Source organism: Lemur catta, chromosome 4 (genome assembly GCF_020740605.2).
Source record: "Lemur catta isolate mLemCat1 chromosome 4, mLemCat1.pri, whole genome shotgun sequence".
Classification (NCBI taxonomy): Eukaryota; Metazoa; Chordata; class Mammalia; order Primates; family Lemuridae; genus Lemur; species Lemur catta.
In genome coordinates this window covers 14,635,040-14,707,128 of record NC_059131.1, presented here as the reverse complement: position 1 = coordinate 14,707,128, position 72,089 = coordinate 14,635,040, and the positions used below count along the sequence as shown (strand labels likewise).

Genomic DNA, 72,089 nt, shown 5'->3' with positions numbered 1-72,089 from the left:
ACTGGGTGCTTCCCCCATAAAACTGTGAACTTGGCAAGAAATGTCTCTCACTATTCCTATTCAACATGGTATTGGAGTCCTAGCTAGTGCTAGATAAGAAATGAAAACAAAAAATGTACCAATTGGGAAGGAAAAAAAAACTGTCTTCATGCACAGATAACAGGATTATCTACATAGAAGATCCTAAATAATCAACAAAAAAAATCTCCTGGAACTAAAAAGTGATTATACCAAGTTTGCAGGTTATATGACTAATATGCAAAAGTCAATGGCTATCCCATATGCCAACAATGAACAACTGGAATTTGAAATTTTTAAAAAATGCTATTTATAATAGCACCCAAAAATGAAATAAATTTAACAAAGTATGTACAGAATCTTATGCATAAAACTACAAAATTCAAAAAAAAACAAAAAACAAAAAAAACCTACAAAATTCTCATAAAAGAAGTTAAATATCTAAATAAGTGGAGGAGTTATAGTCCATGATTATGGATTAGAAGACTCAATATTGTCAGTTATCCACAACTTGATCTATAGATTCAACATAATCCCAATCAAAATCACAGGAAGCTATATTATTCTAAGTTTCTATGGGAAGGCAAAAGACCCAGAATACCCAACACAACACTAAAGAAGACTAAAGTCAGAGGACTGAAATTATCTGGTTTCAAGACATACTAGGATGTTTCAGTAATTAAGACAGTGTGGTATTGGAGAAAGAATAGACATATAAATCATTAGAATGGGATAGATAGCCCATAAATAAACCCACACAAATAGTCAATGATCTTGGACAAAGGAGCAAAGGCAATTCAATGGAGAAAGGATCGTCTTTACAACAAATGGTGCTGAAACAATTGGAAGTCTGTATGTAAAAATACAAAACTAGACACAGACCTTAAGCATTTTTTAAAAATTAACTCAATGTGGATCATAGACATAAATGTAAACACAAAACTATAAAACTTTTGGAAGCAAACATATGAGAAAATGATAGGTTGGACTTTGTTAAAATTAAAATTTTCTTCTGCAAAACACACTACTAAGAAAATAAAAAGACCACCCACAGACTGGGAGAAAATATTTGAAAAACACTTATCTGATTAAAGGCATGTATTCAAAATATACAAAGTACTCTTAAAATGCAACAATTTAACAAACAAACCAATTATAAAACTGGCAAAAGATCTAAACAGACACCTTACCAAAGTAGACATACATATGGGAAATTAACATATGAAGATCAACATCATATCTAATTAGAAAATTGCAAATTAAAACAATATTAATATACTACTACACATCTATTAGAATGGCTAGAATCCAAAAAACTGACAATACCAATTATTATACCAGTAAGAATGTAAAGCAACAGAAACTCTTATTCATTGCCGGTAGGAATGCAAAATGGTACAGCCACTTACGAAGACTTACAAAGCTAAATATTTGATCCAGCAGTTGAACTCTTAGGTATTTATCCAGCCATTTTGAAAACTTGTGTCCACAAAAAAGCCTGAACACAAATGTTTACAGCAGGTTTATTCATAATTGCCAATAACTAAAAGCAACTAAGATATTTGCCAATAGGTGAATATATAAACAAACTGTGACAACATTCACAAAGTGAAATATCATTCAGTGATAAAAAATAAGCTATCAAGCCACAAAAGGGATCTTAAGTGCATATTCTAAATGAAAGAAGCCAATCCAATCTGAAAAGGTACCATATCTATAGAATTACATAATATGAATCTAATTATATGACATTCTAGAAAAGGCACAACTATAGAGCAAGTTCAAAAGCAGTGGTTGCCAGAGCTTTGGAGAGAGAAGAGGAAGATTTGAATAGGTGACGTACAGGGGATTTTTTAGGAGAATGAAACTATTCTGTATGATACTGTAATTATGGCTACACGATACTACATGTTTGTCAAAAACCTATTGAACTTTACAGCACAAAGAGAAAATCTTCATGTATGCAAAGATTAAAAAATCATTTATGACTTCTGGGGAATCCCACAATGGAATGAATAATATTACCAATCAATGTAATAATTAAAAATGTATGAAATAACCTCACTGAAGGGAGTGGAAGAAAATGGTGCTGACCTAAGTAACTTGGAAACATGTCAAGTCTGTAAAACTAAAGGCTAAAGAAACCCATACATAGGCACTGTACTCTATTTGATAAAGTTTCTTCCCCTTGGGAGTATGAGTTAACAATTCTGATACTATTTTATACTGTGATTGAACACTGAAGTAAATGGATAGAGCCAGGATTCTCATTACTGGAGTGGAAGGTTACAATTTAGCAAGGGGAAGGTGGTGAAATGATCCATGTGGCAATGGATTAGAGTGAAAGACATAGTAAGAACTCACATTTTGCTCAATAAAGATATAGATGTTGCAGATAGAAATATTCGTAGATATGTGGTTTGTGTATGCATTGGTTAGTATATACATATTTCCTTGCTCTCCTAGAGGCAATGACACTCCAGTAGCAATCAGTACATCTTGTGTCCAGGTCTTGGTTTCTAATACCATTCTCCAGCAATAGGAACCAGGGCTCCTTGGAGAAATGGCTGATTTTAGGACCTAGGCAGAAAACACACACACACACACACACACACACACACACCCCAAAAAAAAAAAAAAAAAAAAAAAAAACACATGGGAATGTGTCAAGGGCACACTGGATTCAAATGAAAAAAATTCCCAATGGCTAAAGCTGGAATAAATGGAGCAAGAAAAGTATAATCTAAAGTATAAGACAAATATCCATGAATCCATACTGATACAAATAAATGATTGCTTGAATGAATGAATGAATGAATGAATAAGAAATAAAAGAGAAGAGATAAATCTTCTACGAGGAAAAATTCCAAATAATTTGTATGGATACTCCACCCTGAAGAAGGTGCACCAGAACTCCCCACTCCTTAAGGGTGGGAAGCACACAGTGCCTTCCTTCTAAAGAGTACAATATGTAAAGGTAGAAATCAAAGAATAACGTTACAAAGACGAAATCTGACTAACATTATCTCAGCCTGGGGATCAATGTCAACATCAACAGTAATAAGTCATATCAATAGTATGTATTCTTGATAATGATGTAATGCAAATGTCTCTTCACATCTATGGTCTTCCTTTAAAAATCCACAACCTCACTCAATAGACATGTATCCTCAGTCATGAGGAAAATGTCATTTAAATCCCAGTATAAGGACAATTTACAATCTACCTGACCAGTACTCCTCAAAACTGTCAAGGTCATATAAAGGAAGAAAAGTCTGAGAAACTGTCACAGTGGAAGGAAGGTGAGGGAGACATGATGACCAAATGCAATGTGGTATCTGTGATGAGATCCTGAAACAGGAAAAAAAGGAAATTATGTAAAAATTAAGGAAATCTGAATAAATTATGAACTAAAGTTCATAATTTATCAATTTTAGTTAATTAACTATAACAAATGTACTATACTAATAAGGAAAACTGAGTGTAGGGTATATGGCAGCTCTTCGTACTATCTTTTTAATTTTTCTATAAACCTAAAACTGTTCTAAAAAGTAAAGTTTATTTTTTATTTTAAAAATGAAGTTAGACCACTTTCTCACACTATACAAAAAAATTGACTCAAAATGGATCATAGAACTACGTGTAAGAGCTAAAACTATAAAGCTCTTAGAATTAAATATAGGAGTAAATCTTTGTAACCGTGGTTTCCTAGAAATGACATAAAAGCACACGTGACAAAGGAAAATAATGCATAAACTGGACTTCATCAAATGAAAAAATATTTGTGCTTCAAAAGATACCATGAATAAAGTGAAAAAAACAAACCAAAGAATGGAAGAAAATATTTTGAAAATCATTTTATCTGGTAAAGAACTTGTAGCCATAATATATGAACTCTTACAATTCAACATAATAAAAAGATAACCCAATTTAAACATGTGCAAAGGATGTGAACAGACATTTCTTCAGAGAAGATACATAAATGGCCTATAAGCACATGAAAAGATGCTCAACATCACTAATCATCATGGAAATACAAATCAAAACCACGATGAGATATCACATATCTATCACACCCACTAGGATGGCTCTAAGTAAAAAGATAGAAAAAGACAGGTAATGTGGATGTGGAGAAACTGGAACCCTCATTCATTGCTGGTGGGAATGTAAGATGGTGTAGCTGCTTTTGAAAACAGTCTGGCAGTTATAGAACCAATCTCCTCCTCTACATTTCTACTCCCATTTGCCTGTGTAGCCTGACTGCAATGGCCTCTGGCTGTCCTCTTGCAGTATGATCCCACAATATGCTTACTGCCTCCCCTGATGCACAAGGCAAAGTAGGAAGTCCACTTTATCAATTCATATCTCTAAATTAGATCATGATCATTCTTCTGCCTTTGAGGATTGCCTTGTCTTGTATCCCAGAGGTAGACTAGGAGTTTGTGTGTGATGATCATTCTTGAAGCAAGCCCTCCTTCAATTGCCTTGCACAGAATAAGACTGGAAATGCCTGAAGCTCTTGCCTTTTGGATTCTTTTTTTTTATTTGTCTTCTACATTCTACAGAAAATTTATATAGAACTATATTTTATTTCATTGTATATGTTTGCATATGTATCATATGTATATATTGATATTTAGAAAGCAATGCTTCATGGAGGAGAGAGGAAAGGTTGCATTCTAATTCTGTTACCTATTCACATTTCAAGGCTCATATCTAATACCACTAACTCCATGAAGACTTTCCCCATTCTTCTAGTGAGGACATTATTTTTTGCTTATTTGAATCTCCAGTGCTCCGTGCATCTTTTTCCTCGCTTAGCTTCATTTGTTTCAGTCATTCATAAATTTACTAACCTTATCATAAACACTTTTACTGGTGTCAGATTAGATAAATAGCAGATACCTGAACTTCCTCATATTTTTTACCTCATATAAATGATTGTATAATTTTATCTCCATATCCTATTGTTCCACTTTCCATTGAAATCCTTTAAGAGCAAGGACGATGTTTTACTTTTCCATGCTATCTGTGGATAGCCTAAATCAGTGCTGAGTGAGTGAATGAATGAATGAATGAACCAGCTTCAAATTGTCTCTGTAGGGACAAGGGGGCCCCTGGGGGTGCTACTGCAGCTCCGGTTGTTATCATTGCTCTAAAAGCACCTTCTGGGTCCTGGATGTGGACCCGGAGTGCAGTGCAGCGGTGGGTGTCTAGAATCAGGAAGCCTTGGATCTAGCACCAGGTTGCCCTGTGGCCTTGGAGAGCTCAATTCTCCAGGTCTCATTTACATATTCTTTCAGTTCTAACATTCTAGAGTTCCTGAAACCAGTGGTCCTTATCACAATGAAAAAACAAACTACCAAAATAAACTCTGAATTTGGCAAATGAATATTTCTTTTCTTACATCCTAATAATAGCTAGCACTTTATGGCATGCCTGCTATATATAGGCACTGTTTTAAGTGCATCAGCTCTAATAACTTACATATTCCTATGAGATAAGATTATTTTCTTCCATTTTCACATATGAGGTATAAAAAAGTCATGCAACTTACATACCTGTTGGCAGAGCCAATTTCAGACCCAGGCAGTCTGGCTCCAAAGGCTGTACTCTTCCATCTTCCTGCTTTTCCAGGGCACACAAGTAGCACCTGCCTTCTCTTCTGCCCTCAGACCAACTGTCCTCAATCCCATTGCCATGTACCTCATTGAAAGATGAAGCCCTTGCTTCATCATGAAGTGATAAATTCAGAAAGATGTTGTGAGAGAACACAATCCCCAGGAGAGCAGAGGTATTTGCTGATGGCTTCATTTGGGGCAAGGGCCTTCGTTTTATTTGACATTAAGGGGATGGATTGGGAAATCAAAGTGTAGAGAGGCTTCTGACCTCACTTTTGGAAAGAATGTGGTTCTTTTCTCAAAACCTTATCAGACACAAGGTAGAAAGGTTAGCCCTGTCATTGCAACATCGCCTGTTTTCCTCCTGCCCAGAGGGTTCCGCTCGATTCCATATTAGAGCAGATGTCCTCTATCTACCAGTTCTTCCTCAAGAACTGGATTTAGGAGCCACCAGGGCACTGCTTCCCCATTCCTTACCCCAGCTCACAAGTATATCAGCCACAAGAAACATACTGGGATGCTTAGACAGGCCTTTAAAAACTGAGTCAGGAAGAATAAGTAAACAAGGGAACTTCTGTCATATGAAACATGTACTTTGAGTCCAACAAAGTCCAACAGAGTAACAGGTAAGATAAAAATGATTCCAGTGCTAACAAAGATCATGATCGATATTCAGAGTTGCTGGCCTTCTTCCTGCTCTTCTAGCCAGATGTTTCCCTCTCATTCTTTTTTTTCTCCTCTTACCTTCCCTTTTCTCCCCTCTGCTCCTCTTTCCACCTGGTCTTTCTTTCCCAAGTACCCATGGGACTGTTATTGTCATCTTTACCCCTCCTGGGTCCTCGAGGCAAAAAACCTCATATAGATGCATATAAAAAATCCTGAATACCTACATATATATAGCCTGCATTCACACTTTGATTTTGTTATCCATATACTCATTCATTGATTCATCAGACAATTATTTAGTGCCTGTTCAGTATCAAGTCCTAGCTATGCGTACCCTATCTCCCCACGCACAAGGTACATACCTTAGGACAAATGTATTTTGCTGTTTCCCCACGGCTATTGGATTTGGCTGGAAAGGCCCAAGAGCTTATGTCTGATAGTTTGTCATTGATTATGGATTCAGAGTCTGGTAGAAACCAGGTCTCTAAATTACAGCCTTAGGGAAACCAGCTGTTTGGGGAAACTAGCAGAAACAAAAACCTTCCTGTTTGGTGCTTTTATTGGCCTTTCTGAAACTCTCTCTTTGAGCTCTGGGAAAAGCTCAAACACAGGCAGGGACCAAATCGTGCTCACTAAAGAAATCCCTATCTTAGGAAATTTTTCCAGTGCCAAACCATTAATGAATGGCTCATAGAGTAGGCAAAAAGTATAATCATAAAGCATTATGTTTTTGTTGGTTTTTCAATTTTCAAAATATTAAGGGGTACAAATGTCTTTGTTACATGGACACCTTGTATAATGCTTAAGTCAGGGCTTTTTGAATAGTGTACATTGTACCCGATAGGTAGGTTTTTATCCCCCTTCCCCCCGCTTCTTGATTTCCAATGACATTTACATCTCTTTATGCCCACGTATACCCATTGATTAGCTCCCAATTATTGAGTTTTTGGCATAAAGATGTCATGTCAAAACATCGTGTCAAGCCAAGACATGGCTTTTGACCAAGAGTATTATTTCATTCTGTTTATAATAAATTCATTAAACATCTCCTGGGTACCCATCATGGTATTGGGTACATTCCTCACCCTTTGGGCACTTCCAACCAAGCTGGGAAGGCTAAAAAGGCAAAAGTCAGGTAATAGATGCAGCCTGGTAGATGCATCATGGTAAAGTGGAAATAGCACTCACTTTGGAATCTTAAAACCAGTTATGGCTCTGAGTTTCACCATGTCATCTGTGAAACCTGGTAAAACTCAGTTCAAAACTGTTGTAAGCATTCACTTTGGATATTATATAAATTAATAAATAGAAAAACTTTTTATGGTTTTTAGAGAAGAATGCAAATCAGAGTAGAATTCCTTGTAAGATTTGATACAATCCCATGGGATAGGCTAGTGTTTTACAAACAAGCTACCACCTATTAGTGGGGTCATAAAATCAATTTAATGGGCAGTGACCAGAATTTGTTTTGTTTTGTTTTGTTTTTAATGAAGTGGAACAGAATAGAAAATAGAGTGTATCACATATAATACAGGTAAGTTTTGTTTCAGGCAAATTTTGTCTCTAATATACATATTTGCATATGCTCTATTGTGGTGAGAAAAATATTTCTTAGTATGGGTCACTTTCAAAAAGTTGGAAAAATGCTGAGAAGACTGCATGCTCTCTCTATTCCAATGTTCATAAAATTATTTGGATTCAGCCTTGCTACTGGTCTAATGATTCAATAGTTGGATTCCTAACTCATTCACTCTAGTATATCTTGATTGCTACATTTTCTTAGCCCCTTGGGGTGGTGCCTGTAGATGTCTTTCTCCCAAGGACCTAGCTTCAGAAGGAGAATGACCAGAGACAACTAGAGAAAACAGAATAGTTAAACGCCACACCAGCTAATAATTAATTACTCTTTAGTAACAGGAGATCACAGAAGGGGAGGTGGGGGTGGGATCTTAGAGAAGGTTTCTAGGAGGTCCATTCAGAGCAATCTCTAAAAAAAAAGGTAGGATTTGGCTCATGGAGAAACAAAAGAGAAGGAATCAGAGTAGAGGACAGACCAGAGCCAAGCTGGGGAGGGTGTGGTCTGTCTGAACAGTCTACCTGAACCACAGCGAGGAGCTGCTTGACGGGGGCTCAGAGGCGAGCCCCATACAATTAGGGTAAACATCTTGCCAATGTCCAGTGTCCCTGAGCTCTGCTTGCCTAATTGATCCTAACTACAAGCTCTCACAAGCATAACCTGGATCTTCCCTCCCTTGGATCATCTTCTCTCAGCCCTGACCCTGGCCAGTCATATGCACAGTAACTTCAGACCAGGAAGGGATGGGAGGCAGGAAGTAGAGCAATGTAGAAAAATGTCATCCCAGACTTGCCATTTTGTGTTCTTGATGTACTGTGCTTGGAGTGAACTTTTGCCACCAGGACATTCTTACAAAAACGTCAATATCTGCACTGATGACCCATGGGTGACACATCTGACCGTGGGACTTGGTGTGGCTCCACTATCAAGGTACTAAGGCAACATAAGTCTCTGGGATAATACCGAAGGCCCTGGGGTCAGGGCAAAAGTCATGTCACAGACACAGAGATGAATCAGGTATGAACAAGATCCTCTAGTTGTCACAGGGAACATCTTAACTGTGGAGTTCTTGAGGTCCAGGGATGGTTTTCAGGGGCTTAATAATCTCTTGAAGTTCTGTGCAGTATTTTCTGGGCATTTGTAGAATTTTTTGATAAGAGGATGCTAGCTCTTACCAGATTATGAAACCACTCAGTGGTCAAAAAAATTTAAGAGTTATTAGTTTCTTCCAATGTAATTTTTATGTATCCTCATAGTAAGAAGACCAGTCCTATAACCCTGGATAAAAGGGAGGGTGGGGAGGGGTCGTTAAAGCAACAGAAGCTGGCTTCTCTCTGGTTTACTGTGCAATATATACTGAACAAGTGGTCAAAGCAGATTCTTGGAATCAGAATATTACCATTTCAATGGGAATATATATCCTGTGGAAGATCCATTAGAAGTGCTTTAGCCAAATCTAAGGGTGACCTAGAATTCCTAAAAAATGCAGTGCTATGTGTCACTCCTGATTATAACATTTATGTAAGCATTTCAATTTCCATCCTACTGGAGCAGCATGTCCAAAAACAAGTAAGTTGAAAACACCCATTGGTTGTGTAATGCAGCCAATCCCACTCCTGTCATCAGTGTGAAGAGTGTAGATTACCATGGTGTATTCTGTCACTATGATTGTTGCTATTGAAATATGGAAAGAAAAGAATAGGTTGACTATACCATATCCAGCTGGGCCATGATGTTTCTTTCTGAATTGGCATACTGCAATTCCGAGGACCATCTTGGCTAATTGTATATTTGATCATATTGTGTATATATAATCTGATTTTTAAAAATGTGAATCTAAGCAAATCTAAAATTTGTTCTTTGAAATTATTAGTCTGTTTCTCTTCTCTTTTGTTGCAGGGGAGGCAGTTTTTTTCTTAATCTCAGAATAACACTATTGCTGAGGAACCGGGGAAAAAGTTTACCTGCAGGAATTGTCCTCTAAATTACCAAATAACTTTTAAATAATTATGTAATCTAAATCCAGGTGTTTTATCAGAAGATTAAATGTAGCCTAATTTCCCAGCTTGTAGCTTTCCCAAGTCCAAAGAAAATTAATTTCATACCTAATTTGAAATTGCTTCATTTTCTTTATATGATACCTCACCTAAAAAACAAAGCCACACCATGGGCTTCTTTTAATCCTAATTATTTAGAGTAATAAGTTTCTGGTGGATAATTAATATTAGCAAAATTAATTCATCTACTAAAAGCAGTGATCTGACAACAGATGAAAAAGTTGGGCTTTTGAAAAAGGACATTGGCCTCTATTCATTCTTCTTCACATTCTAATCAACAACTATCTCTGCCATAACTGGGTCATTACTCACGGAGTAATAAAGGATGGGGAAAGTTAACAGTTAACCACAGCATGTACCTTTAGTTATGTAATGTTGATTTTGGATAATTGTATAAGATTTGTACAAAGTAAACTCTGATTGACCACTAAGATAATAAAAATAATATCAGTCAGCTTTATGACCAGTGAAAATCTAACATGGTAATTTAAAAATATTCATTTAGTTTATGATGCTGTACTTGAAATACACATTTCGAGAATAATGGGAAAGATGATTAAAGTTGGCCCAGTGGCATTTTTCAAATAGCTGAGAAAGGAGAAATAGATTCTACCCTTCACAGCTTTATGTTTCATTGTTATTAACTGATAGGTTCTTTTCCTAAAGAAGTGAGCTAGTGGTCCATGTACCAGAGTGTTTATATTTCCAATTCTAAACTACATTTTTCTGAATCCTAAAAAATTTTATCAAAGTAAAAAATTGCATCTCATTACTGAATCAAAAAAAAGAATTAAAAACTGAACCCTGTGCTTTTTCTCAGAGTATAACAATGTTTGCTAAAACACAGAGCTACAAGGGACTTCACAAAACACAAAGAACAAACATTCTCTATGTTAAGACTGGCCAGAGAGATAGTAAAAATTTATAAAAACCATCCACTGCATTAAGACATGTGGAATTTTTTCCTTCAATAGTCACTAATTTTTTTTTTTTTTTGAGACATAGTCTCACTCCATTGCCCAGGTGCAGTGGTGTGATCATAGCTCACTGTAACCTCAGACTCCCGAACTCAAACAATCTGCCTGCCTCAGCCTCTACAGGCACATGCCACCATGCCCAGTTAATTGTTTTATTTTTTTGTAGAGATGAGATCTTGCTATGTTCCCCGGGCTGGTCTCAAACTCCTGGCCTCAAGCAATCCTCCTGCCTTGGCCTCCCAAAGTACTGGGATTACGGGCATGAGCCACCACACCCAGCCAATAATTACCTATTACTATAATGGAAATACAAAGCACATGGCTAACATTAGGAGCAGCAACTAAATTTGCTAGGGATATCAAGGAAGGCTACAGAGAAGATTTTAAGTCTGATTGTCAAAGTACTGGGAAGAGGGCATTCCAGGCAGAGAGATAGGTATCTTCAAGACTCAGGGTCCTGAGAGAGTTTGAAATCTTCAGGAAACCACACCATGATTTGTGTGGCTGTGGCTGGAGTATAAGGAGCCCACTGTGATAACAGAGGAGAGACGTGTTCAGATCAGTGGCAGTAGGTACGGATGGAGGAGATATTTAGAAAGTAGACTGACTAAGCTTCATGAATGACGGGGTGCAGCAGTAATAGAGGGACAGGACGACAATGACTCCTGGGTTTCTTCTGGCTTGAGCCCATGGAGGACGGCAGTACCATGCACTAAAACTGGGAAGGTACACAGAGACGAGATTTATTTAGAAACAAGGATGGGTGAGATGATGCATTCAGCTTCAAACCCCTTGTGTTTAAGATGCCTGCAGGACAGACAACTGGGCATGTTTGGTTTGCCACTACATTGGTTAGGTGAGGAGCCCAGAGAAGGAAACTGGGCTGAAGATACAAACGTGGAGCCATCAGCATACGGACAGACACTGAAGCCACAGAACAGCTGAGATAAAGAACGGCAAGGACAGAGGTGGGGAGAAGACGGGTGCATCACGTAATAAGGAGAGCGACAGCTGAGAAGTAGGCTGGAAAGGCCCCACACGCGAGGTAGGACTAGACGGTGACGACAGGAAACCTGGCGGGAGAGGGGGGCTTTGACAAGAAGGCAATGTATATTCGTGCCAAAAGCTGTGGTTAGGGTGAGCAGAATACAGATGAGCTACTGCCACTGGGTTTGTCAGATAAGCTTTGGCAGCATTACTAAGGCAGTTTTTGTGCCTTTGAGTGGTGGAGAGATTGCACTGAAGGGAGGAATGAGTGGAAGTGGAAAAGTAGAGACAATCCCCGTGAACTATATTTTGGAGAAAGAAGTACACCGTGAGAAAATCAAGGAAGAATAGAGTAATTGTTAGTGATTCCATGTGAGGAAAAAAAAATTTTTTTTAAGATAGTAAGGATTTGACAAGTTTTATTTGCCAACAACATAGCATGTTTTATATGCACTGTTCTAATGATTTCACGCACATTTTCCTGGTTAATCCTCAGAATAACTCTGAGATGATAATATTAAATACTACTCAACATTTATTGAGTACTTACTATGTGTCAGGCATTGTTCTAAACATTTTACATATATTACCTCATTCAATCCTCACAGCTGTTACAAAGTAAGTGGTACTATCACCCCCATTTCACAGATGAGAAAACTGAGAGACAGAGAAGTTAACGGCATACAGCTAGGAAACAGCAGAGCCAAAATTGAACCAGAAGTCTGATCTCAGAGTCTGTGCAGTACTAAGATGGTGGTTCTTATGGACCTTTTAAAGATGAGAAAACTGACTCTAAGAGTTTGAACAACTTGCCTACTCTTACGCCAGTCAATGAGTCCCACAGCACGATGCACACGCAAGCCTGATTCCGACACTTGGAACAACCATGTTGCCAACAGAGCAGAGTCCAGAGATAGGAAAGAGAGGACACCACAGGCGAAATGAGAACTTCAAAAGCAGAAAGGATAACAACACAGGTGGAGCAATTAGCCTGTTGTGGGAAAAATGTCAAATTCAGCAATGTACAAATCACAGGATTGGAAAGAAACCCTGAGAGCCCACTCTGCTTCCTTCTTAACACAACACGAGCAAAACCAGACAGGTAAAACACATTTGCTCCTCTGCTCCGGCCTAGGGAGGAAGTTCAGAACCCACAGGGAGGTGGGAAGAGGGATGGAAACAAAGCATCATTCCCCAACAGTATGACTTCCCGTCTCCTCACGCAAACACCTCTCTCTGGGGGCTCTCAAAACTATTTCTTCTAGCACTTCCTTGAAGAAGCCTGGCATCTCATGTAGATGAATCTTTTCTAATTTCTAGATGTTTTAGTCTGTTCTTTTCTTGCAAGGGACACCCTTATTTCTCTTGTTCTCCAACCAAATAATTCACAATATCAAACCATTAATCTGCCCTTCCTGGTTAAGCCAAGGTTGGTTGGGTACATTGTCTCTTCAGCTAAATGAATTGCTGGCTTGAAGGCACCTGGGAGTCCGTAGCACTCTGGGAGCCAGTCTTTAATCCCCTGGAGATGAGTTTACTCTGCCCAGAGAAAACTAGCCCCAGAGAGCAAAAGTCAACAGGCTTTATTATTCTCTTTCCAGGGTTAGTTTGCTGCTGTTGACAGGCTTTCTTGGTGCCCAAGGGCTGTTGTTATTTGGGTTTATCCTACCTCTGAAGTGAATGCCACAGGATTTCACAGCTGTGTGGCCCCCAGAGCACATTATCTAATCTGCCCAGTGATGCACCCTAGGGGCATTCTCCATAATTGTCCTTCATGGCAGCATGCAACACGACCAAAACCCCCCCCCAGGAAGCACCCTTACACTGGGGAAGCCACACTCAAGGAGGCGGTTTCAAAACAATTTGCACTATTGTCCCTAGTCAGCTGGTGAGCTGATAGGGTCTTCTCACAGCGGTTAAAAGCCCCTCTCAGGAAATACAGGAAGTGTAAAGTCAGTTACCATTGCCCACTGTAAGGAGCACACGTACTTTTGCTTGTAGTCCCCATTCAGGCTATTATGGGCTCAGTTGTGTCCACCCAAAATTCATATGTTGAAGCCCTAACCCCCAGCACGATGGTATGTGCAGATGGGACCTCTGGGAGATGATTAAGTTTAAATTAGGTTACGAGGGTGGGACCCTCATGACAGAATTGGTTCCCTTGTAAGAAAAGATACTCTTTTCCCACTCAGCCTCCCTCCATGTGAAGACACAGCAAGAAGGCAGCTGTCTGCAAGCCAGGAAGAAAGCCCTCGCCCTGATCTCAGACTTCCAGCCTTAAGAACTGTGGGAAAATAAATTTCTGTTGTTTAAGCCACCAGTCTATGCTCTTGTATTATGGCAGCCCAAGCAGACTGATGCATATGCTGAAACGCTAACCCCAGGTACCTCAGAATGTGACTATATTTGACGATAAGGTCTTTAAAGAGGTAATGAAGTTATTAAAGGAGGTGGTTAGGATGGGCCCTGATCCAATGCAACTGTTGTCTTTATAAGAGGAGGTGACTAGGACACAGACATGCAAAGGAGAGACCATGTGAAGACTCAGGGAGAAGACAGCCATCTACAAGCCAAGGAGAGAGGCCTCAACAGAAACCAACTCTGCCAGTACCTTGATCTTGAACTTCCAGAATCCAGAGGTGTGAAGAAATGGATTTCCATTGTTTAAGCTGCTCAGTCTGCGGGACTTTGTTGTGGCAGCCTGAGCAGAGGGTGAGAAGGGGAGCCAGTCACACCCGGGCGCGCGTTCCCTCCCTCCATGGAAGCACTGTAGGGAGGGGAGTCGGGGCAGACAGAAGAGCAGCTGCGCAGCTACTCTGACAGAGGGGACAGTGTCAGTGGGTGGGCTTAGAAGCTGCCAGAGCTACCTGACTCTCCCACCTCGCTGCCCCCTCCCTTCAGGAAGGCTCTGGCTTCTCTGCCCAGTCAGGGAGCAAATAGCTCATCTGCCCTCTAAGAAGGAGACATGGCTATGTTATTAATGAAGTGAGAATGAAATTATTATCTGGATAATTCAGGCATCCGTCACCACTTTCCATTAAAGTGCCCAGGCAGAAAAGGCACAAAAGTCAAAAGGAATAGATTGATTTTAATAAACTGCCTCAATTTACCATTTTTATTTTGGCAGTGTCCAAATTAAGTGACATAGCTGGCCTCCAGCCTTGCCAGGGTCAGCCAATCACGGAAAATGCTGTCAGCCAGGGTCCCCCAAGGGGTTCCAGTGCCAGGACCTCGTCCAGACTGAGAGGACAGCCATGTCATTTCACACTGACTCATTTTCAGAGGTATTTTCTGGGTGTGATACAGCATCTCACATTCCAGGCTGTTAATCCATTAGGATTAGCCATGTAAAACCATTATTGGACATATCCAGGATAAGCATTGAAAAAAACTGAGATGGCTGAGCCCAGCTTCTTGTTTATCTACTTGGGAAAAATACATGGAGGCATTTAGAAAGGAAAAATTGCAATAAACAGCATTTACAATAAGAACTCATCCACAGAACAGCAACCGCAGGTATTTCAGCATATTCATGCCTCTCCCCATGCACATTGCATCAGAAATCTGGACATTATCAAAAGCAGACCCTAGGAAATGCCTCTAATTCCCATCTCTTTCTCTGGCAGCGAGCGGGTGGCTACGGTATTTTCATGTTGCCTCTCTGTCCTTCCTGGGAGCCAGCGGAGGCTCAGAACCCCCTGCCTTATTTCTCTAACAAATGCCATGAGGAGTCTTGGGTTTCCTAAATCCTCTCATTGAGATTCAGGATGGTGGAGTATCAACTGCATGGGATATAAAGTCAGGACACCTGAGTTTGAGTTCTGGCTCAGTCATTTATACACCAGGTGATCCTGGGAAGGCTTCTAACTCCAGGGAGCTTCAGGCGCCTCACTTGTAATGTATAACATAAAACCCACAGAATTATTAGGATAAAAGAAATGACGGACACCAAAGCCCTTTACAAACCTTAAAGCGTTGTATAATTTCAGGTCTTGCTAATAACACACTAGCTCATTTCTCGAGACAGGGGGCAACTCGTGTGTGTACATCAAAGTCACTGAGAAGCAATCTTATGTTGCCATTTGACCTTTGTACATGTTCGTAAGTGCCCCCTTCTAGGCACCTGTACTTGGATAAGGAGGACAATAGAATTTGGTTAGTTCTGTACAACTTAGCCTTGGCTTCCTCATTTGTAAGATCTAATGTGGTTAAAATACCTCTTTTCCAGGTTTTTTGAATGTTAAATGAGATAACTTATGAAAGTTAACGATCACAATGATTTGTCCATTTTTGGTGTTTGATTAGGATTTTAAAAAATATTTACAATGATATGACTATTTTTCTGTTGCCACTTAGGGAGCAAAGAAATGAACACTCTCCTCGGCATCTGGAACACTGTTATCACTTGTGTGTGAAGGGCCCTATCTCCTTTTGTTGGTTTGTTTGTTAATTCTCCATCCTTACTCTCGTTCCCCCTCTCAACTCTTCTTCTCCTCCTCAATAACACCAAAAGTGACTATGTTAAGGTGTCACTTTACTTTTTTAATTTTTTTAAATTTCAAAACATTAAGGAGGTACAAATGTTTTTGGTTACATGGCTCACTTTTGTAGTGCTTGAGTCACAGCTATAAACGTGACCATCACCCAGATCGTGTTCATTATGCCCGTTAGGTAGGTTTTTGCCCTTCCCCTTCTCCTCCCTCCCCCCTGCTAGATTTCCACTGAGTTTTACTTCCCTCTGTGCACACATGTGTTCATCGGTTAGCTCCAATTTAATAGCAAGTACATATGGTGTTTGATTTTTCATTCTTTAGATACTTCACTGAGGATAATGGTCTCCAGTTCCTTTTGCAAACTGTTGCCAAAGACATTAATTCATCCTTTTTTAAAAAATTTTTTTGTTACTAGTTTTGTGCGTTTCCTTGTAAAACATGTTAATCTGTGTTGGGTGCACAGCAACCTTTATGTCTCTAACCAGTGGATACTTTCTGAAGGAAAAGGGAAGAGTGGTTATCAGGGCATCATGGACTCCAAAAGGAGCTTGAGATTGAACCTGCAGAGACTAAGAACATCTCTGGTTTTCCTTCTGAAAAAGCAAGGGTTGTAGGCTTGTCCCCTCAGTGACTCAGCTGTCATCCCAGGTGACTGGTCACAGCTTTGGAAAGCACCAGGGAAGAGCAAATCCTGATAAGGTCTGATCCTCCTCATTGAGCAATAGGACTGATGTCACCCCCATTGGGAACAGTCACGCCCTATTGGCAGGGAGGCAGAAGAGGTAACTCAGGGCCACTTACAGGTTCACAGAAACCTACAAATTTCTAAAAGCAAGGATGAAAAGGAATCCTCTATACACAAAAATTAACTCAAAATGTATCACAGCCTTAAATGTAAGACCTAAAACTATAAACCTCCTAGAAGAAACACAGGAGTAAATTTTCTTGACCTTGTTTTAGGCAATGGTTTCTTAGATGTGACATCACAAGGACAAGCAAGAAAGGAAAAAAAATTAAACTTTATCAAAATTAAAACTTTTGTACTTCAAAGAAAAGCGGAAAGACAATCCACATAATGAGGGAAAATATTTGCAAATCCTATATCTGATAAGGGACTTGTATCTAGGATATATGAAGAACACTTATAACTTCATAAAAAAAAAAGTCCAAACAATCCAATTGAAAAATTCAAAATCCAAAGGATTTGAACAGACATTTCTCCAAAGGAGACATATAAATTGCCACTAAGAACACAAAAAGATGCTCTCCATCTGTGGTCCCCAGCCACTGGGCCACAGACCAGTACGGGTTCATGGCCTGTTAGGAAACATGCCACATAGCAGGAGGTGAGCGGCACTCGAGCAAGTGAAGCTTCATCTGTATTTACAGCTGCTCCCCATTGCTTGCATCACGACATAAGCTTCTGCCAGATCAGTGGAGGAGGCATTAGATTCTCACAGAAGCATGAAACCTACTGTAAACTGTGCATGTGAGGGATCTAGGTTTCCTGTTCCTTATGAGAATCTAATGCCTGATAATCTGAGGTGGAGCTGAGGCAGTTATTCTAGCACTAGGGAGTGGCTGAAAATATAGATTATCACTAGCAGAGAGGTTTGACTGCACAACAAATGTAATGTGCTTGAGTCATCCCAAAACCATCCCCCCCACCTTGGTCCATGGAAAAACATTCTTCCATGAAACCTGTTCCTGGTGCCAAAAGGGTTGGGGACCACTGCTTTACATCATTAGCCATCATGGAAATGTAAATTGAAACCACAATGAGATACCACTTCACACCTAGTAGAATGAGTATAATCAAAAAGAGAACATAATAACAAGTGTAGCAAAGATGTGGAAAGACTGGAACCTTCATACACTGCTAGTGGGAATGGAAAACGGTTGAGCCACTTTGGAAAACAATCTGGCAGCTCCTCAAATGATTAAACAGAGAATTACCAAATGACCCAGCACTTTCACTCCTAGGTACATACCTAAGAGAAATGAAAGCATATGTCCACTCAAAAACTGGAACACAGATGTTCATAGAAGCATTCATAATAGCCATTAAGTGGAAATAATACAAATGTACATCAATTGATAAATAAATAAAATGTGGTATATCCATACAATAGAATATTATTTGGTAATAAAAATAAATAAACTGCTGTAAGATGTGAGACTCTTGAAAATATTATCTAAGTGAAAAAAGCCCGTCACAAAACACCACACATTATATGATACCACGTACATGAAATGTCCAGAATAGGCAAATCGGTAGACACACAAAGTAGCTTTGTGGTTGCCTATGGCCGGAGGACTGGAGAGGTTAAAGGGTGATGGCTAATTAGTACCAGATTTCTTTTTGGGGTGATAAAAAATGTTCTAAAATTGATTGTTGTGAATCAATTAGTATATTCACAATTCTGTAAGTATACCAAAAAACCATTGAATTATTCACTTTAAATGGGTATACTTTATGCCATGTGAATTGTACTTCAATAAAGCTATTAAAAAAAGAAGTCCCTTTCCAGAGTGAACCTTAGAACACCTAAAGGTGTCCATTACATATTTTTTTAAATAACCTTATTAAAAGCTAAGCACACCACCAAAAAAAGACAAGGAAGCCCTAATACGAATCAGAATGTTTCCACCCACTTTCTGCTTTGGAGACCAAGTCACCAAACCAGGCTGGGTCTGGTGACGGCCTGAGCTCTCCTCCATGCTAATATAGCAGGAAGGACATACGGATAAAAACATCAGGCAATCTGGTAAATATTTGGTCTTTGACTTCAGAGTCTAGGTAAAGACAGTGTCAGAAAAACTTCACCTCAATACTGGTAACGTTCCCCGCTTTCCCTATAATGGATGGCTTGTGACTCAGAGGGGGACAGAAATAGCAGAGACCTGAGATTGGCCCCCCAAGCATTACTACACATACGCGGGCTCCATCTGGCCATCCGTAGACAGACAGGCTGCTTCCCTCTCAGACATGCCTAACTGCTATACTGACAAGAGCATTGTCTAATTTCATAAAATTCCACCAGTTAGGCAGCCTACTAATGGCTGCCCAGGTATTCTCAGATTAATAGAGAAGAGTTGTATTCAATGACCTTGTGGCCCTTTTGAGAACCTGAATCTCTATCATTCTATATAATTAGTTATATATTAATATTTATTCTAACTACAAACCCATAAAAAATCACCCAAATTTTTCACTTTTAATGAGAAATAAGGGAATGCACTGATATCTAAGATTCATCTTTATAAAGCAATCTTCAAGCAATTTTCTGTAGTCAAGTGGATTCAGTGCAAATAGAGTAGAACGAATAACCTAGATTATAAATTAAAGACCCAAGTTCTTGTCCTTCCTCTGCCCTTGTCATGAGAACAAAAAAAGAACCATAGAAAATAAAAACAAAACACCTTAGACTGTTTAGGCCTCAGTTTCTCTGTCTATAAAATGAGAATATTAGTCTAGATCTCTAAGATCTTTTCTCTGTCTGAGACTCTGTGAAGTCCTGTTTCTACATCTGCCTTCACAGCTCTGGACAAGGAGAATTCAGCCCAATACTCATGGTCTTCTATACAATGTAGAGTTTGAACGCCATTTAGTTAGCCTGGAAGCTCTATCCCTGGCCCAGGGAACAGCAAACTGTGTCCCCTCCCCCACCCCTATCCCCACCACCACCCCAGCCCCGGCTCCATCTCCCCATCTCCCATCTCCCTGTCTTCTGTCTCCCTGGACTCCAGGTGGCTGGCTGCCAGATTGCCAGACACAGCAGACACGTTCTCAGCTTCCTGCCACTGCTCTCTCAGCGCTGCGGCCCAGATCCTGCCCGTCATCCAAGCCAGCTCAAGTCTCACCACTCCAGGACCCCCGAGAACCCCACTGGACCACCGCAGTCTGACCGTGTAGACCCCACACTGGGCACTTTACATACACTCGTTATCAGCCGTGATGTATAACTATGCCCTCCTCCTCTGGGAGCTCGCAGACGACAGTGCTCAGGGGCGCCCTAAATTCTTGAAGACAATCAGTGGTCGAGTGGGGAATGGTGAGGCTTGTTTATCCAGCCAGCTGTCATCATCAGCACTGCTCTCTGCCTTCTGAGAGGAGTGCATTCTGGGCCTTAGTCTTATGAGAACACAAAGAAGAGTAAAAAAAGAAAAAAAAAGTAAAGAGCAGCTAACAAGAGCCAGCAAAAAGACTTTCAAAGGAAATGCTAAGTTGTTTATAAGGTAGGATGAAGCCTAAAGTTAGACATGAGGAAGGTCCTAGCAGCCGTGAGGCTTGAGCCCAGAATAATTTATACATTTGTTTTTTAAGTCCCAAAGTTTCCACAGAATCAAAGCAGTCAGAGCTCGAATGGGCCTAAGAGGTCATCTAGTCCCGTCTTCCCATCACACAGATGGGGGACTGACACCCAGAGTCTCAGAAACCATCCCACAATCCCAGTTCACAGATCCTGCCCCCTCACCAGGCATTCTAAATTAATATATAAATACTTGCAGCAGCACCCAGGAGTAAAAATGAAGTGCATATACAAAACAAACTCATCTCGCATAGACCATGCTACCTATAATCACAGAATTTACTGCTTGACTGCGACCTGCCTTGCCTAAGGAAGGTGTTCATGAGGGACAGGGAAGGGAGAGAAAAACGTACGGACTACTCACAGTTCTCGCCCTCCAAGCTTCTCTCTCCCATTGGCAAGAAAATATGTAACCATATGAAAAATTAAATAATGTTATAAGAGAAAAATATAAGGTGGGGGCAAGAACAGCAGGATTGTACGAAGGTGCTTTGTGATCACTGTCCTGCTTGGAAACTGACTGATAGGGGTCTTCTGATCAGAGTCAGAAGCCATTAAGTCTAACTGGGCTGGTGCCAGAGGAAGGTGGGGCTGGAGCCAACTCTGGGAGGGCAGAAGGAGGAAAGCTGCATGGGCAAGATCTGCATGGACGAGAGAGTGATAACTCACACACAACCTCACTGCACGGTGAACCCTGCTGACTTCTGACTTCTCTCTCCCTGCTGGAACTGCTGCTCAACACTCGGACATTATCTCTTGGATTGCAGAGTGACGGAGGAGGAGAGTTTCTTTTTGCTTCCTCACAGGTGGTTAATAATCCATCTATAATGTCTGCACCTGGTTGACACTAGCCCACTCTACCATTTTCCACCTAAATGCACCATTTTTTTCTTGACATTTCTCGTGTGTGTGTGTGTGTGTGTGTGTGTGTGTGTGTGTGTGTCTGCTTTATTGTTGGCATGTACAGAACACACTGGGCATGTTTCCATCTGCAATGCTTGAAGTTTACTTTCTAGCTTCTGGGCATCGTTTGCAATTATAATGCTGTCATAGGCAGAAAAGAGATAGACTAATTAATCATTGTCAATACTGGTCCCTATTTGCCAAATGAGATTTTGGAACAGCATGGCTGGGAATAATTTGTATAGATTATATTTCCTTGCTTTATGTCACTGAAAACATTTATTTAGCATCATGGTCACGGTACATAAACAGCCTGGAAGCAACGGGGTATAGCCGAATGGCACAGATTCATTCATTCGTAGTCAGCAAATGGTTTTCTGAGCATCTACCTCAGTCTGTGAGCTGCACTGAACTCAGAATATCGGGCAGCTGGGGGTCTTTAGTAACTTCCATGGTACCCTGAACTTGGCCAAGATCCTTCTGGTCACCTGCAGCTGGGCAAAATGGATAGTTTTGCTCCTAGAGACTTTAACTGGGACATTTGGCATTATCTAATTCCTTGAAATTCCACCAGTCAGGTGGCTTTCTAATGCCTACCCAGAGCCCTGTGATTACTCAGATTGATGGTTCACCCAACAGGACTTTGCATTCATGAGCTGATAAGTTATAGTGACTAGCCGAGATTAATCTGTGTGACACCAGAACGTGTCTCTACTTAAAGGAAAAGGAACGAGGGTGATGTCTGTGGTCACAAATAACATATTTTCAAATAGCTTTTGTCAAAGGATCTAAGTGGATTTTGTCATTTAAGACAAACCTCCACATTAATCCTTACAGTATTTCTATGCGGGTACTCAAGTCAGCTCAACAATTCCACATCTGCTCTGCGGAGCTTGTATGCTAGACCCAGTCAGAGGACAAGAGTTGCTGGCTGAGGCCAGTCCAGGGGACACTTCCCAGAGGCCATCGGACAAAGAAAGAGAAGCTGAGCCCAGCAGTTCAGTCTTAGGTTTTCTCCTGTAGAGATGGTGATGGTGAGATCCCACAGTTTTTCCCTACATTCAAGTTATCAGATTCATTTTTGATTCTCAATTTGTAGAAATTATGTTCTCTGTTGATGCTGACCATAGGCCACTGGCTTCATCTGTCATCCAACAGAGAAAGGCTGCACTTGTGCTTGTACATGAAAGCTAGCCATCTCTGCCTGGCTCCTCTCTACCTGAATATTCTTCCCCATTCTCCTTAAAGTGAGTATGCATGGACCCTTTCCTCAAATACTAATGGCAGCTGGTCCTGTGGAACGTCCGTCCACGTAAAATAATTCATATACAATGCTCAGAGAAATGGAGTTTGGGGGCAATTACTTCTTTCAGACCTTTCACAATTCAGTGGTGCAGGGATGACCAGCCTAGAGTTGAGACTTCTGTGATATCCACCTTTCACAACATGAGTATGCCATGGATGCAACGCAGCTGGAGGGAGTTTAGCCACCCACAGGAGTTCATGGCTAAAGACAACAGTATCTGAACGAGGACAGTGTGGAGGCCCAAGTGTGGGTAACACGGCAAAGGTCATCGCTCGAGTCTCATCTGAGGGAACAGGGGTCTTTATACACAGTGATGACCCTCCTGGAACCAGCAGTTATGCCATCAGAAGATTTAAGCAACTTCACAGGTAGCTTGTTACATCTGGATATATCTTATAAATCAAACAAAACTGACAAACTGTAACCATAAACACACACTGACTTCTGTGCTGTCCACATCCCATCCCTGTTAGCCCTGTGTCCTCCTTCCTGTGTGTCCCTGCAGCAGGTACACCACACACAGTTAGCATCCTTCATATCCTACCTACATCACTCACGGCAGTTTCCTGTCTACACACGTTGTCTGTCCAACCGGGTTTGAGTTGGGGACATGGCCAGGCACAGACGCCCGTCCACCCCATGGCAGCCTCCCCACCAACAGCCCTTTCTGATTGATCCCGGGTCAGTGAAACGGGTGCTGCCAAAACGTCTGTCCTAGGCCTGATTTCCTACAGCTGGGCAGGAGCAGCCAGCACCGCACCAGCTAGTTTCCTGTGGGAAAAGGAAAGCACCTAGAAGACAAGGAAACAATTCCTAGAGAAGGTTCCAGGATGTTTGGGAGGAACATACTCTGCTTCTCCTCATTGTCAACCCCCCACACACCGCCCACCCCCACTGAGGGAAACCCAGGAGCCGGTGCAGGTGGGGAAAAGCCTCCTCTCAATTCCCAGGAAGACCTTGCTCAGGAGGGTGGGCCCAGGGAGGCTGGTCTTCTCCAGAGTCCCCTCCTCGCTAGGGGTTTCTGAAGACTTGGGCCCTTGGGCTCCCACTGGGACCGGGAGGCAACCCATCCCTCAGGGGCAGTCCTGGTCGCTCACCAGACCTCCCTGGCTCCCCTTTCTGTCTCCTCCCTCCCGCTGGGCTGAATCCCAGGTGTGTGGCCTACAGACACGGATACCGATCGGGATTAGAGGTGTCCATGCAAATCCAAAGTCCACCAAAGCAGGAAAGCAATGGTGAGAAAGGTCTCAACCAACACACTGTGCAGGACCAGCTCTCCAAAGGCTCCAAAGTCAGAGCGGGGAGAAGGTGTCGTCCCTGTGGTTGGTCATCTCCTGAAGGCACCCCCGGGTCAGGGCAGGCTTCAAGGCACCAAGCCCCCAGGCCCACGGTCTGAGACCCCAGTGGGAAGGCCCCGGCTGGGGCGGCGGGTCCGAGTGCGCCCCCTCCCCAGCGCCTTCTCCAGGCTCAGAGACAGGCCTGGGCGGAAAAGCAAACAGGCCCGGGACGGACGCGCCCTTTGGACCTTTTGCAACTCTCGGCGCCCTTTCAGCCCGGGCTCCTATAAAAGGGGCGCGGGCGCGGGCCGCGCATTCCCACCTGGGCTGCAGGACGCGCGCCTGCCCGGGTGCCGGTCCGGAGGGGCAGCCGCCGCTCGGCCATGGGCCCGCCGAGGCCCTCGCTGCTGCCGCCGCTGGCGCTGGGGCTGCTGCTGCTGCTGCCGGGCGCGGGCGCCGGGGCGCGTGAGTGCGCGGGGCGGGCGGGGGGCCGGGCTCCGAGGCAGGGCGGCCACACGGGCCCCCGGGCCGGGGTCGGGGCAGGACCCGCTGGGGGCGGCAGGACGCAGGCGCTGCGAGTGGCCCTGCCGATCCTGCCTCCCTCCCAAGGGTGAGACCTGCGCAGCGGCCCTCCCCGTCGGGTACCCTAACCCCCGCTGGCAAGTCGGGGAGACTCACTGTTCGCTTTCTCTTTTTCTTACAGAAGACGAAGTACTGGAAAATGTCAACCCTGTCTGTACAAGTAAGGCCTTTGCCCCACTCCCACCGGGCAGGGAGGGCGCATCCTTCTGAGCCCCTGTCCCTGAGGGCCCCTCGCCCCGGGGACTGAGATGGCCCCTCGGCGAGCACTGCTCTGACTCCAGGAAGCAAGTCAGTCCTTTGAGCCTCTGCCCACCTCCAAGGGCTCTTAGCTCTCCCCCAGCTGCCCTTCTGTTCTGTCCCAAAATTTCAGCCGAGGGGTAGGGTAGGGAAGGGACTGTCACTCTGTTGGCCTGTGGACACTTTCAAGAGACATCACTGTCCTGTTTATCAGTGACTAATCATTGATTCAAAGCATATGAGGGTGAGGAAATGCTGACTTTAACCTTTGTGCAGAAATACGGACCTCCACCCCGTTCCTATTTACCTGACCCCTGGGGTCAAAGGAGCCGGCCTTGCGGGGAACGCGGTGGTACCCAGTGTTCCCGTCCGAGCCGCAGGGCCGGCTCCTGGTGAGGCAGCACCGCCATCTGGTGGGCATCTGGCATCACTGCGTCGGGGTCACTGCAACACGACCCAGATGTTCTTTTTCTCGAATGGTTCAGAAAATTCCTTTCAAGCACAGCGGAAACTCCAGAAATTCCTTCCTGGGGGTTTCTTAAAGCTATCCAGATACCCGCAAAACTTAGTGAACTTTGCCTCATGTATTTGTAGTATCAACAATAAGTCACAGAATTGGTGTTTTCAAGCTAAAAAAAGGATTAGAGATGGCACTATCTCTTTGCTTAATGCTGTCAACTCTTCATTTACCAGAGGGTGTCTTCTGTAGATTTTTCTGAGCCCCAATACTTGACACTTGACACTCCCCTTCCTGTACCTCAGATGATATATTCAAGGAATGCCTGCTAACTTAAACATTAGCTTTGGCAAAAACATAATGAAGTTAAATCTATAAAGGAAAATCAAGTATAATGCAAAGTCAGTTAAAAATAATTTGAGTTTAATTATCATTTTTAATTATCTATGCCACTGCCCTCTCTGCCCAGAATTGGCTGTCCTTGGGAGAGTTATTTCAGCTATATGGCTGACTTATTTCTCCTCATTTTAGAAGATGCAACTCGCTTCAAGCACCTCCGGAAATACGTATACAACTATGAGGCTGAGAGTTCCAGTGGAGTCCCTGGGACTGCTGATTCTAGAAGTGCCACCAAGATCAACTGCAAGGTATGGAGGATGGGGGCTGGAGGAACCTGGAGCCCTCAGCTTTCCCCCAGTCCTGCTCCCCCGGGTGCCTAACACCCCACCTTCCGGGAGGTGGTGTGCTGAGCAAACCCAGAGCATGCCAGAACTGTTGTAATCTCAAAGTGCTGGGACTGTCCCTCAGTCTCTAAGTCAGCGACATTGCTGAGAAGTTGTCTGTCACCAAAAATTTTGCCAGCCAAATTTATTTTTGTGTTAGCTTCCAAGATGCAATCGGTGTCCATGATCTAGATTGTCAGCAGTGTGGAACTGTAGATTTGAGCATGACAGAAGCCCAGTGGGCGAGCTAAGAGAGGGGCACATCTCAGGAGAGCACCATGGAATGCAGTTTTTATAACCTAAGTGAAACAGAACCTGTTGCTCAAAGCAAGTGGAAAAAAAGAAAAGAATGTAAACATGTGTTTGTTCCAAATTAAACTTTACTTATCGTTGAGACTGCTGTACTCACATCCACGTGTATCTGGAGCAGATCTAAGGGCTCTTATTGGGGTTTGTGTGAGGAAGAGACGTCAGGTGGAGAAGTTGGCCTCTTCTTTAGAGGGCTCTGTAGCTCTTGTCTGTGCTATCAGATAAAGTAGGCATCAGCCACATGTGGCTGTTTAAATTGAAAACAATTAAAAATTCAGATTCCTAGTTCAAGTGCCCAATAGTCACCATGGTTAGTGGCTACCATATTGGACAATGCAAATGTAGAACATTTTCATCATAGCAGGAATTTCTTTGAATAGTGCTGGCTAACAACTAGGGATCTTTTAAACTCCAACTGTGTGTGAAGCTCTAAATAAATAGCCCCTAATGGATACAAGCTGGTTTGTTGGTGACATTAAGGAAACATTTGCTATTTAAACCAACGCGGCCCCTCCTGCTTGCTATTTTTCTTCTTGACTCTCACTGTTAACTCTGCATCTCTTCTAGCCAATCACACCTCCATAAAACTAAAGCAAGTAAATTTAGAACAAACAGAAGTGCCTTCCTTCCCATGCATAGGGACAAAGTTAAGAAACTTGTTACCCCAGGAGGGAGAAAAGGGCTAAGTCTAGGTTGATACATGGAGAACCCACAAGGTGTGTTTAGAAGACAGGTGGTTTTGGGGAGCAGACAGTCGTGTTCCCCTTGGTGTCCTGATTAGAGATTAAGCCGTGGGCTGTGGGGGATGCCTCTCATTCCTGATGGAGAATCTCAGTGTGCTGCTACTCTCAGGTTGAGCTGGAGGTTCCCCAACTCTGCAGCTTCATCCTGAAGACCAGCCAGTGTACCCTGAAGGAGGTGTATGGCTTCAACCCTGAGGGCAAGGCCTTGCTGAAGAAGACCAAGAACTCTGAGGAGTTTGCTACTGCCATGTCCAAGTAAGGCATGGGCTTGTGTATTTCAGCTGCTGAGCTGTGTGCATTCTGGATGTTTTGTACGTGAGTGCATGCACATATGTGTGTCCATCAAGGTATGAACTTATGTGTTCCTATTAGGCATGTATGTGACTACAAGTATTTGTATTCTGTACTTACCTACTTACTGAGCATCAGGGAATTGCTGACTTTTCACAACCATCAAAAAGAGGGAAGCATTATTTACCTTCCCCTATTTAGGTTCCCTTAATTATCATTTAAATGTGTTTCTAAAAGATCTCCTGCGTTAAACTTCTTGAGACAATAAAACTGAGATGGTTTGTTTAAACAACGAATTCTTGTGTAGAGAATTAAACAAGACTGCTGCCTGGTGGTCCTCCAGGTGGGTCCCAGCAGCCCTGGCTGGCGGTGCAGGGTCTGTTTGATATGGGGCAGGGGAGAACCAAGGCCATGGCGGCTCCCCCACCCAGGGATGGCATTCAGCTGTGCCCAGGCGTGCTGATTAGCCTTGCTGGTGTTTACAGTCCGCATCTCCTCTAACTGATCAGTGCCCTGTTGCACCAGTTGTTAAATATTTTCAACATCACCCCTGCCTGGTCCCCAGTCACAGCTTGTAGGGTCCTGGCCATGTAAATACAGGCAGTCGTGGAGTTGTTAATTTGGTAGCATTGGGAAAATCCACCCCTGCCCATTTTTCAGTTTGCTAAACATCAGACTCAGATGCCAGTGCTTTATCTGCAAAACAGGCTTCCGTGCTTCTTTCTTTCATCATCTATTTTCTCTGAGACTTAGATGTGTATGAGGGGAGAAGGACGTGTGGCAGGAGGGAGGACTTTTTGGTCCTTGCTCTTCTCCAAACACAAAAGAGACTCCTGCTCTTGCCCAGGAGGGCTTTCCAGGCCTGCATCTCCATGTCTGGAACTTTCTCTTTTTTTACTTGACATATAATAATTGTACATATTTATGGGGTGCACAGCGATGTTTCCATACATGTGTAGTGATTAGATCAGGGTAATTAACATGTCCATCATCTCAAACATTTATCATTTCCTTGTGTTGGGAACTTTCAGAGAGGTTAGGGTGTGGGAGATGAGCCTGGTGTCCTTTTCCTCCTTCTGATTTAACTAGAACAGCTGCAGCCAGGTCCTTGGAAACCCACAGAGTCTCCAAAGGCAAGTCCCTAAGATGAAAGTCCACACAGGCTTTGGCCATGGCCTGACACCGTACAAAAGAGTGAATGTCCCATCAGTGTATGGAAAGAAGGTCAAATTCACTAGTAGTCAGGAAATGCAGATTAATGTAAGAACAAGACATTTATCACCTTATACCCATCAGACTGCAAAACTTCAGAATAGCTCCAGCCCCTGTTGCTGGCAGGCCAGTGAGGGAAAGCAACTTTCATGCTCTGCTGGTGGAAACAAGAACCATTAGGCAATGCCTGTTTTAATTAAAAATATTTATACCCTTTGACACAGCACTTTCAGTGTCTGGAGCTGTAGCCCAAACAGTAATGTGTGAAGATGGATGCATACAGATGTTTATTTCAGTATTGTTTGTGTGGCAAAAAATTAAAAAAATATATGCAGAAAGAAAGGTGGTGAATACTATCCAATGGGGCCATGTCTGAATAAATTATATCTAGCCATACCATGGAATGTTATGCAGCTTTTTAAAAAGAATCTGTTAGAGCTATACCTAATGACTCAGAAGGATTTTTCTGAAATATAATTGAGAAAAACAAGATAAAAGTATGCATAATACAATTCATTTGTATAAACCAAACACTGACAAAATCTTGATATGTCTGTGTTTGCATCCACCCACATTTATGTAGGATTCTGTGAGTCTGGAGAAACAAATGGAACACCCACTAAGGTGTCCATGGCAGGAGGACAGGGACAGAGACCAGCGTGGGTGGAGAACAGAGTGGCCAGATGAGCCAAGCAAAAAAGGAAAAGAAATAAAAGAATGCCTAAAACATACATACATGTTTGAAAAACGTACCTAATTGTTCAAAAATGTATGTCTATGTATAAATATATCTATAAAGAGATCATGTAAAATGAAGAAGAATTAGGTAAGGAGGAGGCTACAAGCCCACCCAGCTTACTTTCTGCAGACTTGCCGTGGACAAAGGACATTTCTGTGACCATACTCTCTCTGGGACAGGTACGAGCTCAGGCTGGCCGTTCCGGAAGGGAAGCAAGTTTTCCTTTACCCAGAGCAAGGTGAACCTAAGCACATCCTGAATATCAAGAGAGGCATCATTTCTGCCCTCCTGGTTCCCCCGGAGACAGAAGAGGCCAAGCAAGTGATGTTTCTGGTGAGAATTCAGAAAGCGGAGATCAGTGGCCCTTTAAATGCATCTTCCAGTATTGGAGGCCAGTCCCACTGTATAGAAAGTGGATTGTTGACCTAGCTATGTGGCCGGTTACACAGGAAACGCTGTATTAGTGTGAAATACTGATGCCCGAGGCTCATCCCGTCCCCTGGGCTCAGTGACAGCATCCCGATCAGGCTGAGCAGGTTGCGTCTAGTTTTAAATCAGTTACTGGGGAGCCCTGCCCACCCACCCGTGCTTTTCTTTGACTTTGTCCCCCTGCTCCCACCCGGTATAACACAGTAAAGCTCATGTGGATTTTAAACACCAAAAGTAATGGAATATGTTTCCAGTCTCTTCTAAGAATCCCAGGTGTCAATCTGGGAGACAGTTAGACTTACTTCAGTCCCGTGAGCACGTTTGTGCTCTTACCCTGTTCTAATGTCTATACTGCACTCCACTGGGAGCATACGGAGATGTGTCCCGAGAGGCCTTTCCGCAGACCCACCCCCCAACGGGTGTCCTCTCCCAACCTGGGCTGGCCAGCGCCGGCAGTGCCACGCCCTGCCCGGGAGGAAGGGACGCCCCTCCCAAACCCACATCCTTCTGCCTTTTCTCCCCGGCTCCTCCCCACCCCTCCCAAGGACCCAAGGATGTTTTCCCACGCTGAACACGCATGCTTGTCTCTTCCGCTCCCCCAGGATACCGTGTATGGAAACTGCTCCACTCAGTTTGCCGTTAAGACAAGGAAGGGAAACGTGGCGACAGAAATATCCACGGAAAGGAACCTGCAGCAGTGCGATCACTTCAAGCCCATCAGCACAGGCGTCAGCCCGCTCGCGCTCATCAAAGGCATGGTGAGTCCCACATCAGCCTTCTTATGCCACCGGGTAGCATCCTCTTCATCAGTACAATTCTGGAATGTTCCAACTAGTAGGCACTTCTGAGAGGAACCTGCCCAGCCTGCTCTTACATAGATTACAGGTGGGACACCGAGCAGACATGGGGAGGACTGCCCAGGTTCCATGGCCTGTGGTTAACTGAGTCAGGACTAGAGTCAGACTCCTGACTCTCAGCCCAGAGCTCTGTCCTTCTTGCTGTCCCTTTGTCACTGGCACCAAACTGTCTGCCATCACTTGAGAGTAATGACTGTCCATCCCTGAGAAGGCTCTGAGGCTGGATGTAGGGCAGTGAGGCCACCTACTCTTCCTTCCTGTCCCAGCTCCAAGCCTCTGGCCCCCAAAGAAGTCCCCAGACCTGTGTTCTCCTTTTGTTTCCCTCATCCCATGAAGTGACGTTACTGAGACTGTTCCAGCCTCCTGTCCTTCCACTCCTAGAACCAGCCTGACCAAAGCCTGGCCTCTCAGCCTCCTTCCCAGGGCGCCCCTGAGCTTGCTTAACCCCTAGTGACAGCTTCCTGGGCAAGAGATACAGGTTGTCTCAGTAAACATGAAGATCTTGAGCAATCAATGCCATGCCTGGCGATGTTCCTGGTCATCGTCTTCGGGGCTGAAAACAGGGAGTCTGATGACTGCAAGGGCTGCAGTCAGATGAGGACAACGCACTGGCTCAGGTGTCTTTTCTGAGCACCTGCTGTATCTTCAGCCTCACTCTGGGCAGCACCGCAGGAGGGACAGTGGCAGATAAACCATGGACCTTCCCCTCAGGCGCTTCTAGTCTAACGCAGGAACAAGGTTCATACACATGTCCAGTGAGGGACAATACATGACGTACCCCATAAAGGGATGAACTGAGCGGTGCAGACAGTCCTCGGCCTGACCAGGAAGGAGAAAGTACTATTAACATAGCTCATTGGGCAAAGCCTCATGGAGGATGTAGAGCATGAGCCTGAACGATACAAAGGATGTGTTGATGGAAGGGAGACATAAGGATGGGCTTCCAGGCAATTGTGTGAGGGGGCTCTATGGTGGGAAAGGTGCGTGCAGGATGCAAATATAGATTTTGTGCACTGGGAGGAATATAAAAGTCTGTAGCTTGACTTGGCTTAGGCTATGCCAGCTTTTTGCATCCCGTTGTCTAAATGCCAAGCACCTACTTAAATTCTTTTTCTAAGCTTATCGAGTGGTACAGGACGCCCACTCCCATCTACCTTGAAGGTAAATGCCTATGACTGAAGATGCAGCGGCTGATCAAAATGCTTTTCCCCCATCTCATTCGCAGTCCCGCCCCTTGTCAACTCTGATCAGCAGCAGCCAGTCCTGCCAGTACACGCTGGACTCCAGGAGGAAGCATGTGTCGGAAGCCATCTGCAAGGAGCAGCACCTGTTCCTGCCGTTCTCCTACAAGTAGGTCGCCCACTGCACTCCTGATTTATCATTTAAGGGTCAGTGTGAGCTGAGTGGCTCTCAAGCACCCACTGGCAACCAAGGCTGTGCCTTGCAGGGGGAGCTATGCAGGGTCACAGAGCAGAACTCATCCCTGTCCCCCTTTTCAAGCTAATGGGAAATTTGGGAGAAAAGTCCTAGCTAGGCATGCTAAACCATTCAAGATCAGTAAAGGATATCTTAGATCCCAACTTTGAGGGCTGTAGATCTGGAAAAGCCAGGGATCGTTGCAGGGTGACCTGGTTAGAAAGGCTTCATGGAGGATTGGGGAGTTTGCCTGAAGACTGGTAGATCCAAATCCATTTTGATAATCAACTGATAATTTTGATAAAACTGATAATCAACTAAAATTTATTGAGTAACTGCTATATTCTTGGCACCATGCTGTGGAAGATACAAAAGAATTCTGAAGCACAGTTAGTCCCCACCCTCTGGGCTCTCCAGAGAGTGGAGAGTCCCATGTGCACATGTCCTGCTGGTGGAGGGATAAGGAGTGACCAGGAGGGGACGTGTGCCGTTCATCATTAGGAGGCTGGGGATGGCTGGATAACCATGCTTGGAAAGGTGGGCAGGATTTGGGTAGAAGCAGAGATCAAACATGAAACGAATGTGCTTCCTTTGTTCCTAGGAATAAGTACGGGATGATGGCACACGTTACCCAGACTCTGAAACTGGAAGACACACCTAATATCAACAGCCGCTTCTTTGGTGAAGGTGAGACTTTGCATCCTCATAGTTGCCGAGAAATCTGCTCAAGATGTGCCAATCGTGGCTTCGCTCTTTGATGGACCCTAGTAAATGTCTGCTGACTTATGAGTGAAGGGGACTCTGGTGTTCTGGCCATGTCTAGTGAGAAAGCATGTCTGTCTCAGAATGTCAAGTTGCAATGGAATAAAGGAAAGGAATAAGTCTCCACAGCTTTTGTAAATAGAAAACTAGAATCCTGAGTTTCCCTTTGGTAGAACTGACATCACACATCCTATGATAAGGCCTGGGGCTGCCAGGATGAGGTGAGGCGGGTGGGAGAGGGGCTTCAGGGCCAGGCCAGATAGTAATCTCAGGAATCGGTCTTTAGAGGTAGAAGGGACTTTAGAGATCTCTAGTCCAAGCCTGACCTTGCATTGTTTTGTGTCTAAATCTGTCAGAACTCTTTCCTGTGCATTACCTCATTGTTCTCTTGTTCACAGCAGCCCGTGGTATCAGGTGGTAGAGACATGCCCTTTTATACCCATTCTGCAGAGAGGAAAGTGGTGCACAGAGAGCCTTAGACCTTGATGTATCCAAGGTCGCAGAATATTAGAGGTGGAGCAAACCAGCACCAAGGTCTAACCTACACCAGGACCACACTTCCATGCTGACTCCTCCCCTCCCTGGCATAGGTCAGGGGATGCAAAAGGGCCTCCCCCTCCACAAGCTGCCGTAGGCCAGTTAGAAGAAATGATGGTGAGCGCCAATGCGTCTCGCCTCAGCTGTGACCCTGCCAACGGCAGCACCGCCTCCCCAGTTCTTTCATGCACAGGGTGATCTCATGCCAGATCCACGCAAGCCTGGGTTCCATTCCAGCTCCACCTTAGACCCAGAGAGTTCGGGGGCAAAGCAAGTTGCTCATCTCTGGATCTCAGTTCCCTTATCCTTAAATTGGGGGAAGTGCTCACCCACAAGGATGGGATGATGAGTCAGCGAGAACAATTAACTCAGCCACCCATCACAGAGCCAGCTGCCTAATATGCGTGAGCACAGGACGGTTTTCTTCTCGTTTCCCCTGTGCCGATGCCTCCCCAGTTTCCAACTCCCAGTCGACAAAGATATGGTCGAGACGAAGAAGTAGGCAAGAGTTCCTTTGACACGTTCCTTCTTCCAGGTGCCGAGAAGGTGGGTCTCGCCTTTGAGAGCACCAAATCCACGTCGTTGCCGAAGCAGGCTGACGCCGTCTTGAAGACCCTGCAGGAACTGAAAAAGCTGTCTGTCTCCGAGCAGAATGCCCAGAGAGCTAATCTCTTCAACAGGCTGGTTACGGAGCTGAGAGGCCTCAACAACGAGGCAGTCACGTCCCTCCTGCCACGGCTGATCCAGGTGTCCAGGTATTTAATGCTTGCAATTCAGTTTTTCACGTAACTTATGGTAAATGGCTGAACTTTCAAACCTTGGCCAAGCAGAGAATCTCAGGGATCATTTAAATTTGAATCCAATTAATAGATTAATCAGTTAACGTTTGCTGGATAGAGAAATACCAGCTGAAGTGCTTAGAATTCCATGAGCAACTCATATACCGACACACACACAGACACTGCCTTCAAGGCAGGGGTGTGTGTGTGTGTTTGTGTGTTAAAGTAGGAGGGAAACAGAACTAACTGGCTACTCTGGAAAGTTTTGAGACAAAAAGACGTCTGTGCCCTCCAGAAGCTGATAGGCAAGTAGAAGGAGAACTCAGGCAAAGAAAATAATAATTTGATTTCTCGACACTTCAACGCACTGGCTCTAAGTGCTGTGAAGGCCAGAGAAGGGACTGAGCCCAAGAATGAGACTGCAGCACTGTTGGCTAGGCATGTTCTGTGTCCTGACCACGAGACGGTGACAACAGTCCTCTTTTAGCTACGGGTCGGGGGCGTCTTTCTTCAGACTTTCTGCAATTGTGCTTCCCCAGGGGGTAATACTCCTAGGGAAAGCATCATGGTTCTCAGGCTCTGAGCTGGATTCTCAAAGATGGTTGGATTAGGATGGTGAGCAAGGGTAACGGGGACACTCCTGGCCGAGAGCACACCACAGGCAAAGGATATTTGATCCATCTTGGAGGTGGTCTGAACAACTTCCTCCATGCTTTTCTTCTCAGCCCCATCACTTTACAAGCCTTGGTTCAGTGTGGACAGCCCCAGTGTTACGCTCATGTCCTGCAGTGGCTCAAACAGACGCATGCCAAACCCCTTCTGGTGGACATTGTAACCTACCTGGTGGCCCTGGTCCCAGAGCCCTCGGCACAGAGGCTGCAGGAGATCTTCAACACGGCGAAGGAACAGCGGAGCCGAGCCACCTTGTATGCTCTGAGCCACGTGGTCAACAAGTGAGTTTTCACACAGTGCTTCCCCTGGGAGCAAGGGAAACCTTGTATCTCTGTGCTGAAATTGTGCCCGTCTCTCTACTTTCAAATGCTGCTGTTTACTCTTTTGTTCCACACTGATCATTCTGGGAGTAATGACTGGAAATAAGAAATCAGAAAACACAAGTTTGGATTTTAAGACAAACCTCACTATGCTTCCTAAGTCCTAACTCTCTTCTCTTATTCTGTAGCTATCACAAGACACACCCTACAGAGACCCAGGACCTGCTGGACATTGCTGGTTACCTAGAGGAACAGATTCAGAATGACTGCACTGGGGACAAAGATTACACCGATTTGATTCTGAGGGTACTGTCAGTCTTTTGTGTGATCTGCATCATTTCAGAAGCACTTTTCCTGGACACCCTTTACTTCTCTTTCCTTCTGCACCCTGAAGAGTTCTTGTTTCTTTCCTTCAATGCAGGTCATTGGAAATATGGGCCAGACCATGGAGCAGTTAACTCCAACACTCAAGTCTTCAGTCCTGAAATGTATCAAAAGCACAAAGCCATCACTGCTGATCCAGAAAGCTGCCATCCAGGCCCTCCGGAAAATGGAACTTAAAGATGAGGTGAAGTCCACAGAGGAGGTCTGAAGCTCAAAGCTTGTTCAGATTAACAGGCATTTGGAAAGTACCAGGGGAATGAGATCCTCAATGTCATCATTCTACTGACTTTAGTCTACTCTCTCCTCATTGCAAATTTCAGCAAGCCTATTGGCTTGACTGCCTAGCAGTATGTGAACATGAGAGAAATATTTGACCTTGTTGCTAAGCCAATATGCAGAATACAAGATTCTCCCTACATGCCATCCTCATACCAGACTGACCATCGTTCTAATCTTGGGAAAACATGCTTCGTTTTCCCCCCCATAATCCCAAACTAGGATAAGTCAGCATGGCCCCACATAGGTAGCAATGACGCTAGTGCTTTGGAAACTATTGATTAACCCCAAACTTTCACTGTCCCTTCCCATCTCTACCCTCACACTGAAATAATTTATGTTAAAACAACTTTATTTTCACTTAGTGGCCAATATTCCAAACAAGTCATCACTTGGCCACAATTTCTGTATTTTAATGCAATTGAATTCTAGACACATTCCATAGGCATCTTCCGAGAACTCTACCTTGATGTTTGCTCTAGGGAACACTGGCAAAAAGATTCAATACCAGCATTTGAAGAGTTATTAGAGAGATATTAAACTTGTGCTTAAGAAAGAGCTAGCAGACCAGCAGACCATGCCAGCATTTGCTAGGCGTGTTGTGTTCTGACCAAAGGACAGAGATAACCGTCTCCTCTTTTGACTACAGGAGCAGGGGGTCCTTCTTCAGGCTTTCCTCGATGGTGCTTCTCCAGGAGACAAGCGACTGGCTGCCTATCTCATGCTGATGAGGACTCCTTCCCAGTCAGATGTTAATGAAATCATCCAACTTCTACCACGGGAACAGAATGAGCAAGTGAAGAACTTTGTGGCTTCCCACCTTGCCAACATCTTGAACTCAGAAGAATTGTATGTCCAGGAGTAAGTAAGAGCAATTTTCCCCCGTCGGCCACTGTGGGCGCTGGCCTGGAATTCTAGGCACGGATTCTGGTAGAGCCGCTGCCTGCCCTTTGCAGAGTGTGCTTTCTCCTGGAACAAACGCTTGTGCGAATGTGCAGGAGACACTGAGCCAAGGTCTTGGGGCAAATGAAACCCAAATATTTGGTGGCAGTTGGAAATCCATATTTACTTGGGGTATAAGAGACAAAGAATAAGACACATAATATGTCAGCTCAAAATATACTTCTTTTTATCTAGTCTGAAAACGTTAGTGAAAGAAGCTCTGAAAGAATCTCAACTTCCAACTCTCATGGACTTCAGAAAATTTTCCCGGAACTATCAGATTTCCAAATCTGTCTCTCTTCCGTCACTTGATTCAGCCTCGGCCAAAATCGAAGGGAATCTTATATTTGATCCAAATAATTATCTTCCTAAAGAAAGCATGCTGAAAACTACCCTCACTGTCTTTGGATTTGCTGCAGCTGACCTCTTTGAGGTATGTCTGAGGAGTCGTAAGTTCTCCAGCCGGTTCTGTAAACCATAAATCGAGAGTCCAGGGAGCCGGGAGGAACAAGACCCATTAGGCCTTTCCTACTGGAACCTTGAAGCCTTCTTATTTTCCTCCTTCCTCGCCTTCCTCTCTCCCCACTAGGGGTCACCCGAAGCATGACTTCTTAGCGTTAATGGAAATACAGACGTCTCAGAGAAGCCCCTAAACCCCAAATCCAAGGAAATGTATAAGCTGCTTAGTCAGATCTGGTTCAAACCCCAAATCCACTTCCAACTGTGAATCTTCGGTTTAATTGTTTTGTCCTCTCTGAACCTTAACTACCTCTTCTAGAAAAAAAGCAAATAATCAGTTCAAGATTCTAGTGAGATTTTAATAAGACAACTTCCATGAAGTGCCAAGCTCGGCTCCTGCCCTGTAATACGCATCAAATACTTTTTTAGTTAAATAGACATAAAGAAGGGAAGAGGAGCCTGACAGACAACAAAGAAACCTGATGGCATTGTCTTGCCTGATTTTCTTTCTCAGATTGGCTTGGAGGGAAAAGGCTTTGAGCCAACACTGGAGGCTCTTTTTGGGAAGCAAGGATTTTTCCCAGACAGTGTCAACAAAGCTTTGTACTGGGTTAATGGCCAAGTTCCTGATCATGTCTCCAAGGTCTTAGAGGACCATTTTGGCTACACTAAAGATGATAAACGTGAGCAGGTATGTATTTAAATATCCTCTCAAGGAAAGCTTTGGGTCTCGATGCAAAAACATTCTATTCTAAGCCTGGAAGTCATCAAGGTACTATCAAACTGAAGCGATAACTATGGTTCTTATTAGCCAGACCTATGGGGTCTGTCAGTATAAGTCAGTATCCCCTGCAGTTAAGGGCCTCCTGGAAATTCAGTGTGCCTAGGTAGGGACACTCTAGCATAATGATTACGGGTGTGGTCTCTGGGGCATGGATTTAAATTCTAACTTCACTGTCTTGAAGCTGTTCACACCTGTACAATTTGCTTGATGTTATATGTATCTGTTTCCACATCCCAGCGTATTAATAATAGTCCAAACCTCACGAGGTTATTTAAAGACTAAATGAAATAAGGTCTCTAAAATGCTAAGCACGGTGCCTGACACTGGTACTGATTGTTCAAATAAGCAGGCACAATGATAAGTTTTAAATTAATATTTTCATTATTATTAACTACTTTCTTTGGCTCTCACCCACATCAGTGCACTAGCTAATGGGACCAGAAATCCATTTTGAAGCTAACAATGAGCCCCCATTTAAGGAGTAAAATAGGTTGTATAATCTGGAGCTTCTTATTGTTTAATTTTTTTGCTACCTAAAGTGTGGTCTGGGAATTAGCACTACATGAGAGCTTATTAGAAATGCAGGGCCTCAGGCCCTATTCAGGATCTACTGAATCAGAACCTGCATTTTAACAAGCCCGCGGGCAACTTGTATGAACATTCAAGTTGGAGAAGCGGGGCAGTAATTTACCCCTAGGTGCTGACCTGCCCCCCATCTCCTAGTTTCCTGGCCTCCACTTGAGGCTGAGGGTCTTTGATCTGCTTTGGGTCTTGTCAATCTCTATTTTCTTTCTCAGTGCCTGGATTATCAGCCTATGGAATTCTCCTTCTCTTAAGAAGAACTTGTCCAGGATGGAGTGTTTTTTAGGCTTTTGGCCAATTTATGTAGCGGCTACATTTTCTCAAGAAACCCCAAGTACTTTCCCCTGGTCGTAGGAGAGGAGGCCGCACAAGGAAGGGGTGGGGGGCTGAGGGTCCTCCAGTCTTGAGGAGTCCAAGCAATCCTGGCATCCTAAAGAACAGGGACCCTCCCCCACACGCTTACTATGCCTACATTTGCAAGTTAAGAACAGCTTTGGGAGCACCACTATGCCTGACAAGACCTCAGTGTTTTTCATCTCAGTGTAGAGGAATTAGTCGGGATTTCAGCACCTGCCCTGTGTCCTCACCGGGAGAGTTTGTGTTCAGGCCCAACGTGGCTGCAGCAGAGAGCCCCACATCAGGAATGTGAAGGTGTTGAACGGTGATGACATCTCACTAGCCTTTTTATTACTAAATCTCAGGACATGGTAAATGGAATTATGCTCAGTGTTGAGAAGCTGATTAAAGATTTGAAATCCAAAGATGTCCCGGAAGCCAGAGCCTACCTCCGCATCTTGGGAGAGGAGCTTGGCTTTGCCAGGCTCCGCGACCTGAAGTTCCTGGGGGAGCTGCTGCTGATCGGGGCACGCACTCTGCAGGGGATCCCCCAGATGGTGAGTGCCCAGGCCCCATCAGAGGGGCCCTGCAATTGGACAGTGCTCTTTTTAGATGTCCCAAACTCCCTTCAGATCCCAGACATACAAACTAGAGAAGGTGCTTGTACTTCCTTCAAAGAGACAGGTTTGCCTTGAATTTCAATGAAGATGATTCTTAGATTACAAAGAACTGGTACCTTTTGAAAATTAAGTTATTAATAATGTTAGCTGTATCTGTTAAGAGAATTAATTTGTTCATCTGGAAAGTAATGTCAAGTGTACCCTCCTCTACCTTTGCTGAAGGTCCTTCTACTATAGAAATGATACAATGAGTATGAAAGAATTTGGCAAACTATAATCTACCATCCAAATATTTGTTATAATATTTATTAATGTATTAATAAGTGAGAAAATATACAAACATGCTCCTTATGATTTGATAAATAACGATGTTGGCTTTAAGAAAACAGATTTCAAGATATTTTATGGAAATGTTATTTTTAAAATGCAAATTGATAGGTAAGTCATCTTAATAGGTCCTTGGTTTCAAAAAATTGATTCTACTATAATAATATACTTCAAGTATACCCTCATTTACATTCAGAATCCTCCAAAACACCAGAATTAAGCCATGCCATACACAATATTTAAAGTTCATGAAAGTCTGAAGCCCAGCAATATTCTTAAGTACCTTCTGGGTCACCAGTTGAAAATAACATGATATTCTATCCAGAGCAATTTCTTATGTCCCAATTCGCTGGGAGTAGTAACCATTAGTCTTTATTTTTCAAACTCTTCAGCTAATCAGAATATACTAGTCTCTTCCTTTCCGGATAAAGAGGAATTATTGTCCAATGTATGGAAGATTGCATTTAACAAAACCCATTTAGACTTACTAAAAGTTGCTCTCCTCTGTTGGATCTATAGATTGGAGAGGCCATAAGGCAGGGTTCCAAGAATGACTTTTTCCTTCACTACATCTTCATGGACAACGCCTTCGAGCTCCCCACCGGAGCTGGATTACAGCTGCAGATGTCTTCCTCTGGAGTCATCACTCCCGGAACCAAGGCTGGAGTGAAACTGGAAGTAGCCAATGTAAGGCTCCGTTTACCTTTTGCTTTCTTAGGTTATTCTTTTCCTCCGGAGTGGGTTTCTGGTGCACATTTTTAAAATGTGTTTCTAGTTCAAGACAAAGTGGATCAACATTGTAATCACATCATTTTTATGAAAAACTTTCGGTTCCACCAGAATGTGCCCCCTCTCTAGCTCCAGTTGGGGTATCGCAGTAAGACAAGTGCTCAGTTCTCCCAATAAATGAGTATTCCTGCCATTTTTTCCTCTGGTTGTGCTTAAAGTTAGCTCAGGTACTTCCTAGTCCTGGGTACTGCAGTCTGGCTCTAGAGAACTGAGAACTTGCTTTTCTTCCTCCAAACAAATCACAGCAATGTTTCCTGGGGTGTGAGTTATCCCGAGATGTTTGCCCAGAGATGGGAAAGGGTGGTTGATCTTACTGCCAGCGGGAAGAGGTATTTATTGAAACTGAATAGATTGTTTTCTGACTTCTAGATGCAGGCTGAACTGGTGACAAAACCGTCTGTGTCTGTGGAGTTTGTAACAAATATGGGCATGATCATTCCAGACTTTGCTAGGAGCGGGGTCCAAATGAACACCAACTTCTTCCATGAGTCAGGCCTGGAGGCTCATGTTTCCCTCAGAGCTGGGCAGCTGAAGTTTATCATTCCTTCTCCAAAAAGGCCAGTCAAGCTGTTCAGTGGCAGGTAATTCTTTCAGCCAGGTTTGCTGAGCTAGTTTGAAAGAGAGCATTGAGCATATATCTGCAGGATTTGGCCAGACTAGACAGTTAATTGAGATAACTCAGGTGCCAGGGAAGAAGAGGGAGAGGAGTAGGAAAGAAATGTTCTGGATTACCTACTTTTATCCTAGCCTAGACTCACTAAATATTTACCCTTTCCTCCACTTTTCACGTTTTACTAAATTGTCCTATATTTTTCTGCTTTGAGATTATGACCTACTGCTGAATTCATTGTTATTAGGTTGTGATTTTTGTTGTTGTTGTCTGTTTGTTTGACTGTTAGTTTTGAGAATGAAGGAACACTAGCTCTAAAGAAATCGTCTTTGGGAAATGAACATTTTTCCCCCAGGAAAAATACCAAAGGACATACTGATTTATGGTAGGGTAGCCAGCTCAGCAGGTAAAGCATGAAACTCCTAATCTCATGAGTATGGATGCAGCCTCTTCCAGAGAGTTCCATTTTCAATGATATCCTCTGCCATTGATTTACCTTGGTTTCCATATTTTAGACAGATATGTTCATTCAAAAATAGTATTTAATTGCCTGATAAGTACCAAGAATGTTGAGTGAGATACACAATGCCCCTGACCTTCTAGAGCTTACAGTTTACAGGGAAGACATGCAATTAAGCAAGCAGTAACAATAAAGTAAGGGCCAAGCTAGAGAAAGTATTAGAGCACCACAGAATGATGTATCACGCAGCCTGGGGTGGTCAGAGAAGGCTTCCTAAGGCAAGTACGCTTCACCTGACATCAGAGGGCTGTGTCATGGTTATCCAGGCAAATGAGAAAGAAATTAGTGTTCTAGGCAAAGGGAAAAGCATGTGTAATGTCCTGAAGCAAAAAGAATAGGGGTCAAGGAACTGAAATAAGCTCAAAATGGCAAAGTTCTCAGGAAACATAAGTGAGGAATGATGTGCAGAGGTTGGCAGGGGTCAGACAGGGCCCAGCCGTGTAAGCGAAGCCGTCTTAGGGAGTTAGGACTCTTCTGAAGGGAAAGGAGTTGAAAAGGAGGCATAACTAAGATAAGGCTGGTGATTTAGGAGAAATACTCTGACTCCAGAGTGGGAAACAGGTGGGAAGGAGGCACAACTGGAGGCAGGTAGACCAGTTGGGAGGCTCTTACGATCAAGTATGGGTGAGAGGGGATGACGGCCCACACCAGAGGAGAGCAGGATGCGGTGAGCACTCTAGAACTTGCCAGAAGGTGGAATCATGAGCACTGGGTGACTGGCTGGATATGGGGACAAGGCAAAAGAAAGAAGAAAGGGGGAAGGGGATGCCTTTCGTTGAAATAATGGCTACAACGGGAGAACTGCTGGTTTAGAGGAAGATGACAAGTTCAGTTTTGGATGTGCCGCATTTGATGCCTTAGGAAACAGCCCATTAGAACAATCCAGCTGGCAAATGGACCTGGGGGTCTGAACCCAATGAAGAGGCTTGGGCTTGAAATAAGGATCTGGGAGTCATTACACAGGTTGTCGAGGTCAAACACAGACTAGGACAGAAACGTGGAGAAGATAAACATGTAAAGGGAGAGGGGGAGGAACCAGCAAAGAGTGAGAAGGAGTGACCAGAGAGGCAGGAGACCCAAGGCCAGAAAGGGCCACAGGGGTGGGTCACCCCACGGGCAGGCTGAGGTTGGCATTCGGGCTTCGGCACAACAGCAAAGCTTGGTCTTGGGGTACCCCCAAAATGAAGAAATAATACTGGGGGGGAAGAAGAGATATTTCAAAGAAAACATCCTTAGACAAAATCAGGACATAGTTAAACTTTCTTGTTGTTGTTTTTTTATTTTGTTTCTTTTTTTGTTTTTTTGTTTTCTTTAAATGTTTTGTAGAGACTGGGTCTCGCTGTGTTGCTCAGGCTGTTCTTGAATTCCGGGCCTCAAGCGATCGTCCCACCTCAGCCTCCCAAAGTGCTGGGATTATGGGTGTGAGCCACACACCCAGCTAATAGTTGAACTTTCTTATACTTACTAATTTTTCAAGTGCAAACTTGAGAGGAGGGTACCATATCTGGCCATAAGTGAGCAACTCTATTGAAGGCTTCTGGGAGGTCAGGGGTGATAAAGCCTAAATATGCTCATCGGATTTAGGAACAAGGAGCCTAGAGATGTTGATGAAAGCGTTTTCAGAAGGTGATGGGGTGAGCAGTCAGATCGCAGTTCAGTGAGAAATACATTGAAAGAAAGACAGACAACTCTCTGGATTGTGAAGGAGACAAGAGCAAGAAAGGAAAGAAAGGAGCGTGTGTGTGTGTGTGTGTGTGTGTGTGTGTGTGTGTGTGTGTGTGTGTCTCCAAGTAACGAGACTTGAGCTGGTTTAATGCTGGTGGAAGGAAGCCGGCAGAGAGTAAGGGATTTCAGAGGAGAGATAGGTTTCCTCTTCCCCTATATCCTATGAAGGAAGAGGCACACCTAAGTTCAGGCCCCCATGATCAGTTATTTAACATCTCTGAGCCTCTGTTTCTTCTATAAAATGAGAATCCTACGCCTACTGCTATGGGGATTACAAGTAACAAATGAAAAACAATGAGTGCAATGTCTGAAACCTAAGAGTCACTATGATCGTTAGTCATATTGATGTTCTTCTATCATTATTTATTTCTCAGTAAATCAAACAAATTGAGGTGGGCGTAGACTGAGGGGAACCAGAGAGGAGGGGAAGGGGGCATCTGCACTGCAAAGATTTGTGATGTTCATTTCGCCTCATGACTTGAAGGTAACTCATTTTTTCTCTTTGCTTCACCAGCAACACGTTGCATTTGGTGTCTACCACCAAAACAGAAGTGATCCCACCTTTAATTGAGAACAGACAGTCCTGGTCAGCTTGCAAGCCGTTCTTTACCGGACTGAATTACTGCACGTCGGGCGCTTACTCCAACGCCAGCTCCACAGACTCTGCCTCCTACTACCCGCTGACGGGGGACACCAGGTCAGACATGCTCAGGGCCTGGCCCAGAATCTTCTCACCTTCTGCGTATGGCCCCTAGCAGGGCATAGGAAAAATGTCATGTGTCGTAAGCCCCTGTCACCAGCCTTAAGTGTTTGCACCATCCTTTGGGTATTTCAAGCAGGGTCCCCTGGCCGATACTTTCTCCCCTCTTGCTCCCTTACGCACTGCATGAGGAGACCATGACACAGATTCCAGTTTGTTCCTAATTCGGGGTCCATGTTTCTGAGCCTCCAGACCCATTGGTATGAGCTTCCTGGAGCCCCCCAACATGCTGGAAGCCTTCACTGTGCTTAAAGGGGCCCCTTGTCTTCAAGGGCCCTAAGTTCCACTGCTGGTTTTCAGTGTTGCTGGCACAACCAGCCAACTCCTGCTCTGCTTGTCCAAAAGCCATGGGAATCCTGGGCTCTTCCCTTGCCTTGGGCTCTTGGACCAAAGGGATCATAAACATCACCTTAGTTAAGGGCAAGAGACAATGTTAAAATGAGAACCATATTTTTGTTGCACTTGAGGCCAAATTGTTTTGGGGACGTTATTACCGTCATTGGAAGCTCTAACATTATGCACTGTCTGCATTATAATACCCTTAGATTTGAGCTGGAACTGAAGCCTACAGGAGAGGTCGAGCAGTATTCTGTCAGCGCAACCTATGAGCTCCAGAGAGAGGACAGCGCCTTGGTGGACACCCTGAAGTTTGTAGCTCAGACAGAAGGTGAGTATCCAGAACAGGCCTGCCCTGTCTCTGCCCTCAGTCGCAGGTTCAGGACTCACAAGAGCACATTTCATTTAACATATTTAACAAATATTGACTGAGCACCCAGTAACTGGCAGGGCCTGTTCTAAGAGGTGGGGCTAAAACACTGAACGGTAAAGTTTCTGTCTTCATAGAGGTTATGGCATAAAACCAAACAAGTCAATATTCCAAATGTCAGATCAGCGCTGGGGAGGAAAACAGGGCACAGACAGGTTTAGGAAGGGCTAAGGGTGACAGAGAGGAGGGAGGGTAGGGGGAGGCAGTGCCATTTGGAATGGTAAGGGACAGTCTCCCTGGTAAAGTGAGCATAAAAAGAGAGCTGGCACAGATAAGGGGAGAGGCCATGTGGAAAGAGGATTTGGCAAGGGGCCAGCAGGTGCAAAGGCCCTGAGGCTGGCACATGGCTGCCATGTTTAAAGAAAAGGAAGGAAGCCAGTTTGGCTGAAGCAGAGAGACTGAGAAGGAAAGTGTCAGAAGATGAGGCCAGAGAGATACAGGGAGGTAGGGGAAGGATGGTCTTATAGACCATGGTAAGAACTTTGGCTTTTCCTATGGATTAAATAAAAGCCACTGGAGAGTTGTCATGATTGTATTTATGTTTAAATTGAAAAAAGACTGTAGGGGGACAAGGGCGGAGAAACTGGAATGTGGGTTACTGCAGCAATCAGGGCAAGAGACAGTGGCATCTTGGATTAGGGTGGTGCAGAGGAGATATGAGAGGGGGTGGGACTCCGGCCATATTTTGAAGATCAGACTGACAAGATCTGCTGATACGAGGGATGTTGAATGCAGGGGGAAAAGGAGAATCAGGACAACTCTAAGTTTGGGAGCCTGAGCAACTGAAAAAAAAATGGAATTGCTATTTAGTGAGGTAGAAAAGGCTACTGGAGGAGCAGGTATTAGGGAATGGGCAAATTTAGGTGTTCACTTTGGAAGATTTTTTTATGTAGGGATGGTAGGTCAGAAAATTAAACTAAGGGAAAAAACCCACAGGAAAAAGCATTGGGTCGGGGGGCAATGCATGCTGGAAAAAAATTGTTTTGTAAAAGCAGTTTTATAAAACATATAAAATGGGTGAGCCTGTGAATTGAAGGGGCCTGAGAACCTTGTTACAAAGAAAGGGGGAGGCAGGAAGAGGGAGGCCAGGGAAGGGGTAGCAAGGAACTAAGACTTGGAAGGTCTTAGATGGAAAGTGACATAGAGATGTCGCGTCTGCCTGACCCAGAGGACTGTGAGCCCTTACTGTTCCCCAAACACACCAAGTGCTTCCCACCCCAGGGCCTTTGCATTTCTGACCCTCCTCCCAGAATGTGCTCCTCCAGGAATGTGCTCCTCCCGGAATGTGCTCCTCCCAGAATTCAGATGGCTCAGCCCCTATCTTCATTCTGGTCTCTGCCCATACATTTCCTTATCAGAGAGAACTTCTCTGACCACCACATACGAAATCGCACCTCTTCTATCCCTTTCTATTCTTTATCCTCGTACCCAGTTTTACCTTCCTTCATAAGTGCCCAGAGCAGTGCCTAACTCATAATGGGCAGTCAATAAATATTTGTAGATAGATCAAATGTATGAACATTGCTGAGTTAAAGAGTAAAATACTGAGCTGCATCTTTGTTTAAGCACATTGAGTTGTTGGGGTTTCTCTGCCTTTTCTTCTCCTCCCTTCCAAAATGTAGCCTCTCACCACACGTTTCTTGGATCCTGTTATGCACTCTTTCAGGTGTGAAGCATACTGAGGCTACCATGACATTCAAATATAATCGGCAGACTGTGACTTTGTCCAGTGAAGTCCAAATTCCGGATTTTGATGTGGACCTTGGGACCATACTCAGAGTTATTAATGAATCTGTTAAGGACAAAATATCTTACAGACTCACCTTGGACATTCAGAACAAGAAAATTACTGAGGTCGCTGTCATGGGCCACCTAAGGTAAGGAAGGCTTAGGGGGTTCTGAGCTGAGCTGCAGGCCCTGGTGGCTCTTCCCCTTCATCCTCTTACACTTTGAATCTGACAAAGCCACGTGTGTCCCTGGTCTACAATCTGAGTGGCATATACAGCCCTCAACATTTTAACCCTCTGCGCAGGTCCAGTTATATTTTCCTACCATTTGTCAGGCACTTATTTATTTATCAAGCATTGTGCTGGGTGCTTTAAAGAAATTATCTCAGTCCTCACAATAAACTGCAAGGTAGGTATGAGTTTCCCTGTGTTATAGGTAAGGAAATGGTAGCTCAGAGGGGTTAAATCACTCGCCAAGGCCATAGAGCTAGTAAACAGCAGAGCAGGATGCAAAACAACTTTCAAAAAGCTCCTCTTTTTACCTATACCTCTTTGCAAGGTCCTGAATTTGTGCTGAATGTTGGTTCCAGAAGTTAACGAGTATGACCTCTGGTTGTTTCCCTGAGCCATTCATGTATCTCATTTTTCTCACCACAAATGGAACTTCTGGGTAATCCCATGTATCCCCTTGGAATGGACAAAATCACTGATGCCAACTGATTTTCCTTTCCGCAGTTGTGACACAAAGGAAGAAGGCAAAATCAAAGGTGTTATTTCCATACCCCGTTTGCAAGCAGAAGCCAGAAGTGAGATCCTCACCCACTGGTCCTCCACTAAACTGCTCCTCCAAATGGACTCATCTGCTACAGCTTATGGCTCAACAGTTTCCAAGAGGGTGGCATGGCGTTATGGTACGTGCCTCTTTCGCCACGTGAGCACTTCCAACAGCACTGTGTACTCAAGTGCAGGGTCAACAGCCATGGTTACAGGCTGACCTAGTACCACTCACAACTATTTCATATGTGCATTTTCAGATGAAGAGAAGTTTGAATTTGAATGGAACACAGGCTCTAACGTGGATACCAAAAAAGTGGCGTCCAATTTCCCTGTGGATCTCTCTGATTATCCCAGAAGCTTGCACATGTATGCCAATAGTCTCTTGGATCGCAGAGTTCCTCAAACAGACATGACTTTCCGGCACATGGGTTCCAAATTAATAGTTGTAAGTATGAATCATTCAGCCATAAATACATGGTTGTAAGTGCTAATTACATCCTCTATTCTGAGTTAGGTGCAGGAGGGTATCCAAAGATGTATAAGGCACGCTTTCTGCCTCCAGCGAACTCCTGGGAAGAAAAGAACCATTGCCGCATGCGTAGTTACCCAGTTGCACAAAGCTATATGTGGTCAATAACAAACGAATGCTACTTGGCAGAACAGTTTTCTGTGTCTAATGGTATCGAAGGAAGCTGCAGGACACTGGCTAGGAGTCTGACTATGTTAGATATTCCTTTTATCAAACACAGGAAGAAATCAGTGACTAGCAACCAAAATTCATAATTTTCTGTGATTTATTTTTTAACTTTCAGGACATTGTCCTGCTTACTAATTGACTCGTCAAGTCTGAATTTTCACCTAATGTTCATTGTACCCTGAGACTCATTCATGCCCATCACTCTAAAAACCTTCTATCATTTTGTAGGCAACAAACGCATGGCTTCAGAAGGCAGCTGGGAGTGTTCCTTATGCCCAGACTTTGCAAGATCAGCTCAATAGCGTAAAGGAGTTGAACCTCCAACAAATGGGATTGCCAGACTTCCACATCCCAGAAAACCTCTTCTTAAAAAGGTAAAAGAAGAAACCAGCAAAGTTTCTTGAACCATGTGAAGTAAATGGAAGATTTTATGTAGCATGATTTATAGGCTATTTTTTTAATTTAAATTCTCAAAGCAAATAATTTAAGCATTTTAAGGAGATTAATAACTCTAGCATAAACACTGTGGCATTTTTGCATTATTAAACATGAGGTCAGAATGTGAACACCAACCCGGTCAGGAAGAACCTAAGAAAGTAATTGGAGGATTCTGGTACTTTCACCCTAAGATGTTTTATTCACTGTAACCAGAATTTGAAAGTCTTTAAACTTTCTTCCATCGTAAGTATAGTCCACCTTTGACTGTGGAGAATTCAAGAGTGGCTGGAGCAATTACTGACTACAGGCTTGCTATTGAGCTATTGCAGGTCAGAACAACCACTGAGAATTAAATGAAGGCAGCATTCTGAGAAAATGCAGTTGTCCCTCGGTACTCATGGGGAATTGGTTCCAGGAACTCCCTTGGATACCAAAATCCAAAGATGCTCAGGTCCCTAATGTAAAATGACATATTATTTGCATATGGCCTACACACATCTTCTTGCATACTTTAAATCATCTCTAGGTTACTTATAATACCTAATACAGTATAAATGCTGTGTAAGTAGTTGTTACACTGTACTGTTTAGGGAATTACGACAAGGAAAGAAGTCTGTACATGTTCAGGACAGACACATTTTTTTCTGAATATTTCTGATCCACAGTTGGTTGAATCCATGGATGCAGAACCTCTGGTATAGAGGGGCTGCCTGTATTTCACTTTAGCAATATAGCTTAATCCTTCCAGCAAAGTCAGATTCCAAACCGCTCAGTCCATTTCTATATTTACAAAAATACATGCTATACGTTGATTGCTTTATTTCACAAAAATAAAATACCGGTGCATGCGCTGAAAAGATTATAGTTTTTTCTAGATTGACTGCCCTCTGAATTATCCTCAGGGTTAAGAAAACAAGTGGCCTGTGTCACTTGGATCTTTCCATAAGTCTATAGCAGAGCAGCAAAGTTTCATAGATCAGATTATTGTGAAAGGGCTGAAGTCTGCCAAAGTACTCATATGGACAAAGCCTACTGAAGGGAAACTGGTGGCAGTTTCAAAGGACTTGAGAACCTTCCTTCACTACTGGTGTTTCTAACCAACAGTCTTCTGTGCGCTATGTTGAAACGATAGACCTGAACAGGGCCTTAGTGGTTATCAGTCATCCTCCTACCAAACCCGGACAGGCCACATCCAGCCCCTGTTGGAATAGTACAATGAGCAGATTATTTGTTTAGAACAGTTAAACCCTGCTGTCCTACTGTATTTTTATAAATTATCATAAGTCTATTGTATTTACATAGCATTGAAAAGATTGGCAAATGCTTTTAGATATTTCTTCTCATTTGATATCCAAGCCCATCTCTGTGAATCAGCAGAAAGGATATTATTATCCATATACGGATAACATCACTGAGACTCAGACTAATTCACTAAGATAACATTACCAATTAGTGGAAGCTAAAACTGTAACCCAAGTTTACTGACTTCTACACCTGTTTTTTCCTCATATCAAATTGCCTCAATTCAGGTTAGCAAATATGTGTCAAGTGTCCCCTATGTGAAAAATACTAGGTTAGGGGCAGTCGGAAGATAGAAACTGGATAAGGTATAGTCTTTCAAAGAAGACACCATGTAGACACCAACAAATGAACAAATAACCAATTATAAAAGCAAAATTATGACATGCTCTTTGAGAGAGGTGTAAGGGACTGTGTCACTATAAGAATGAGAGAAATTAGCTATGGCTTAAGTGAGATGGTAATGATAGAGAGTGGCTCTTGGGAGAGTTTTGTGAGGGTTTGAGTGTTTGGAAAGGAGAGGTAAAAGCAAAGGGATCCAAGCATAGGGAGTTGCTTGAGGGAAAGTGCAGAATGGGTTTGGGAATGGGGCAGGTGCGATACTGCTCGGTAGGTCAGATGGCGGAGAACTTTGAGTTCTTGATGTCTGACTGTGGGGACACTGTCCTCGTTGTTCATTGCAGTGATGGCCGAGTCAAATATACTTTCAACAAGAACAGTATAAAAATTGAGATTCCTTTGCCTTTTGGTGGCAAATCCTCCAAAGATCTAAAGATGCTAGAGACTGTTAGGACTCCAGCCCTCCACTTCAAGCCCATGGGATTCCACCTGCCAGCTCAAGAGTTCCAAGTTCCTGCTTTCACCATTCCCAAGTCGTATCAACTGCAAGTGCCTCTCCTGGGTGTTCTAGACCTTTCCACGAATGTCTACAGCAACTTGTACAACTGGTCCGCCTCCTACACTGGTGGCAACACCAGCGCAGAACACTTCAGCCTTCGGGCTCGGTACCACGTGAAGGCGGACTCCGCGGTTGACCTGCTTTCCTACAGTGTGCAAGGTGAGCCCTGCTCAGGGACATGGCACACAGGCTAATTCACTGCAAGCTCTGGTAGGAGAGCCTCCACTGTAGAGGAAAGGACTTGGGCTTTCTTACAGATATTTTCCTTGCTACTTGGATGTCTTTTCATTTATTCAACCAATAGAAATATTTATTAAACATATAATATGTATTAATTACTCTACTAGGCAGTAACGGAGAAAACAGACAGATGAACCAGCAATTACAATTCAGTGTCAGAGGTACTATGATAGGGTGTAGTGTATAAGTACAAGGTACAGTGGAAACACTCAATAAGGGAACCCAACTAGGTCTGTGGTGGTCAGGGAAGGCTTCCTGGAGGAATGCCTTTTGCTCTCAGATTTTATGTTTGTATTATAGATGTAGGAGTCCATTGCACAACTGACCCAGATAAATGGGATTTTATTTTGAAAGACTCTTAACATAGAGATTGTTCTGGAAGTTTATTACTTAATTTAACCAATGTCTTTTAATCTTTATGTTAGGATCTGGAGAAACAACGTATGACCACAGGAATACGTACACACTATCATGTGATGGGTCTCTACACCACAAATTTCTAGATTCAAATATCAAATTCAGTCACGTAGAAAAAGTTGGAAATAGCCCCGTCTCGAAAGGTTTACTAACATTTGATGCATCTAGTGCCTGGGGACCACAGATGTCTGCTTCGGTCCATTTGGGCTCAAAAAAGAAACAGCATTTGTATGTCAAGGAAGTCAAGATTGATGGACAGTTCAAAGTCTCTTCGTTCTACGCTAAAGGCACATATGGCCTGTCTTGTCAGAGGGATCCTGGCACTGGCCAGCTAAATGGAGAGTCCAACCTGAGGTTTAACTCCTCCTACCTCCAGGGCACCAACCAGATAACAGGAAGATATGAGGATGGAACCCTCTCCCTCACCTCTACCTCGGATCTACAAGGTGGCCTCATTAAAAATACTGCTTCTCTGAAATACGAGGACTATGAGCTGACTCTGAAATCTGACACCAGTGGGAAGTACAAGAACTTTGCCACTTCTAACAAGGTGGATCTGACCTTCTCTGAGCAAAATGCATTGCTGCGCTCTGAGTACCAGGCCGACTACGAGTCACTGAGATTCTTCACCCTGCTTTCTGGATCACTAAATTCCCGCGGTCTTGAATTAAATGCTGACATGTTGGCCACTGACAAAATTAATAGTGGTGCTCACAAGGGAACGCTAAGGATCGCCCAGGGTGCAATATCTACCAGCGCAACGACCAACTTGAAGTATAGTCCCCTGGTGCTAGAGAATGAGCTGAATGCAGAGCTTGGCCTCTCGGGGACATCTATGAAATTAACAACAAGTGGCCGCTTCAGGGAACACAGTGCCAAATTCAGTCTAGATGGAAAAGCCGCCCTCACAGAGGTGTCATTAGGTAGTGCTTATCAGGCCATGATTCTGGGTGTCGACAGCAAAAACATTTTCAACTTCAAACTCAGCCGAGAAGGACTTAAGCTCTCAAATGACATGATGGGCTCATACGCTGAGATAAAACTTGACCACACGAACAGCCTAAACATTGCAGGCTTGTCCCTGGACTTCTCTTCAAAACTCGACAACATTTATAGCTCTGACAAGTTTTACAAGCAAAATTTTAATTTACAGCTACAGCCCTATTCTCTGGTAACTACTTTAAACAATGACCTGAAATACAATGCTCTGGATCTGACCAATACTGGGAAATTGCGGCTAGAACCCCTGAAGCTGAATGTGGGTGGCAACCTAAAAGGAGCCTATCAAAATAACGAAATAAAACACATCTACACCATTTCTTATGCTGCCTTATCAGCAAGCTATAAAGCAGACACTATAGCTAAGATTCAGGGTGCGGAATTTAGCCATCGGCTCAGCACAGACATTGCTGGGCTGGCTTCAGCCCTCGACATCAGCACAAACTATAATTCAGACTCACTGCATTTCAGCAATGTCTTCCACTCTGCAATGGCCCCATTTACCATGGCCATCGATGCACGTACAAACTGCAATGGGAAACTAGCTCTCTGGGGAGAACACACGGGGCAGCTGTACAGCCAATTCCTGTTGAAAGCAGAACCGTTGGCCCTCACTTTCTCCCATGATTACAAAGGATCCACGAGTCACCATCTCACGTCTAGGAAAAGCATCAGTACAGCTCTGGATCACAAAGTCAGTGCCCTGCTTACTCCGGCTGAGCAGACAGGCACCTGGAAACTCAAGACCCAATTTAACAACAATGAATACAGCCAGGACTTGGATGCCTACAACACTAAAGACAAAATCGGTGTGGAGCTTAGTGGACGAGCCCTGGCTGACCTAACTATACTAGACTACCCAATTAAAGTGCCATTTGTACTCAGTGAGCCGGTCAGTGTCATTGATGCTTTAGAGATGAGAGATGCTGTTGACAAGCCCCAAGAATTTACAATCGTTGCTTTTGTGAAGTATGATAAAAACCAAGATGTCCACACTATCAACCTCCCATTTTTTAAAACCCTGCCAGAATATTTTGAGAAGAATCAAAGAATAATTATAACTGTACTGGAAGTCATACAGAAAGAATTGAAGCGCATTGACATTGATCAATTTGCGAGGAAATACAGAGCAGCCCTGAGCCAGCTCCCACAGCAAGTTAATGATTCTCTGAATTCATTCAACTGGGAGAGACAAGTTTCAAGTGCCAAGGAGAAACTGACTGCTTTCAGAAAAAAATATGGAATTACAGAAAATGATCTACAAATTGCATTGGATAATGTCAAAATCAACTTTAATGAAAAATTATCTCAAATGCAGACATATGTGATACAATTTGATCAGTATATTAAAGATAATTATGATTTACATGATTTGAAAACAGCTATTGCTAAGATTATTGATCTAATCATTGAAAAATTAAAAATTCTTGATGAACATTATCATATCTGTGTTAATTTAGAAAAAACAATCCATGATCTATATTTGTTTATTGAAAACATTGATTTTAACAAAACTGGAAGTAGTACCGCATCTTGGATTCAAAATGTGGATATTAAGTATCAAATCAGAATGCAGATACAAGAAAAACTGCAGCAACTTGAGGCACACATTCAGAATACAGACCTCCAGCACTTTGCTGGAAAGTTAAAACAACAGGTTGAGGCTATTGATGTCAGAGTGCTTTTAGATCAATTGAGAACTACAATTCCATTTGGAATAATACATGATCTTCTTGAGCATGTCAAATATGTTGTAGATCTTACTGGAGATTTTGAAGTAACTGAGAAAATCGATGCTTTTAGAGCCACAGTCTACAAGTTAATTAAGGCATATGAAGTAGACCAACAAATCCAGGTTTTAATGGATAAATCAGTCCAGTTGGCCCACCAATACAAGTTGAAGGAGACTGTTCAGAAGCTAAGCAATGTTCTACGACAAATTGAGATAAAAGATTGCTTTGAGAAATTGGTTGGGTTTATTGATGATGCTGTCAAGCAGCTTGATGCACTGTCTTTAAAAAAATTCATTGAAGAAGTTAACAAATTCCTTGACGTGTTGGTAAAAAAATTAAAGTCATTTGATTACCACCAGTTTGTAGATGAAACCAATAAAAAAATCAGTGAGATGACCCAGAGAATCAATGGTAAAATTCAGGCTCTGGAACTACCACAGAAAGCTGAAACACTAAAACTGTTTGTAGAGGACACCAAGACCATGGCCTCAGAGTATCTGGAAAGCCTAAAGGACACAAAAATAACCTTAATCGTCGATTGGTTACAGGATGCTTTAGATTCAACATCTTTGACTCACATCAAAGGCAAATTCCAAGAGACCCTAGAAGATATACGAGACCGAATGTATCAAATGGACATTCGGCAAGAACTTGAGCAGTACCTGTCTCTGGTAGGCCAGATCTACAGCACCCTTGTCACCTACATTTCCGACTGGTGGAGTCTTGCTGCTAAGAACCTTACTGATTTTTCAGAGCAGTATTCTATCCCATATTTGGCTGAAAGTGTGAAAGCATTGGTGGAACAAGGGTTCACTGTTCCCGAGATCCAGACTGTCTTTGGCACCATGCCTGCCTTCGAAGTCAGTCTTCGGGCTCTTCAGGAAGCTACCTTCCAGACACCTGACTTCATAGTCCCCCTAACAGATTTAAGGATCCCATCCATTCAGATAAACTTCAAAGAGTTGAAAGATAAAAAAATCCCATCCAGGTTTTCCACACCAGAATTTACTATCCTCAATATCTTGCACATTCCTTCCTTTACCATTGACTTAGTAGAAATAAAAGCAAAGATCATCAGGACCATTGACCAAATGCTGAACAGTGAGCTGCAGTGGCCAGTTCCAGAAGTGTATCTGAGGGATCTCAAGGTGGAGGACATTCCTTTTGGTAGAATCACCCTGCCAGATTTCTATTTACCAGAAATCACAATTCCAGAATTCGTAATCCCAAAGCTCAACAGTAATGATTTTCAGTTTCCTGACATTCACATACCAGAATTCCAGCTTCCCCACATCTCACACAGCATTGAAGTACCTGCTTTTGGCAAGCTACATAGCATTTTGAAAATCCAGTCTCCCATTTTCACATTGGACGCAAATGCCGACATACAGAATGTAACTACTTTGGCAAACAAAGCAGATATTGCAGCTTCCATTGCTGCCAAAGGAGAGTCCAAATTAGAAGTTCTCAATTTTGATTTTCAAGCAAATGCACAACTCTCGAGCCCTGAGATTAATCCAAAGGTTCTGAAGGAATCTGTGACATTCTCCAGCAAGTACCTGAGAACAGAGCATGAGAGTGAAATGCTGTTTTCTAGAGATGCTATTGAGGGAAAATCAGACACAGTGGCAAGTTTACACACAGAAAAAAATACGCTGGAGGTTAGTAATGGTGTGCTTGTCAAGATAAACAATCAGCTTACCCTGGATAGCAACACTAAGTACTTCCACAAACTGAACATCCCCAAGCTGGACTTCTCTAGTCAGGCTGACCTACGCAACGAAATCAAGACACTGTTGAAAGCTGGCCACATGGCATGGACTTCCTCCGGAATAGGGTCGTGGAAATGGGCCTGCCCCAAGTTCTCAGATGAGGGAGTACATGAATCACAAATTAACTTCACTGTGAAAGAACTCATGACTTCCTTTGGATTATCCAATAGGATCAATAGCAAACACCTACAAGTAAACCAAAACTTGGTTTATGAATCTGGCTTCCCCGACTTTTCTAAATTTGAAATCCAGTCACAAGTCGAGTCCCAGCATGTAGGCCGCAGTATTCTAACTGCTAAAGGCACAGCACTGTTCAGGGAAGGGAAAGCAGAGATAACTGGTAACCACGATGCTCATTTAAATGGAAAAGTTATTGGCACTTTGAAAAACTCTCTTTCTGTTTCAGCCCATTCATTTGAGATTACTGCATCCACAAACAATGAAGGAAATTTGAAAGTTAGTTTTCCATTGAAGTTGACAGGGAAGATAGACTTCCTGAATAACTATGCTCTGTTTCTGAGTCCTAGTGTCCAGGAAGCACGTTGGCAAGCCAGTGCTAGGTTCAATCAGTATAAGTACAATCACAACTTCTCTGCTGGGAACAACAAGAACACCATCGAGGCCCACGTGGGCGTAAATGGAGAAGCTAACCTGGATTTCTTAAACATTCCTTTAACAATTCCAGAAATGACTCTACCTTACACAATAATCACAACTCCACCACTGAAAGATTTCTCCTTATGGGAAAAAACAGGCTTGAAGGAACTCTTGAAAACAACAAAGCAATCATTTGATTTAAGTGCAAAGGCTCAGTATAAGAAAAACAAAGACCAACTTTCCATCACAAATCCTTTGCGTGTGTTTTATGAGTTTATCAGTCAGAACATCAATTCCTTTGACAGTCGTTTTGAGAAAGCCCAAGATGATGCATTGGATTTTCTCACCAAATCCTATAATGAAGCAAAAATGAAGTTTGATAAGTACAAAGTTGAAGAATCCCACAACAAGCTCCCCAGGACCTTTCAAATTCCTGGATATACTATTCCAGTCATCAATATTGAAGTGTCTCCGTTCACAGTAGAGATGTTGGCATTTGGCTATGTGATCCCAAAAGCAATCAGCACCCCTAATTTCACTCTCCCGGGTTCTGACTTCTATGTGCCTTCATACACATTAGTCCTGCCATCTCTAGAGCTGCCAGTTCTTCGTGTCCCTAGGAGTCTTCTCAAGCTTTCTCTTTCAGATTTCAAGGAATTGGCTACTGCAAACAATATTTTTATTCCAGCCATGGGCAATATTACCTATGATTTCTCCTTTAAATCAAGTGTCATCACACTGAATACCAATGCTGGACTTTATAATCAATCAGATATCGTGGCTCATCTCCTCTCTTCCTCTTCATCCGTCATTGATGCACTGCAGTACAAATTAGAAGGCACTTCAAGTTTGACAAGAAAAAGAGGGTTGAAGTTAGCCACAGGTCTGTCCCTGAGCAACAAATTCATGGAAGGCAGTCATAACACTATTGTTAGCTTAACCAAGAAAAACTTGGAAGCATCAGTGACAACAACTGCAAAAGTCCAAATTCCAATTTTGAGAATGAATCTCAAGCAAGAACTTAATGGAAATACCAAGTCAAAACCTACCGTCTCTTCCTCCATTGAGTTAAAGTATGATTTCAATTCCCCACAGCTGCTCTCTACTGCTCAGGGGGCAGTTGACCACAAGCTCATCTTGGAAAGCCTCACCTCTTACTTTTCCATAGAGTCATCTACCAAAGGAGATGTCAAGGGTTCAGTCCTTTCACGGGAATATTCAGGAACTATTGCCAGTGAGGCCAGCACGTATTTGAATTCCAAGGGCACTCGGTCTTCAGTGAAGCTGCAAGGGGCTTCTAAAGTTGATGATATCTGGAATTTTGAAGTAAAAGAAAATTTTGCTGGAGAAGCCACTCTCCGACGCATATATACTGTCTGGGAACGCAATATAAAAAACCGCTTACAGCTAGAGGGCCTCTTTTCCTCACATGGAGAACATACAAGTAAAGCCACCCTGGAACTATCCCCATGGAAAATGTCAGCCCTTGTTCAGGTCCAGGCAAGTCAGCCCACTTCCCTCCTTAATATCCCTTCCCTTAGCCAGGAAGTGGCCCTGAATGCCAACACTAAGAACCAGAAGGTCAGCTGGAAAAGTGAGGTCCAGGTTCATTCTGGGTCTGTCCAGAACCACATAGAGCTTTCCAATGACCAAAAAGAGGCACACCTTGACATTGCAGGAGCCTTAGAAGGACACCTAAGTTTCCTTAAATATGTCATGCTACCCGTTTATGAAAAGAGCTTATGGGACCTTCTAAAGCTGGATGTGACCACCAGCATTGACAGGAGACAGTATCTCCATGCTTCAGCTGCCCTTGTATACACCAAAAACCCCAATGGCTATCCTTTCTCCATCCCCGTGAAAGTTTTGGACAATGAATTCATCATCCCTGGGCCGAAACTAAATGATCTAAATTCAGTTCTTGTCACACCTGTATTCCAAGTCCCATTTACAGATCTTCAGGTTCCATCCTACAAACTTGACTTAAGTGAAATAAAAATCTATAAGCAGCTAAGAACTTCATCGTTTGCCCTCAACCTACCAACACTACCCAAAGTAGAATTCCCTGAAGTTCCTGTGTTAACAAAATATTCTCAACCAGAAGATTCCTCAGTTCCCTTTTTTGAGATAACTGTGCCTAAATCGCAGTTAACTGTGTCCCGGTTCACCCTTCCAATAAGCATTTCAGTTGGCAATGCTGTTTGGGATCTAAATAAAGTGGCCAGCAAGATTGTAGGCTTCGAGTTGCCCACCATCATCATGCCTGAGCAGACTGTTGAGATTCCTGCCATTGAGTTCTCTATACCTGCCGGAATTTTCATTCCTTCGTTTGGAGCACTGACTGCACGCTTGGGGGTGGCCTCTCCCTTGTACAATGCTACTTGGAGTGCTGGTTTGAAAAACAAAGCAGATCATGTTGAAACTTTCCTGGATTCCACGTGCAGTTCAACCATACAATTCCTGGAATATGACCTAAATGGTAAGGGCACAGCCTGCCTCCTCTCCTAGATTGTTTTCAATGAGTAGTATAAGTAAACAATTATGTATTTAGTTATGACTAGGGGCACAATTACTTCCTATAGTAAGACTTAAAATAAGAGAGGAGATACATACATACCCAACATGTAGAAACCAAAGTATAGAAAATCTACTGACATTCAAAAGGAACAGACTCAAAGAAAATAGATTTTCTGTAATTATTTTAGGACTAATAATGTCTCCTATTTATTTAAAAACAACTGTAAACTGCACATTGCATGTTTTGAACAGATAAGTAAGGTATTTGGTTAAGATAGAATTCTCCCAGGTTTTGTAATGAAAATGTCTATCTCCTATAGTTATGAATCTAATGAAAATGTAAAATCTCTCCTCTACAGTTGTGGGAACACACAAAATTGAAAATGGCACGTTGGTCTGTAAGACCAAAGGAGCATTTGCACACCGTGACTTCAGTGCAGAGTATGAAGAAGGTGGCACATATAAAGGACTTCAGTACGGAACTTTTGTTGAAACTTATCCCCTTTTCAAAACTCCTCATGACTTGTGCCACCTCCATACTCCTTTCGTGATGGCATATCTGCTTTTCTGCTTTCAGGGAATGGAAACGAGAAGCTCAGCTTGCCATTACCAGCCCAGCCTTCACGGATCTCCAACTCCACGAGAAAGCCGCAGCCTCCGCAGCCTCCCCAGCCATAGGCACTGTGGGCATAGACTTAGAAAAAGATGACAAGTTTTTAAAATGGAACTTGTACTACCGCCCTCAGGTGAGTCCCATCTAATGGATTACACACCCCGAGAAGCAAGTAGAGAATCGGGGTAGACACACTTAATTCTAGACAATGTACTCTCTTAGAGCTTTCCCAAACTATGTAAAAGACAGGCAGTGAGCAGCTTGAACTTCTCTCAGAAACTATTATCCGGCAAGCATTACAATGAGTCCTTCATTGATTTTAATTATTAGATGCACCCGTGACATCATATTAACACTATTATTTTATTAATTCTTGGCAAATCCAGAAAGATGAGAGTTGTGCCTCATCATCCAAATCATAGGCAAACTCTACCCTAGGCAGAGGACATTTTTCGGATAGTGGTTTCTGGAATATTTAAGGCTTCCAAATTCTTCCCCAAAATAGCATTTCTGGATGAGATGTATCAAATTCCTCTCATGTTTTTCACAAGCTCTGCCAGGGCCAAATCAGAGAGGCCATTACCAGAGGAGAAGACCTAACCTCATTCTGTTACTATTACTAAAGTTAGTCAGGGGCGTGGAGAATGAGTACCGACACTGGGATTCTGGGTCTCTGCTGGGTAAGCTCCGAACTTTTTCCTTTTTGCTGCTACTTCTTTCCTTGAATCTGTCTTTTCCTGTCTCTTCTTCCCCTTTCTCCTCTGCTTCTTTTTCCTTCTGCTCCTCTTCCAATTTTTAGTCCCAGGAAAGCCTTAATGTTAAGTATCACTGTGTAAATGCCAAATGCCAAGCATATTTTTTTTTATCCTTTCTGGGGCATGTTATAAAGAGGAATTAACAACAGTAGACTTGTTTAACCATAAAACAAACACATGAACTGACATACGAAAGATAAATTCCCTTCAGAATATGAAAGATCCTCTGATCTTTACTTTTAACTGGTAATGAAGTTTTAGTGTAGTATATTATGTAATCAGGGTAATTGAAAACATCATGTTCTTTTCATCTTTTTTTTTAAACTGGATTCAGTCCTCTCCAGATAAAAAATTCACCATATTCAAAACTGAGTTGAGGTACCAGGAATCCTACGAGGAAATTCAGATCAAAGTTAATTGGGAAGAAGGGGCACCTTCTAGATTGCTAACCTCCCTGAAAGACAAAGTGCCCAAGGCCCCAGGGGCCCTTTATAACTATGTCGACAAGTACCACCAGGAGCACACGGGACTCACCCTGAAAGATGCTTCATCAAAGGCAAGAAGAAGTCTGCAGAACAAAGCTGAGTGGGCCTATCAAGGGGCCGTGAGGCAAATTGATAAGATGGACACACAACTCTGGAAAGTAGCCAGTGGTGCCACTGAAACCTACCAGGAGTGGAAGGACAAGGTCCAGACTTTGTACCTCAAGGATAATATATTTGACAGTTTATTACGAATTACTCAAGAATATCATATAACAATCCAACGTCTGATTGACTCATTCATTACTTTCCTGAACTCCACCAGATTCCAGCTCCCAGGGAAAGCTGGCATGTACACTAGAGATGAACTCGCCACAATGGCCATGAGGGAAGTAGTCGAGGTACTGTCCCGGATACATTCAAATGTCCATAATGGATTAGAAATACTGCTCTCCTATTTCCAAGACCTAGTGGAGAAATCCGAATTAATCAAGGGCCTGAAGATTAAATTCGATTTTGTTTTAAGGAGATATGAACTAACAGATATAATCCTGGGGTGTAGAAAATTGTTAAAATCTTTATCACAAGATATCCAAAAGGCATTGAATGACCTCCAATCTATCAAGATCACAAAGATACTAAGTGATCTTCAGGACATTTTACAAAGAGTTTTCCAAGAGATAGAAGGAGAAATTAAACATTTAAAGAAGAAGAAATTTACTTATCTCACTAATGATATTCAACAGGAAATCAACACAATCTTCAACAAACATATTCCATATGTTTTTGGATTCCTGAAAGAAATCATAGACCTTAGCCTTGGTAATTTCCATGAACTTGTTCAAAACAAACTTGAGGAAACTTCCCAAGAGTTACAGCAGATCCAGCAGTACATAAAGGCTCTTCGCGAAGAATATTTTGATCCAAGTATAGTCGGCTGGACAGTGAAATATTATGAACTTGAAGAAAAGATAGTCAACCTGATCAAGAACCTAGTACTCGCCCTGAAGGATTTCCATTCCAAATATACTGTCAGTGCTGCTGGCTCTGTTTCCCAACTCTCAGGTCAAGTTAAGCAACATATGCACAGAGCTGTCCAGGAATATCTTAGCATCCTTACCGATGCAGATGGAAAGGGGAAAGAGAAGATTGCAGAGCTTTCTGCCACTGCTCAGGAAATAATTAAAAGCTCGGCTGTTGCAATGAAGGAAATCATTTCTGATTACCACCACCAGTTTAGATATAAACTGCAGGATTTCTCAGACCAACTCTCTGATTACTATGAAAAATTCATTGCTGAGTCCGAAAGATTGATTGACCTGTCCATTCAAAACTACCACATGTTTCTGAGATACATCACTGAGTTGCTGAAAAAGCTGCAATCAACCACAGCCATGAGCCCCTACATACAGCTTGCTCCAGGAGAATTTACTGTCACCCTCTAATTTTTTAAAAGCAATCTTCATTTATTCTTCTGTACCAATTAAACCTTCATATGGTAGGGAAAAAAAATTCAAGCTGTATATACTGATAAAACCATACATTGAGCCAGCCCTGCAACAGGCAGCTGACTACCAGCAGAAACACACATGAACTGAACCTGCACCGAAGCTGGCATAGGGGCTCTGAAAGTCTCTGAACTCAGGGGGAATGAACTTTTCTACAAGTTAAAGAAAATCAGGATCTTAGTTATTTTGCTAAACTTGGGGGGAGGGGGAACCAATAAATGGAGTCTTTATTGTGTACCATACCCACTCAGTGTAGTTCATTCATATTGAAAGACAGTGAAAGGAGGGTATTGATGTAAACGTTGTGGCATTTCAAAGCCCCTAGAAGAATATATGTTGTGATTTAAGTGACAGAATAAAAGGGTAAAGGGAGAGTTTGTGGAGGGAAATATTTTGCCATGCAACAAAAAGATGTAATTGACCTCAGGAATTGTATTTGCCAAGTGAGAAGGAGAAAGTACTCACAAAGGCTTGTACATCATTTAATCCTGGGGAGTATCTCATTTGTGTGAGCCAGAAAGAGCCTAGGGAGGCAGAATACATGGTAGTGGCATAGATCTGGTACTCAAGGAAAGTCTGTTGGATGACGGATGGGTGGATGATGGATGGATGGATGGATGGATGGATAAATGAGGGGTCAGTTCTGAGGATGAGAGAAGGGGGAAAAGTTGACCCAGATCCCAGAGTACCACATGAGTGGTTCCAGGCATAGTTCAGTAAGGGTTTCTGAACTCTTCAATAACAGAAAGGAGACCCAGAATTATGGCTTAATTAGGAGCAGAAGAGGGAGTCCAAAGTTCCCAGTGCTCATATGATGATATCTATATCTGGGGCTGAGATGAAGGAAAAATAGCCACAAATTCAAAATGATCATATGATCACATAGTACCCCCTGCCCAGCTCCTTGACTGGTATCCCTCATACAAGGTGCCCCTGGACTGGCTTAGAAGGTCTTCATCATTCTGAATAAAGTTAGAAGAAGAAAGGACTCTTGGGAGGGCTTAGACTTTGCTTGGTCCCTTCTTTGGTCTTCTACTGCATATCAGGATACTTTTCTCGGTTCAGTTAATGGCTACATTCCTTATTTGCTTTTAATTTGGGTAACTTATTTCCTTTCAGTTCTCTTACCCCTAAAATGAGCATAATATCTATCCTACCTGCCTTGCAGGATTCGTGAAAATTAATTGAAATAATATATGTGAAAGAGTTTTGTAACATTTAATGTTATGTTGAAACACAGTGACATTATTATTAGATGAAATGGGATTACGGAAAGGAGAAAGAATGGAGGCAGGGATACCTATCCAGTTCCATGAACGCTTGTGAAATGCCCCTGTATGATAAGCACCATGAAAAGGCTCCTTAGAGGAGACAAAGATAAGTAAGGTGCAGTTCCTAGATGTCTGTCTGCCCATCTGCCTTTCAAAGGTGGAATGTATTGTCTCATAATGGGCATAAACCAAGTACTATGAGAGATTAAAACAGGAAAGTTTGTGAATCAGGAAGTTTTTACGGAAAAGATTGAAGTGGATTTTGAAGACACATAGATTTTGATAAGCAGAGAAGGGAGAAAGGGAAGTCTAGGAAGAGGAGAAACAAGTGAAGAAAGATAGGTGGGTGTGTTTCAAGGACACTGGATTGTCTAGTTTGGCTAGAGCACAGGAAAAGTAGCAGGGAAACAGGATTGGAAAGGCTGGTTTGCAATATTGCGGAGACCTCGAATGTCAGAGTGAAAAGGTGGCATACTCTTTGCTGAAGAAGGGAAGCCAGTGAAAGTCTTTGAGCAGAAGGGTGATATGAGTTGTGGATCAGAGAAACCAATAAAGCCGCATATATAATGAGTTGTAATGGGGATGAATCTGGGTATGAGGCTGTGCCAGGGTCCAGGTGAAAGACGACAAGCTCCTCGGGTCCTAGATGTCAGTAAGGGTGAGGAGGAGTAGGGAAAAAGTAGGTCAGGAAGGCAGAATTGACAGAATCAGGTGGCTGATTATTTCAAACACAAAGGATAGGTGCAAGAACTGCCTTGGTAAGTCACTGGGGCCAGGAACTGGAGGGCTTGCAGGGGAGAGAGGAAGAGCAAGGAAGCAGGATGGGCAGGGCTGACATCAGAGTTAGGACATTTTGAATCTGTGTAGCTTCAAAGATTATGGGGTGTCAATAGAAACAGGAGGAATGTGTCGGAGGGGAGGGTAAGAGTCTAAGGCAGCTGCAGTGGGCCCGTGGGATCACATGGTGAGTTTCAGTTTGCAGTGACATGTCCAAGCAGAGAAATATCTAGCCAGTAAATTAGCAATGTGAACTAGAGAAACAATATCCAAAGGAATAGGGATGAAGGAGAATTTTAATCAATTATTAATTTTATGTCCTTATAAGTACCTTTAGAAACTTAACAAGAAAACAAAGAGTTTTTCCTTTTGTGTAGTTAATAAGTGTGTTACCCTGAGAGTGAGTGGACATGTACACCCCCAAAGAACATACCATGAGGTGAGGTGTAATGTCCTATTATAAACAACAGATATTATTCCTATAAAACAAATAATCAACATTTTAAACCAAAGGAGAACTCAAACAAGGGAGCCCAGCCCAGGTCCCTGGAACTTCAGAATCATGATCAAGCTGTGTGCTTTGGTTTGACTCCCAGGTCCTGCCTAGAGTAGTGGTGCTGTCCCCAGGATAAACTTACACGAAATGGATCCAATGGGACTGGCCCCTACCAGGTGCCTTTGGAGCTATCTCCATGTTCTGCTTTTCTCTTGAGGCTGATCAGTTTAGGAGCCCAATTTCCCTTTTTTGGTGAGTCAAGCAAAGCCCCTTCTGATGCCCTATTCGAGGTCCGGCTTCTGGCTCTAATTTATGACTTAGTCCCCATTCAGTCAGAGATTGGGGCCTGCAATATGGGAGCCAGAGTGGACAAACAGATGTTCCCTCTAAAAGTGTCTAATAACCAGAGATAAATGTGCAGAACCAGACCCTACCTCTTAGCTCATCTCCTCTCATGCTGTTTCACATTAAGAGGTCAGCTACAGAGTGCTCCATTTGTGGGTGAGATGGTTGGGTGGTCACCAACAAATAGCATTCCAGGGCCTTATAAAAGTTGGTGGAGTGGAGGGGCCCTGCCCTGTTCCTCCTGCACAGACTGGCTCATGCCTCCCCTGGTCTGAGCAGTGCTTAAGGCCCGTGATGCCCAGGGCACTAGGACTGAGCGCTGAGCCTTGCGTCCATTTTACCCCCTGAACTGAACCACTGAGGCCCAGTCTTAGGGTGGGAGGGATGACTCAGGCCTTGGAGGTGGCCTGTCTCATGAGCTGCAGACCTGTGCCCCCACCCTTGTTTATAAGCTATGACTTAGGCTGCCGGCTGTGCAGCGTGAACTCCAAACCACACTGAGAAAAGGCATCCAGAGTTTAGACTCTAGACCAAATACCAGCTCCCCCTAAGCTTCCAAGTGGACTCCCCATTTCTCTTTTCTTCCATCAAGGGGGCCCATCCAGCCTGGTGCCCAGGTCCCTATAGAGTAACGGAGCTCAGGACAGCTCAGAAGACCTAGAGCCTCGTACAGGGACTGGGCTGGCTGGCTGGGAGCTGCGGCCCTCAGAACATTTCCATAACCACGTGGTGCACTGGACAGTCATGAAAAGAACAACAGAGAGAGGGAAGACTGTTGCCTCATAGCTCTACCGGGCTGAGGTAGGAAAGGCCAGAGCAGCCAGTGCTTCCCTCCTCGTAAAAGAAGGTCCCGGCTCTTGGGCCAGATTCAAGCTTCCCCATTCATGTGCTCAGTAACCTCGGGAAAGTCACTCGATTTTTCTAACCTTCAGTTTCATCTTTAACATAGAGATTATGAAAGAATAGTTTGAGCCACTCTGAGCAGGAGATGAAAGAGGTCCCCTCGCATGTTAGAGTGCTGCTATAGAGAGTAAACGAGATAGTGTGCATTGAGCCTGGCACACTGATTGTGTTGCATGGTCAGCAGTCAAATGTGTGGCGTACGATTACAATCATACACGTGACTACCGAGAGGAACCTCACCACAGTAGGACAGGGATTAAAAAGGCAAGTCCCAGAAGATTAAATGCAGCATCATACTCTTGTAATAAAGTTAAAAGCAACTGCAACCAAACACTTTGTTTTCTAGAATTGCAGCTCCAAAGCAAGGGAATGATAAACGCAAGCTGCAGGACAGGTCACGTCTGGTGGAGAGAGACAGGGAAAGGAGGGTGAGGACTCACAGGTCAATATATGTGGGTGACCCTCATGCTGGGGGGTGAGTTTATAGGTGTTTATTATGCTACTGATGGATTTAATTATATTATTTATTTAATTATTTTTTTAAAAGCAGAAAGAAAAACCTGTAAGTGCATGGCACATATTAAGCACTTAAAGTATTTTGTGCTTCCCTTCCCTCTTCACCTGGGATTTTGGGATGAATTAACTCCCCCTTTACAAGGGAAAACTATGACTTTAGTAGCTATTTATTAAGCCGCTTCTCTGGGCCAGGCATTCTCCTGAGCATTCAGGGTGGAGAAATGAACAAGGCTCTGCCACGGGAGGCCAGATGTGACCCTCAATCTGGAGGGGCCCAAAAGAGGAGGACTCCAGGGACCATGGGATCACGTGGAGAGAGCGGGCAGGAGGTGGCAGACCACACTCGAGAGGGAGACCTGGGTGTGAGTTCCAAGTGTGCCACTCACTAGCTGTGGGGCCCGGGGAGAGTCACTGCGCCTCTCGGATCCTCAGCTACTTCATCTGCTGAATGGAAACTCAAGGAATGATAATGTACTTACTCCAGATGAACTGCTTGAGTCTGGGTCCTGCTATACTATCTGAACTTTTTTATTTCGGTGACTGGTTCTTTTCTGGGGAAATCCTTCAAGGCCCAGCAAGGAATGTCTCTTAGTCCTTGAAGACCCCTCTGATCTCTGCTGCAGCGAGCCCAGGCCCGGTGCCTGCCGTGATCTAATCTTCCTGGCCCGTGTTGCTCCAAACTGAAATCAAGCCGGCCCGTCCAAGGCTTCCGCAAAGTCCCTGTCAGTTTTCTCCTGTATTTCACTGTGTGGCTGGGTAGCCGAAGCACTCCCCTTGGGGGCTCCCTGAGTTTGCTGAAACATTTATCCCCTTGCATGGACGTGGCTGAGACAACTCACTCAGCACTGTGTGCGCTGCTGTCCCCTGACTGGCTAGCCACGGACACGAAAGGGCACGTCTAGGCTTTTCGTCTCAGGAAAGGGTTTGGATGGGAAGAGGAAGGGGCTGAAGTCCCACGAGGCTGACTGGGTCCTCGCTTTCCTGGCGGACTGGGTGTTTTGGCCTCCTCCCCAGGACCCCCCTCCCTGGCACCCTGCCTCCCCATTCACAGGTCCCACTGTCCCTGCAGGGGTGACTCCTTTTCTGTGGCAGGTACAGATGTAAGCTGGGGGTGCAGGGTCTCCCCTCAGCTGTGCGTGGGGCAAAACCACAGTGCTGGGACGGGATGCACGTGCAGCCCCAGAGCCAGAGGAGAATCCAAGCAGAGAGTTGACCAACCCTAACTCCCCTCTCCCTCTCCAGGGGCCACCCGGCTTCTCCCCATGGGGCCACTGCGTCCTTGGGGGATGGTAGGCAATAGAATTTGAAGCAATTTTTCTGCTGCAAAAGAAAGTCACTTATACGCTGATTTCTGAGCCAAGTACAGCCCTGCCTCACTCTACACACTCACTAGATCCTGGAAAGTTTGAGGATTCACTCGGATAAATCAAAGAATATTTGAAATGTACAGTATAAGAGAACCTGATGGGGAATATTCCTGGAAAACAAAGTTTCCACTTAGCTTGTGAACCATTCTACCTAAAATGACATCTTTGCAGATGTCATGGTTTTTGATGGAGTTTGCTTAGCTAGAGCTGGTACGGAGCCAGGTCCTACGGAGGCTGTTGGTAGAGGGTCTGCAATAGATACACCAGGTGGCAGGTGTTACAGAAAGACTTCTAGTCCAGGAAATAACCAATCAAGAGAAATCAACCAAGTTCCTTGGCTTGTGCGTGCAGTGCTTTTCCCTCACACACGCCACAGACTGTCCCCCCGTGACTGTGACACTTACAGAGGGACAGTTTCCCTGACCCAGGTTCCACTCTCACCTCTGATGCAGGCTGCTTCTGCCCCTTAGGACACGCCATGCTGTGCTCCCCATTCCCAGGCTTGGCTCCGTCCTTTCTCCACAAGACACACCATCCCCTGACTCCAGGAAACATTCAAGCCTCTCTCAAGTGCCACCTCCTCCAGGGAAGTTCACCAGGCAAGCCGTGTGAACACTCTAGTCTTCAGGCCCTCTCCTCAGGTTGGGGCTGAGGGTCCTCTGCTGTGAGGACAGGACTTGGTTGTGCTCCCCCAGGAGGGTACAATGGCACACTCCACGCCTGGAGGTGGCCCTGCTCAGGGACCACTACAATTCAGTGGAACTGCAAACGCAGTCAGGTTTCCTCTTTAGTGCCTCTTCTAACTGAGCTGTGGTGGAGAGAGTCGGTTAGGTGGTAAAAGAGCCTGTACTTGGGGATCGGCAGACCTAGGTCCTAGTCCCAGTTCTGCCTCAGGAGTATCCAGTCCCGTCACCTCCCTGAGCCTCTGTCTTTTCATCTTGCAAAGTATCCCCCTCACGGGAGCACCTGGTGAACTCTGAAGGCATTGTACACCCAGAGCCTCACGCCCTGCCCAGCACACAGCAGGTGCTCGGTAAAGGTTTGTCTTGTGCTCGAATTACAGTCAGGAGTCCATGCATTCCCTGGCTGAGTAGTCCCAGACCCAGGGCTGTGCCCCAGCCCTGCTGGGCTTTGACTCAGAGACCAGCCCGCTCACCTGCTTGTCCAACGCAGGCGGCTCCCTGCACTACCTTGTTTCTTGCAGAAACTCTCTCTTGCTGGACAGAACACACGCTTCCCGTCAGCTTTTATTTCTGTGATGGCTTGCTTACGAGCAGGGCATTCTGTTCTTGGAATTTCTTGTTAAAATATTTCATTTAATTAAGTTTTTACAACCAGCTCTGCTTTGTGTCTGTCAGAAGGTAGGGGCCAGTGCAGCCCTACCCTCAGCTCTCTGGGAGGCCAGGCGTGGAGCCTCCGGGGACAGCTGAGCCCGGGCCTTGAGGCTGCACCCCTGGGTCTCCAGGCGTTCTCGTCCACCCCTGTAGAGATGAGTGTGCCAGAAGGTGGGTCCCCACAGCAGACCCTGCTGGAGACCGAGGTGCCACCAGAAATGCTGCCTTAGCACTCTCTGGGGGGAGTCTCTCAGCCCCGGAACGCCCTACGTCTGAGCCCGACACACAGCCTGAGCAAGAGTGCTGTGGACGATCACAGCCATCTCTTAGCATTCTCAGAAACTCCACGCAGGAGCCACACCTTGCCCCGTTCCTTTCTGGAACCCCTCCTCACTTCATTCCTCTGGCCTGTTCCAGCCTTACTCGGCCCTCCTTCCCAGGAGCCCTCCCTGTCCCCCAGCTGGACCTGCCATCCTGCTCCAGCCATGCTCCACGTGGGGAGTATACCCCTGCCCGACCCCTTAGTCCCACCACCTTCTCACCCCCAACCTTTGCACGGACTCAGGCCGCAGCTGGGGCACCTGTGTCCTCCGCAGGCCGCTCAGGGCCTTGCTGTGGAGGCCCCGGGAGACGCTGAACACAGCTGAGCATGTTCTTCCTTTTCCCACAGAGCCCGGCTGCCACCTGTCAGGAATTTGTGGTCAGGGAGGGGGCAGAAAGTGCCCTTCTCCCCTCCTTGTATTTAAAGAGGTTACAAGTTCTGTGTGCCTAACAGGCAGAACATAAGGCCACTCAGAACAGGGGGATCGGTCAGGGGGCCCAGGTGAGCAGGGGGGTTTGCACGGGGTGTTCTCAGCAGTGACGTGGCTGCACCAACACCCAGCACAGAGCCTGGCAGATTCTCTTTGCCCAGCAAGCACAGCAGGACTTCCCCGAGTCTCCCACTCCTTCTGGAAAGCCCCAGGTCAGACCCACACTGACGGGGCTTGGGAGCTGGGCTGCTCTGGCTTGCTACCGCCCACACAAGGCTGTCCCCTGGCCTGTCACAGGGTGGCACTGAAGCCTGAGCTCTGCCTTTGTGGGCTCCTTCCTCCCAGCAGGTGGTCTCCTGACCCCACCCTGTACCTGGCCTAAGGGAACCACCGTGGCCCCTGGATAATTCCAGGCTCCTTGTGGCGTTGCTAAGAGGCCGGCTGCCACCTGTCAGGAATTTGCGGTCAGGGATGTGGCAGAATGTGCTGTTTTCCCACACTCGTATTTTAAAAGGTTACAGACCATGTGTGCATAATAGGCAGAACATTAGGTCACTTGTCTCACTTAGAACAATAATCCGTTTTGCTAGGGGTCAGGTTGACACAAAGAATCTGTCCAGACCAGGTCTCTTGATGGGACTTAGCCCTCCCCTCAAACTAATGAAATTTTCAACTCGTGGGTACTTGAGTTAATAAAGTGTGCCACACATCTGCTGGCAGAAGAAAGCCCTGGGGTTCAATTTTGAGATCACTGACATAATGTTTGAGTGGCTTCCCGCTGGTGCCCGGCGGGACACCAAATTAAGGAAAGCTGCACAATGAATGTGTGAGAAAAAACATTAGTGTATAAACACAGAGGCCAAGGATCCCCGGGTGGAGCGTGAGCCAGGGGAGGCCGTGGAATTACGGAGGGAGGGTCGGTGGGGGCTACCGCTGGGATTTCACACCAGTGGCCCACAGGTAGTGAATTATTTTAAAGGAAATTGGCACCAACATGATCTTGGGTCAAAAAGATGAAAAAAGTAAAAAGAGCATATTTTCTGTGGCTGTTGAGTTAAGCACGAAAGTATCACGTGAATGGTTCTGAAAAATATAAAGCTGGAGGTGAAAGTAGAAGACAGCCCCCGGAGAGGTTAAGTTCCAAGCCTGTGGACCCCTGAGAATCAGCCCTTCTGCCCTCCCCACTGCCGCCACACCGGCTGAGGTCAGTGCAAACCGGGCTGGGCCGGTGGCGTCCCCTCCCCAGGCGCTGAAGAGCAAGGGGTGCCCACCAGGGCTGAGACCTCCCCCCGGCACCCCCCTGCTGCAGCACCACCAGAACAGTCCCATGCCCCCCAGACATGAATCCAGGGATCTTTGGGGGCTGGCAGAGCCCACACCTACCTCCTCCACGCTCGGCCAGTCTTCTGTCCAAGTGGGCACTGCTGGGACACTGAGTCAGGGTGGGGAGACACGTGGTTACTCACTTGTTCATTAGTTCCCTCAATGCATCTACCTGAAGTGCCTGCCGGGTGCTGTGGGGGCCTGCCCCGTGGGGCACACGGAGGGGCTCAGTGAACCCACGTGAATACGGAACGAGCCAGACTCTACCCTCTGCCCATCCCCGCACGCACGACAGGCTCTGCAGCCAGCACCGGCAGGCAGGAGCCTGTGCCCTTGTGTGGCAGCCAGCCCTCCTGACACCTGAGGAAAAGCGCTCAGCAACAGTGGCTCCCAGGCCT

At 44.2% G+C, this 72,089-nt stretch overlaps 1 protein-coding gene across 1 annotated transcript; it reads left to right on the top strand.

Moving 5' to 3' along the window:
- The first annotated feature begins 24,570 nt into the window (after positions 1 to 24,570).
- Positions 24,571 to 62,849, top strand: APOB (apolipoprotein B). The gene is made up of 29 exons (XM_045549123.1): positions 24,571 to 24,659; positions 24,898 to 24,936; positions 26,002 to 26,117; positions 27,354 to 27,499; positions 29,666 to 29,819; positions 30,518 to 30,673; positions 31,998 to 32,122; positions 32,790 to 32,875; positions 34,023 to 34,242; positions 34,992 to 35,219; positions 35,447 to 35,564; positions 35,680 to 35,826; positions 36,568 to 36,779; positions 37,056 to 37,293; positions 37,834 to 38,010; positions 39,387 to 39,578; positions 40,488 to 40,655; positions 41,127 to 41,338; positions 44,127 to 44,309; positions 44,918 to 45,039; positions 46,805 to 47,015; positions 47,601 to 47,776; positions 47,900 to 48,087; positions 48,568 to 48,713; positions 50,760 to 51,133; positions 51,640 to 59,211; positions 59,609 to 59,723; positions 59,827 to 59,995; positions 60,952 to 62,849. Exons 1-29 carry the CDS (start codon positions 24,578 to 24,580, stop codon positions 62,542 to 62,544), a joined length of 13,665 nt encoding a protein of 4,554 aa, XP_045405079.1. The 5' UTR covers positions 24,571 to 24,577; the 3' UTR covers positions 62,545 to 62,849.
- The last annotated feature ends 9,240 nt before the right edge of the window (positions 62,850 to 72,089 follow it).

Bases quoted from the DNA above. Each gene is read 5' to 3' on its own strand.
- APOB (XM_045549123.1), top strand. From the start codon at position 24,578: ATGGGCCCGCCGAGGCCCTCGCTGCTGCCGCCGCTGGCGCTGGGGCTG. The intron at 32,123-32,789 runs GTAGGTCGCCCA...CTTTGTTCCTAG, and splicing joins TTCCTGCCGTTCTCCTACAA to GAATAAGTACGGGATGATGG. The intron at 48,088-48,567 runs GTAAGTATGAAT...ATCATTTTGTAG, and splicing joins TGGGTTCCAAATTAATAGTT to GCAACAAACGCATGGCTTCA.